Here is a 71,676-nt window from a genome sequence, read left to right as displayed (position 1 = left end):
TAGACAGATAGACAGATAGACAGATAGATAGATAGATAGATAGATAGATAGATAGATAGATAGATAGATAGATAGATAGATAGATAGATAGATAGATAGATAGATAGATGTTTATCTGCTCCTCTCTAAATGTTTTTCTTCTAAACGTGTAAAACGAGTCAGAGCTCCAGCCTCAGTCATTCAAATGAGTCTCCATTAAGGTGCAAAGAAAATGCTTAAACAAGTCTCGGCCGTCCACGAAGGTGAATTAGCGAGTTGCATGTTTGCTTAAGTGCAACTAACAAAACAAGGCTGTGGGTAAATACTGAGATTCCCTTCGATTGGTGGCCAGTCTGTTAAAGCACCGGGTGACCATGGCTCTCCCTATTGATGAGCTGCGGCTAATCCATCGCATTTCCCTGTAAATGGCTTTCTGCATGAGAAAAGGCCCGCGGCCCCTCCTCGTCCCCCTGCACGGCCGCGCTATGTGTGATGCAGGAGCGTTTTGTCACAGGGCCATTATGAGGTGGTGTAGCTTTAGCCCTTGTTCGGCTACTCCCACTCCCATTGCAATGCAATCAGATTCATTTCACTGACATGCAAAGTCGCCCTCCCTTCCCCGCTGCCTCTTCCGCAACCTTCATCAACCCCTTGTTTTGGCCTTTCCAGGTAAAAGTGCGCCCAGATGTTGCACAGAGGTTGTTGTGTTGCACCACCTCCCCTGCAGCTGACATATTCCCCCCAGTGATGTCTCCACGACCCTCCGTGAAACCTTCCACATGCACGCTGGCCTTTGGATGGGCCACTAGAAACACTACGCTTCCACGGCCGTGGTATTTCTGCACGCCGTGAGATTCAGGTCCGCTCCGAGGCTACAGCTATAAACGTGTAACCATGACAACTGCGCTCTGATTGGCTCCGCTGCACGGGAATTAACAAGGGCGTCATCCAATCTGGGCGCGGGCTGCGCGCAGCGGCTGGCAGAACCTCGTGATAACCCAGGCACAGGGATGCGAAAGTGGCGACGTGAGGTGAGCCCGAAGGAAATGACTGGAGCCCAAACAAAGCACGAGCCGGGGATGTAGTTTTACAAATAAACACGTTTGATTAATGGTGTTTTAACTGTGTGCTCGTGAGAAAACATGCCCGCTCTGCCCATTACGCACTCCCTCAGCTGGCGCGGCTGAAAGCTCCGCTCCTCTCCTCTGGATTGTGGATTGTGACAAGTGCCAGGACAGCAGCCCAACAGGACCAGGACTACAGCGGCTCCAGGGACTGTCACTCCGCTGCCTTTTCACCTGGAGCTTCCTACAGTTTTCGCCTGACAGCGCACCTCCCGGAGCCAAGACGTTGTTCCGCGGTGACCCGGCTTGCCTCAGTCCGAGCAGCGCAGTCCGTGTGGGAAGGTCGGCACTCGGCGTCCTGCAGGCCGGAGACATGATGGTCCACTGTGCCGGCTGCGAACGGCCCATCCTGGACCGGTTCCTCCTCAACGTGCTGGACAGAGCCTGGCACGCCAAGTGCGTCCAGTGCTGCGACTGCAACTGCAACCTGACGGAGAAGTGCTTCTCCAGGGACGGGAAGCTCTATTGCAAAACGGACTTTTTCAGGTAAACACGCAGGGTCTGGACACAAGAGCTGCTCAGAATCCAGCTCTGGCTCCTGTTTTCACAACAATACGCGCCATAATGTCCGAGCGATGGATGCTATATTGATGAATTAAATAGATGAAGAATATAAAATAACTGTAAAATGAAAACAATAATAATATTATGTCATCAAGCTCAATTCTGTGAGCACAGGGGTCAAAAATATGAAGCCATGGGTTCAAACTGTTTAGGCCACTGTTATTAACTTGCGTTAGGACTAAATCAAACAAGTTGCCTGTGGAATTAATATATAACAATAATACATAAATCTAACTTTAACATTTATTTTAAAAAGTGGGATTTTAATTTTTTTCTAGAATGAAATGTTGGTTTTATCATGGACCTCGTGGCCTTTTAATGGGGCCCTTTGCAATAAACAAGACACCTAAAATTGAATTTCACTCCACATCCACGTGCACTCAGTGTTGAGCATTTTTATCTATTTTCCAGCTCCATGACAACACTTTTTTTCCAAACAGCCATTAGTCTATTAACCGCTTCCACAGTCCCTCAAAAAGTGTTTCAGGTAATTGAGTGATAAGTGAAGCTCTTGTTTGTCCCGTCGCTCTCTCTTTGCATCATTTTCATTTGTGCACGCGTCACTTATTTTCACCCCAAATTGTCTAATGACATGTGAGGCACGCGAGCCTTTGTCGGGACGGGCCCATTATTGGCCCCGCGCGGCCCCGGCCGTCATATTACCGCAGGTCCCATCAAGCGACTGGATTTTTTTTTTTTTTAAATGGCCCGACCATTAGCCAGGCGAAACAGTAATCACCCTAATGTGTCCATTTGTTGTGTAAGTAGAGTTGTGGCCTTTCGCCGGGGGAGGCTCGGCCGTGCATGTGAAAGGGAGGGGGGAGGCGAAACGATACCATTGCAAATGGGGAGACAAGGCTACATTAGTGTTAAAACAAAAGGAGTGCTTGCTTTCACCCAAAGGCTTAAGCATCCCCACCAACATCCCCCCCATCCACCCACCCACCCATAGTCACAACCTCAGGTACAGCAGGCCCAGTGTGTGAGCCCCAAGAACTGCTAATATTGAGAATGAAGCATCAGAGCAGGAGATATATAACTGTAAACAGCAATCAAATCTCCCTCTCTCTCTCTCTCTCTCTCTCTCTCTCTCTCTCTCTCTCTCTCTCTCTCTCTCTCTCTCTCTCTCTCTCTCTCTTTTACACTAACTCCCATTTATTTATTTGGGGGCTATTTGTGTATCGAATTGATGAGTCCTCCCACCCGGTATTTAAGCGGGTGAATATGGATTAAGAGAAGATTTCCACGCTAAAATGCTCCCACTCGCGCTTAATCCCATAATATATTCCTGGGCCACAATGTGTTGATTGTCACTAATACGTTTTGCGTGGGGTTATTGTCAGAGCACCTCCATCAGAGTTATGAGTCTTTATTTCTTATAAAGGAAAATCTGACGTGTATTTTTAAACGATCCAGCAGCCACTATTTATACTGTCAGTCAGTTACATAGAAATTATATCGTAGACATGCTTCTGCTTGCTGTTGTGTTTAATGTATAATCATGTTACATTGCTATTATTATTATTATTATTATTATTATTATTATTATTATTATTATTATTATTATTGTTTAAGTAGGAATTATAACATGATCAGAATGTGATATATATTGGCCCGATTACAGGCATTATTTAGCTACAGTATATTCCAACCAAACAATGATGTTGTTAATAATGCCTTACATCAGTTGATCACTGATTTCAATATATGTTATATATATGGACATAACGTTTTATTTTTTTAGAATTTGGATATTAACTATTACACGATGTTGTGTTGGTAAAACACGAGCTTGAGTATTCTCTGCAATGTTCTCTGTGCGCTTCTGTTATGTGTGTGTGCCTAAACCAAATCATGCAATTATTCTTTAAAAGATATAAACATACATTTATATATATATATATTTGACATTATTTTGTATCCTTTTTATCCAGGCGGTTTGGCACAAAGTGCGCGGGCTGTCTGCAGGGAATCTCGCCAAACGACTTGGTGCGTAAAGCGCGCAACAAAGTGTTTCACCTGAACTGCTTCACCTGCATGGTGTGTAACAAGCAGCTGTCCACGGGGGAGGAACTCTACGTGATAGACGAAAACAAGTTCGTGTGCAAAGAAGACTATGTGAGCTCCGGGGCCATCAAAGAAGTCAACCTGAACTCAGGTAATCAACGCGATAAGGAAGCCACGAGATGTGTGTGTTTGTTCGTATATCTCCTCAAAAAAAAAAAAAAATCCTCATTGTGTCCACGCTGTGTGTTTAACATGAGCGCACCGAGAGGATAAATATTACGCACCTGACAAATAAAATGGCAATCGGCCTTGGAGGGAACAAAAGGGAGACAAGTGTGGAGGCTCCAAACGCACTGTAAAGATTTTGTTTTTGTGGAGCGTTTCCAGTGGGCCCGTGGAGACCATGTCACAACAACCTTGTCAGATGAATGGTTTCAATATTTACCTCCACAGGACAATGGCTCTCTGTTATTGTACGTCAGGGTCCGCTGGGGACGAGCATGCTGCTGTGGCCGTGTGTCTGTGTGCGTGCAGCCCCTTCAGTTTTCTGTCTTTTATTCAGAGAGCTCATGAGGACATCAGCCCCACTCCACACCCTGCGCCCTCCCGGCGCCACGCAGGCCACGTCTCGCTCACGTCTTGTGCGCACATGTGTACAAATTATTTGCATTTAGTGAGAAACAATATATTTCATGCTCGGTTTAATTTGTGCTGCTTGCAACACCTGCAAATAACAAGTGCATAAAAACAGAGAAAGAAAGAGATATAAGGAAATATGTGCATGGAAAATTTGCTAAAATATGATTTAATTGCCTTTTACTTGTTATTATTTTGGATGCATATTTCCAGTATAGCATGCGTGCATGTCCAGGCCTGATAAAAGCAGAACCCCTCCCTCGCAGTTTCGGATCGTGACCTTCCTCTTGTTTGTTCCCCCTCCTCCAGTGTCGTCGTGCACAGACAGGAGTTTATCGCCGGATCTGCAGGACCCAACTCAGGAGGACATAAAAGAGACGGACAATTCAACGTCCTCAGATAAGGAAACGAACAATATTGAGAACGAGGAGCAGAACTCGGGGACCAAGCGGCGGGGGCCCCGGACCACCATCAAGGCCAAGCAGCTGGAAACGTTAAAGGCCGCGTTCGTCGCCACGCCGAAGCCGACCCGACACATCCGGGAGCAGCTGGCCCAGGAGACAGGACTGAACATGCGGGTGATCCAGGTAAGACACCGGCCGTGCGTCTGTGTCTCCGTGCGTGTTTGGCAGTGAGGGAGGACAAAGACAAATTAGAGAGAATTGAAGGATTATAAATCAGTGGAATTACTCATTAATTCTACTCCATCGTTTAATTGAAGGCCCCATTATCTGCTGGAGAAACGTCAAAACATGATGTTGTCTGAGAGAAAGGATATAGATCCACGTTTAAGCTGCTGTGTGCGAGCTGCTGTTTGTTCCATTTGCTGGAATGAGCTCAAGTACGAAATACATTACAATACACAGTTACACAGATGACAATACATTTGACCTTTTTCATTTGAATATGTTTTGTCATTTCACAATAGCAAAATACACAAATGTGCAAACTTGATATTATATATTCCTATGTCCATATAACAAACCCATGCTTGTTATCACAGAAATGCAGATTGTGTGTGTGTGTGTGTGGGGGTTATAAATACATTTATGTGTTTTTATAACTTTAATAGTAATTCTTACAGAGCTGCACATTTTAATTTAATATAGAGCTTTAAAAAAATTAATTACTCACACTCTGTTATTTCCATATTCCTAAAATTAAAACTCCCATTCGCCTTCAATTTCCACGTTGCTGTATCCATACCTGCAGGCGTCAATTTATTCTCTGAAATTAAGATCCAGTAATCCAATTTACTGATGCATGGATATAATAAATACCATGTTTTTTTTTTAGGTCTGTCATTTATTTTGTGCAGACAGCAGTTTATTTCAGGGATCATTCGTGTTCCACGGCCATGAAATTAGTGAAAGGTTAGTTTTGTTTTTGCCAAAGGCAATTGGAAGCCCCACCACCCCAACAAACAAACCCGCTTTGCAGTATAACACAATCGCACACTGTTTTGGACCTCTATCCCGCTCTGTCTGTCGTTTCATCCTGACACACTCACACACACTTGGTGTCTGGGTGCAGAATGTGTCAGGATGATTAGCACCATCTCTGCCAACTGTGATGTGGCTTTTTGTGCACTCACTGTAATTATCGCTGATTTCACAGATTTACATACCACCCTCCCCTTTCCCACCTCTCTGCTCTTACTCACTTACAGCCTGCTCCCACTGCTTATTAGAGCAGACCGGGGCCTCTCCAGCGCCTCATCTGTATCATCATACTGCAAGTTGTTGTGTGTCTCTGTTTGTGTGTGTGTGCACCAACAGAGCTGAGCCAATAGATCAAGCAATTAATCAATCAATCAATCAGTCAATCAATCAATCAATCAGGCAGTCAGCAGTCAGTCGGGCAGGCAGGCAGGCAGGCAGGCAGTCCATCCCTCTGTCCATGGTCCCCACCCCTGAGTGTTGCTGTGTTGCTTGGAGCCAAAATGGAGGCTGTGTTTCGTCATCCTCCTCCTCGTTCACTGTGTGTTAAATACCATTGCTCTCAACGCGGGGAGCCCTGTGAGCCACGCTGCTTCTCCAGCATGTGGATGTAATCCCTAAGCAACGCTCTCTCGAGGGGAGCGAGAGCATTTCCATAAAAATGTACCCTACAGTTAGACGATTGTTCTCAATAAGCAGGTGTCGCCTTTGCCGCTGGAGCACATAGAGCACAGCCTAAGTGGTTTTAGGTGTTTTTTTTTGTGTGTGTGTGTGTGTTTTTGTTAATCTGCAGCACAGTGGGATTCTGCCTCTGGTGTAGCCTCGCTGGTGTGAACATACATCATTATGCAGCAGTGATGCAAAAGGCGAAACAAGATGTGTTATGTGCTTATAATGCAGACATTCTTCCATATGGCGTGTAGTTTTGCACTTTTGAAATCCCCCCTTTGTTCCTCTTCAAAGACAGCTTATTTAACGCTGGTGATAAGCTTTTTAGACTCTGATTTATGGCTTTGACTGTTTATTTTAACTTGTGCTGAGGTGCATTGGGTTGTCTGTTGGGGTGCATTTGTATTATTTAGCTGTTCAGCTTATTTTTGCAACAGGAAAACACTTTCATGACTGAGTGTAGCAGAAAGTGTGGTTTTTGTCTGACAAGTGTCATGTTAAGTTGTATCTTAGGTGGAAAGTTAAAGTCAAAATGGGGCTTTTTTGATGCTCTCCCCCTATATCTGACTTGGTCTTTTTTAATTTGCAATATTGTGTAAACATTTCTCATTTTAACACACAAAAAGCTTCTTCCACCTGAGTGAATTAGAGGCACATAAAGCTTCTGGTGTTTCCATTCATTGTGTGCCAATACTGATCTGATCTGTGTGATTCTGACCTGGCATTGAAAACGTTTTCATTTTACATTTGGTCTAAATGGATTCTTATGGAATGATTTTCAGCATTAAAAGTCGGTTGTTTTAAAAAAGAAAAAGCCATTTTAACATTGATGTCCAGGAAATAACACCAAATATCAAACAGAGGCTGTGCTGGCTATCATACAGTAAATACAGTTGAAAACAACAACAGCCATGTCAGAGAATGTGGATCATGTTTGGTAAGAAGCAGAAACCTCTTGTCTTAGTACAAATGGTTTGTTCGTTTTTTTAATTAGGGCCCTTTTGACGAACTTTCCAGGCTTGAACCTATCGACAAAAGAAAACAAAACCTGACTTCATAAACAGCGTTTCACGTCTGATTTGAATTCTACACAAACTCTGTAACTGTGAGCATGAAATTAAATATCAGTGAAATTACCTAAAAATGATCAGGATTCAAATTAAGTTTCGTCAGTCGTGCCTCGGGCATTTCTTTTTTTTTTGTTACACGATGCAACAGAGTGCATCTTGTAGCGATTGTGTCAAAGTCTGACTCTCCCAGACGACGTGGTTTTCACAGTTGGCATGACGTAGGAGAAGGTTTGACTGATTGCTGGAGCACTGAGGGACAGAGCCGAGACAAAAGGGAAGGTGATCTGTGAAGGCTGCAGTTCAACCTCAAACCCTTTTTGAAAATGATGAGATCAGCTGATTAACTGTGTGTGCGTATGTGTGTGTGGTCTGATGCAGGTTTGGTTCCAGAACAGAAGATCCAAAGAGCGACGAATGAAGCAGCTGAGTGCTCTGGGCGCACGGCGGCACGCCTTTTTCAGGGGCCCGAGGAGGATGAGGCCCCTGGGAGGCAGGCTGGAGGATGCAGACATTTTGGGACCTGGGGCCTATGGTTACTATGGAGGTAAGAAATGAAGCTTGTGATAACACACAAAGTGCCAGTTAATGCACATTTTCTGCATGGGCCTGTATGTCCTATATCTTTCAGTACACATGACTCTAGATTCTTGCAATATTCATGTGCCGTATGGGGAAATTATTTTATTCAGCAAATGCAAGAACAAATAATCCATATCCTGATTTTAGTCTCACTCCAAATATATGATAGTGCAGGTGAAAAGCAACCTTCAGCAGCACCACCAAGGCTATAGGTATTTTATCAGGCTGCAAGGAGATTGCTTAAAGGTTGTTCTGTACTGTGTGTACGCTGCACTACAGAACCTCAGTGAAGTTTATCTGGACACTGAGGGTCACATTATTTTCTGTAATCTTTTCATCTTACTCAATAATATGATCAGAACTCTTAATTTGACTCTAACCCTGGGCACTGTTCAAAATGTTCCTAGAGAAAATAACAAACGTACGTTAACTGATCAAAAGAGTTTTTTTAATTCTGAAGGCTCAAAATAATAATAACCATAAAACCTGCTTAACTGTCACACCCGGGGGGGATAAACGCTTGAAGGGGACAAATGTATTTCAGTCAGTGCTGCAGTATGGGTCGCATATACTTCAGTGTTGTATAATATATATTTATCTTCACGCTTTCAGAATGGAGAGCCTCGAAAACAGCAAATAGAAAACTCTGGAAATAGAAAAGACGACTCAGTATTGTGAGATTTGATTCCCGGGCCGTGCGGCATGGTCCTCTAAGTTTTGATCAAGATGAAGCCTGTGTCTTCTAACCCTTTGCCTTTTGCACCGCTTGAATATAACTCGGTGCTTGAAAAAAATAGATAACTTCCTCCATGAAAATAAAGCCGCCATGCCCTCAACAAATCATTCAGGTAGAAAAGAAGCTATCTTTCAAGGAAAGTAGCAGATTAGAGTCGATTCAGCAGAATTTTAATTTCTTATTGTTTTGAAGAAAAGATAATGGGGGGTAAATAGATATGTATTCTTGTCAAAATATGCTTTTTATTCTACATAAAAACCTCAACGCTTTTTAAAACAATGTGTGAACTATAAATAGCTGTATCCGCTTTAGCAATAAAGCTAATAATGAAATAGCATTCACTCTTGTCAGGCTCAGGTCTGATGAAAACACGTGGAGTTCACTGTCATTCACTGACTGGATTATTGCAAATTAAGGACAATGTGCAGCCTTGACCTGACACACAGAGCCAGCTCTCCTTTGAAAACCGATGAAACGTTAGTTCCACAGAACATTTTCACGATTTTTCTTTGCTCTCTAGTTCTTTTCTAACATGTGTAACATGCCAGAATACAGTTTGATCTCCAGTGGGTGGAATGACACCTTCAAATCAATGTTCTTTTAAAAGAAACGTTTGAAAACAACCATTTGAAAAAAAAGGTATTTAAGCATCTGTTGGTCACCTGGACAAAAAATATAATAATTTTCAGACAATAGCAGCAGCAGCCCCACGTTATACTGGTGGAAATGTATGTCAGCTTGTTGTGTGTTAGGAGCCGGTGGTTTTTATGCAGCTCCTGCACATCTACCTGAAGGGCCCCTGCATCGTGGATACAATAAACTGGAGCCGTCAAGGCTTCAACGCGGGGAGTGGGAGGGGAAAACAGAGGACAAAACCTTCATCCCCCATTCTCATCTATCTTGCTTTCTTCGCACGTTGCTTTTCACACCCTTTTGTGCCGCAGCAGCACAGGCCAGTCTGCGCCTTTATCTGAGCTCGCTGCTTCCTTATGTTCCTCTGCCGCTGCTGAGAGGGAGGGATGCCTCTGTGTGGTGTGGTGCATCTGCATGTGTGAGTGTAATTATAGTTTGCAGAGCCACACACACACGCACACACACAGGCAGTCCAAAACACAGGCTTGTTGTGTATTCTCAAGGTCGGCAAAAACCAACAGGGGCCTGTTTGTGAGATCAAATAATTAGCTTGTTTGTGAAAGTCATGTCACCTCTTATTGTTTCTCTTGATAATCACCAAAAGCAATGTGCAAAAGCAAATAAATGCACGTGCTATAATTGGGCAATATATTCTATTTCTCGATTTGTAACCTGTTAGTTCCCGATTTCGCCTGCTAAGTCTGAAATAGGAGTGAGAAGAGCATATGGCGGGGGTGAAGAAATCCTAGTGCAACATCTGGGGCACAGGGAAAAAGTCTGCCATCGATCTCAGTTCAAAGTGGTTTCGAATCTGAATGCAGTAAGTGAGGGAATTTGGAGCAGAGTGGGATGGAAATTTGGAGAATATGGAAGTTGTGGGCCGCAGGAGGCAGATGGAGGTTTGTAATGGTTCAGGGATGCGACGGTGTGCAGTTGATGGATCCTGTGTAAAGGGTTTTGGCTGTATGTTTTCTGATCAACAACCCAGGAAAGCTTCAGCAGTACATCACAAGATTGTTGAGTCCTATTCCATTGCTGTGAGACTCTGGCTGCGTTTTCAGGATGATTGTGGTCGCCAGATTTCATCTAAATATGTAGATATCAGTCCCTGGTGTAGGATTAAAGGAAATATTCAAGGAAACACAATTATTCACTTTCTTGCCAAGAATTAGATGACAGGATCGATATCACACTCATATTTGTTCCATATATATATAAGACTATTGCCAGGATTGAATTGGCTTAGCTTAGCACACAAATAGGAAACGGGGGAGGGGAAGACAACAGCTTCTTTAAAGTCCACAGATAAACAAGTTATATCTTGTTTGCTTAATCCGTGCAGAAACGTAAATGTGCAACATTTCGTAGTTTTCACTGGAATTATGCGCCGGACTATTTCTTGGCCGGGTGCAGCAACTCTCTGGAGCTTCCACTGGTTGCCTGGCAACCTCACGGCGATGGCAGGAGTTCGTACGGATTAAACAAATGAGATATAACATGTTAATTAATGAGCTTTAATGAGCTTTAGATGTGCTGGTAGGCATATTTTGCTATACCCTTGGTTAGGGACTTGTTAGCTGTGTCCCCATGTTTCTGGTCTAAGCTAAGCAAACAGGCTACTGGTTGTAGAGCTGAGAGAGTGGAATCAATCTTCTCATCTAAATCTAGGCAAAAAAAGCAAATAAACCCAAAATGTTAAATAATAATAAGCAGTGGTGGAACCCAGTTGTTGGTTGGTTATGTTGAAATGTAGTCAGGATGCATGGATCTCAAAGTGGCTTCACACTCAGGATTGGATTCATTTGTTGGGAAACCACAAAGAAGACAGTTCACCCAATTTCAGACCTAGAGATGGTCAAGAAATGTCAAATAGTCCTGTAATGACATCTACAGCTTTGGTGTGGACAAATTAATTTGATAAACTTACATTCAATCCTACAGCAACATGATGTCTTTTGAGAAACATCTTCATTGATGCTGCTCTGCACAACATCAAGTGAGCAGTTTATATCGGAACGGCTGATAAAATAGTCCCAGTGAAGACTTTTCCCAGTGAGGCCTCTCACTGGGAAAAGTCCACAAGTTGTTTGTGGAAATGAAGTACGCAAGAATACATAACAATCTGCATGGCTAGATACCATATGTATTTGGGTGAACTGACCCTTTAACCTTGTCCATATCAAGGCTCCGGGATGTATTGTATCTCTCAGTTCATAAATAATGTGTGAAAATGTCTCCCTGGTAGAATGAACGTGAAGATTCCTGTTGGGGACCAAACTTGTGCAGACGTCTCTCAGAGGCATAAACATGTCAGTCAGTGTCCCAGGTTTGCCAGAAACGTGTGTAAATCCAAGTGTGTGCTGGAGATTTTCTGCGAATGTATTCAGTCATTAATGTGTCTTGTATTAAAGGCGTTTCTTTTTGTGCTGCGGCTCTTTGAAGTGAATGCCTACTGACTTTGGTGGTCCCCTGACTTTGCCTGTATTTGTGCTCTTGAGTGAATTCACAAAGTGTCACATAGGTTTGGAATCATTTACAGAAGACATATTGCTTTGTGCTTTGTGTCTGTGCATTTCTGGGCATTAATGAATTATCTTACCGTCGAAGGGATTTGCTGATTTTGCCTCGTGATGCAGAGCAACTGACATCCAAATAAAAAAAAATAGAATGGGGCGAGTCTGTCACGATGATGATTGATTGAACTCGTGTGGAAAGCTATAGATGATCCAACCGTGTGAATAAAACACAGCAGTGGCACAATCTCAAGCTGGGAGCACGAACTAAAGAGGTGCCGTCGCTGCAATGCTGGAGGCAGCGGGAAGTGGTTAAAACTGTGGAGCGAGGTGTAATTAAAAGGGAGAACATTATTGGATGGAAAAACAGTCTAAACAGTTAATTGATTAGAGAGACTGACAGAAAATAAATCAACTGTTTTTCAAGCAAAAATAGTAAATAATCTCTGGCTGCAGCTTTTCAAGTGAGAGTATTTGCTTGTTTTCTGTGGTTTGTATGACAGTTAATTGATTATCTTTAAAAAAATATATGCTATATAAATAAATAAACTCTAGATGGCATCAATACACTTGAAACTTTATTGAAAAATCAGGAAAATAAGCATCATATTAGTCAATGATATTAGTTGCAGCCATAGCTGGATTGTATGCTTGTAATAAAGGGGTAGTGATCTTTGCAGCTCAGGAAATAGCCAAAGCCCAGCGAGGTAGAGGGAAGGGATGTTGCTGGAAGCTGCATCAGACATGACAAAGAGATGTACCTGACAAGACCTGGCAGGGCTGCAGGGAGGCTGGAATCTCATTTTGGAGTTCCTCATCCAAATCCAGAAGTTTCAGCCGGGGAATCTATCGAGGTGCACGCATGGCTGCGAGCTGAATGAGTGAGAGAGATGAATGCAGTGTGTAAAAGGCGAGAGAACTGAGGTGGAGAGGTGTGGAGTTGTTTATACACTCAAATGAGGCTGTTGGAGACCGGTTGGTTGGAAATTGGACATGATCAATTTCACCACTTAGGTAGGTGTGGAGCTGTGTGTAAAACTAAACACTGCTCTGGGGAACTGTGAATGTTGTCTATGTACAGTGTATTTAAAATCATTGACGGAAAGTCTAATTCTGGGTATTCTTCCTCCACAGAATATCAAGGTGACTATTACGGACCAGGGACTAATTACGACTTCTTCCCCCACGGTCCTCCGTCTTCACAAGCTCAGTCTCCAGCCGAGTCCCCCTACATCCTGGGCTCTGGGCCCGGAGCCATGGAGGGATCAGGCCACCACCCTTCAGATGACCAAAGGTTCACGGACATGATCTCCCATGCGGAAACTCCAAGTCCGGAGCCGGGTTTACCGAGCTCCATGCAGCCTGTCCCGGGGGAAGCATATGGTGGCGGCCCCAGTCCTCCTTTCTCATTGGCCAGTAACTCCAGCTACAGCGCCCCTATGTCCCACCAAGGCCAGGAGATGGGAGAAACCACAGCCTGGTAGAGGACGAACCACTGGGACTATTCCTGGGCTGAATGTCAGCCTAGTTAATTCAGGAGATGAACAATGGGGGAAAAATCCCCACATTGCAGAATGAAAAGTACAGCTGAAATTTCTATGGACTTGTTAAAATCACGGACAGATTTTGACAGTTGACGAAGTGATGGACATGGAAAAGAATCCGAGAATGGGATAGCTTATCGGAAAAAAATAATATTTGCTGCCCAGTAGACACTCCAAAGCATATCCCTTCCTGGATTACTGGACTTGAGCTATTAAAAAAACGTTGTGATTCTACCCAGCAAAATGCTTCTCGCCTTCCCCTTAATGTTAACGAAGGTATCTTCTAATGCTCTAGGAACACATTAGAGAGAAATACCAAAGGGGACATCTTTAGTTGTCTTCATTTCTCACCACATCTTTAAACAACCTTGCAGTGTAGGTTTTTCCGTTCTGTCGCTCTACACCTGTCTTTATTTCTAAGCTGCCGCTCTACCCTCAATATTAAAAAGACAAAGGACCAGGTTCAATACATGCTTTAATCCTCATATACAAATACATATGTGGCAATCAAGACACGATATGTTTACTCAAAACGTTGCTCATTTTAAATTTCCTTTTCTGTAAGACAATATGTCTAATCAAAAGGTGCTGCTTGAGAGATACTGTACACACACACATGCACACATACACAGACACACAAAACCTCTGGCATTGACATTTTCCACACAACTCAGCTATACCTCTTTTAATGCACAAAAAGTGTTCTTGATCATAGCTTAAAAGAAGGATGTCTTTAACATTATTCAAAACACGGACACAATTATACAGACATACACACACACACGCACAGACACACAAATCTCACACCCATCCAGGCGGCCCTGATAGTTCTGCTCCGAGCACTGCTTCACCTGACCTTCCTTTTGTTACTCTCCCTTTTAAAAAACATGTTTTAATGGAAATGATTTTCAAAAGAACATTGAACCCATAATGGAGAATCTCCTTCAACAGCTGAGGTCTCCTTCCTCTAAAGGGAGAAAACAAAAGAGGGGGCAGACTACATCTGTGACATTACCAGTCTGCTCTTAGGCTCTCATCGCCATCTAGTGGCCAAGTTTGTAAGACACACAAAATCAAACATCCACTTCCAAACAGCAGAGTCTGGATGTATGCATATTGTGCTGCAAGTTCTCTCTCTCTCTCTTTTTTGAAAATAATGTCAGAAGATAATTCTGTACTTTCAAGGCCAAGTGTCATTAGGGCTCCGATTTGAAAAGCCAATACAATATTTTCATCTTCCCTTTTAATACTGCTATTGAAAGATGGCACCCAGCCCATGTTAGCTGATATTACTCATTACGAAACATCCCATAAACACGTGTAATGCTGTTTGTCCACAATGAGTTAGCTCTACTTGAATATTGTTTTGATTTGATTTCCTTTGGACATTGTATAAGATCTAGAAAGAATGTGTCTTATTTCTGGTGTTCTGAGACATCCTTGGATACAAGAGGTGTGTGGCTGTGTGTGTGTGTGTGTGTGTGTGTGTGTGTGTGTGTGTGTGTGTGTGTGTGTGTGTGTGTGTGTGTGTGTGTGTGTGTGTGTGCCTGAACACTTGAGGATGTGTGTATGCTTGCGCATGTGTGAGTGTGTGTGTGTGTGTGCGCATTTGTGCACATTTAAGGGGCGGGGGGGTGGGGGCAAGGCTGTATTATTTCTATGTAAATAGCACTGGTAATAAAACCTTCTCTTACAACTCGAAGAACTGGCTTTCTTCTTACATATTATCTCTCAGTGTATTTTGTCTGTCTACTTCAGTTTTTAGAGGTGGGAAGTAACATAATACCTTTATTATAAGGTATAGAATTTTAAGTTTCCATTCAAACAGCTATATAAACTACCACTAACTTCACTTTGGAGACAAGGATTATTTAAACAAGAGATATGATGCAGTGCTTTAAAACAGTACAGTAAATTCACTTCATCACAACCACATGTTAAGGCTTATTTTATAAATACTTTGAATAGTTCAATTTAAAGGCCTATCATAATTTCAATTTATAGATTGTATTCCGTAATTTTCCAATTTACTCATTAAGGCTTTATCAATTATTCATTGACAAAAATTAAGGACGACTTTTGGCTTTGGTTTATCTAGCACATCATCCTCTGTAGAAAACATTTTGCCAACAGTATTAAGCTGTTCATTTACTTTATTTATTTTATTGAATATACTTAGGTACCTTTATTCAAATCTGCACCAATTGAGTGTTTGACATTTGGAAGTAGCAGAAGAAGCTGAAAACACAATATTGACATGTTATTAGCTGCTAAAGAAGTTATGGTGAACATGCTAGCATTTGTCTCTGTACATGCATGTACAGGGTATTAAGTGAATTAAAGTCCAATAATGTCCTCTCCCTCTTATTTCCTGGGGAAAAGTCTTCACCAGCTAGTTGCGTTTTTTTAATCCGTCTGCTTTTTTTGGCTGGAAACAATGACAGAGGTGAGTGTGAACCAAAACTGGGGCTATACACTCCTGAAACCAAAACAGTGAGCTAAAAGATGCTACAACGCGTGCAGGGGAACTACAAAATGGAGTGATGATTGTCTGTAGGTTAGTCACTAATCCATTTCATATATATTTATTTCATAAATCAAAAATCCTATCCCTTTAACACTGGTGATTTGTTCTCTGGGGCCCTCAGGCACAGACCCAGGACCAGACACTCCCTTCTTGCTTTATACTGACTACAGACCACTGCCTTTGGGCAGCCATGTTCCTCACTGGGTCCCACTGACCCCCCACCTCCACATCCCCTTATCCTCCTCTTTATCCCCTCCTCTGGCTCCGCATCCCCCTCCTCTTGCTGAGGGGCCAGGTGGGCAGAAGGTGGCCCAGGTCTGCAGTAATTTTCCCCCTGACTGGTTTTAATGTAAAGGGTAATGTGAGCAGAGACAGGCAGACTCTGCGTGTGTGTGTGTATATATATATATATATAGTCACATGTGCGCACACACACACACACACACACACACACACACACACACACACACACACACACACACACACACACACACTGAAGTGGATGTGGTCCTCACCATCTACCAGTCCATTATGGAACCTCTGCATCCTCTTTATTTATTTCTTCTTTGCTCCCTCTGTTTACTCTCTGGAGTATTTTTCCTCAATTCCACTTTTTATCACTCTATCTCGGCTGCGTCTCTCCAGCAGAGCGCACGCACACACACAAACACACACACAAACACACACACAAACACACACACAAACACAACACACATCCACACACACACATCCACACACACAAATCCACACACACACACACACACACACCACCAGAGAGAGCCAAGGAGGCAGGGTACTGGAGTTAGCCTACTCCTCTGTAAGGGTCCAAAACAAATCGGCTGTTTGCCCGTATACACATGCACCTGCGCTTAGCCACAAACATGTACACACACAAATACTCTCTCGCTCTCTCTCACACACACACACACACACACACACACACACACACACACACACACACACACACACACACACATGCATGCACATTAGCACTGGGACTTGAGCACCAGTAAACCTCCACGAAGCACCCTCAGTAACCTTCACCTTCCTTTCACCCAGTAGCATCTGGTTATCACTCTCAAACACACACATGAAGCAGCACACTCACACTTGTGCAGCCTCTGTATCATGCACACACACACACACACACACACACACACACACACACACACACACACACACACACACACACACACACACACACACACACACACACACACACACTGGAGCATGCACGCACGCACGCACACAACAATCCCATTAACATCAGTACTTTTGTAATGGATGTGTTTGCAGTGGTGCTGTGGGAGAGAGGAGCGACCTGGAGTAGCTGTTATAAATCACTCGCTTGTTCCTCCCCCCTATCATAGACGTACACACACACACACACACACACACACACACACACACACACAGTTCCTCTATTGGCATCACTACATGGGGCTCCCATTCACCACCTCTCTCTCTCTCTCTCTCTCTCTCTCTCTCTCTCTCTCTCTCTCTCTCTCTCTCTCTCTCTCTCTCTCTCACACACACACACAAACACACACACACACACACACACACACACACACACACACACACACACACACACACACACACACATACATACTTGCAGACCCATTTTCTCCCCCTCCCACTCTCTTTACCGCCTGGGGTGGGGAAATCCTATTACCCTATGAAGAGGAGGAACACATCATTAATTACACTCACATACTCCTTTACACACACACACACACACGCGTCTATACACCTGATTCAATTGCAACACACATTCAGTCACTCAGATCACAGCCAGTCACTCTCCAAAATAAGATGTATCATGCTGAAATATTTTTTGTCCATTTCATCTGTCAGCTGCACCTTAATGGGTGACATTAGAGCAGAGCTGGTGCATCTGATAACACACACACACACACACACACACACACACACACACACACACACACACACACACACACACACATATACAAACAAACAAACACACAACCCTGCCTTCCGAGAGGAATGTGTCAGAATGCGTGAGAGAGTCAAGTTACGATCGGCGAGGGAGATTTCAGGCAACATGGACAGGCAGATCAGGGACTGTCAGAGTGTCACCCTCAGATTTATCCACAGCCTCAACAGCCTTTTCAAGGTTTACCAGATAGATGGATGCCATAAAGTGATACATGCACACTATAAAATGAACAGAGGAGGAGTAAGCCATGCATAGCCAGGCTGTCAGGCGGAGTGTTTATGCACCCAGGTGGGCACCTTTAGGACACATTAAGTCATGGCTGTCAAAGCAAAAATAGAACAAGTGACCTCACTTCAATGAGGGGACACAACTGTTCTGATGCACCTGACCAATGCGTTGCGTCATTTAGTGTATGTGGAAATTTGAAGGGTATAGAATAACGAGTAAAGAAAAAAACTGATTCGAGCAATGACCTTACTAATATGCCCCTATGCCCTTATCTCTTTTCCTTGGTTTTTACATGCTGCACATACGGAAAATGAATTTTAAACGGAACTTGGATACATATTCATACACATGCACGCATTTAAATACAGCACACATATGTTTGCACATGCGCATACACGCGCATGTGTATACATGCGCACACTGACACACATGTCTCAACATTTATCAAGATGATGATTAAACAAGAATTTGCCAGGCACACTGAGTGATAGGATGTCAAACAATCATCTTATGTTTACTTACATTACTTTTAAACAAATCTAATTAAAATGTTCTTTATTTAATATATATTTCAGATCATCCACAAAATTGTTCTGTATAAAAATGTATATATACACTACCGTTCAAAAGTTTGGGGTCACCCAGACAATTTCGTGTTTTCCATGAAAACTCACACTTTTATTTATCAAATGAGTTGCAAAATGAATAGAAAATATAGTCAAGACATTGACAATGTTAGAAATAATGATTTTTATTTGAAATATTAATTTTGTTCTTCAAACTTTGCTTTCGTCAAAGAATGCTCCATTTGCAGCAATTACAGCATTGCAGACCTTTGGCATTCTAGCTGTTAATTTGTTGAGGTAATCTGTAGAAATTTCACCCACGCTTCCTGAAGCACCTCCCACAAGTTGGATTGGCTTGATGGGCACTTCTTGCGTACATACGGTCAAGCTGCTCCCACAACAGCTCAATGGGGTTGAGATCTGGTGACTGCGCTGGCCACTCCATTACAGACAGCATACCAGCTGCCTGCTTCTTCCCTAAATAGTTCTTGCATAATTTGGAGGTGTGCTTTGGGTCATTGTCCTGTTGTAGGAGAAATTGGCTCCAATCAAGCGCTGTCCACAGGGTATGGCATGGCGTTGCAAAATGGAGTGATAGCCTTCCTTATTTAAAATCCCTTTTACCTTGTACAAATCTCCCACTTTACCAGCACCAAAGCAGCCCCAGACCATCACATTACCTCCACCATGCTTGACAGATGGCGTCAGGCACTCTTCCAGCATCTTTTCACCTGTTCTGCGTCTCACAAATGTTCTTCTGTGTGATCCAAACACCTCAAACTTTGATTCATCTGTCCATAACACTTTTTTCCAATCTTCCTCTGTCCAATGTCTGTGTTCTTTTGCCCATATCAATCTTTTCTTTTTATTGGCCAGTCTCAGATATGGCTTTTTCTTTGCCACTCTGCCTAGAAGGCCAGCATCCCGGAGTCGCCTCTTCACTGTAGATGTTGACACTGGCGTTTTGCGGGTACCATTTAAAGAAGCTGCCAGTTGAGGACCTGTGAGGCGTCTATTTCTCAAACTAGAGACTCTAATATACTTGTCTTCTTGCTGAGTTGTGCACGGGGCCTCCCACTTCTCTTTCTACTCTGGTTAGATCCGTTTGTGCTGTTCTCTGAAGGGAGTAGTACACAGCGTTGTAGGAAATTTTCAGTTTCTTCGCAATTTCTCGCATTGGAATAGCCTTCATTTCTAAGAACAAGAATAGACTGGCGAGTTTCACATGAAAGTTCTCTTTTTCTGGCCATTTTGAGAGTATAATCGAACCCACAAATGTGATGCTCCAGATACTCAACTAGCTCAAAGGAAGGCCAGTTTTATAGCTTCTCTCACCAGCAAAACAGTTTTCAGCTGTGCTAACATAATTGCACAAGGGTTTTCTAATCATCCATTAGTCTTCTAAGGCGATTAGCAAACACAATGTACCATTAGAACACTGGAGTGATAGTTGCTGGAAATGGGCCTCTATACACCTATGTAGATATTTCATTAAAAACCAGACGTTTCCACCTAGAATAGTCATTTATCACATTAACAATATATAGAGTGTATTTCTGATTAATTTAATGTTATCTTCATTGACAAAAACAGTGCTTTTCTTTGAAAAATAAGGACATTTCTAAGTGACCCCAAACTTTTGAACGGTAGTGTATATATATCAAATAATTATAATATAATGGAAAATAGGCAGTAGACTCATATTTGTATACACAATAAAATAATAATATTATAAACAAGTTGTATATGAGTATAGCATGACAGACACATAAATGTCTTGTTAAGGAGATCAGCCTCTGGTTTGTACCTTTGGGGTTAATAACAAAGGTTGACACTACTATGTATACTGAAGTTATCACACATATCAATAATAAGATCTATTCCAGGTCAATATTTACCCAAAAATATATATGTATATAATATCCAGCAATAATCTCACTCTCCTTTCATCATTCACCACTTTCCCTCATGTTCAGAGTCAAACACTGAGATCTGAAGCCTGCCAGGTTTTCTCTGAGACAAAAGATAAAGGAGTGTTTCACTGTTGCACTGACACACAGCCACAGCGCCACCAAGTGGATCCAGGCTGCCACTGAGAAGGGGCTGACCTCGCTTACAGCCTAGGTCTGTGCGGTCTGGCTATAAGCAGGAGCAACTGATTTGAACAGAGAATAAAAAGAGCTGTATGCAAATGTATTTAGCAACAATGAAGAGATCCAATGTTGTAATGCAAGTGCATCTGAAGTGCTTTAAAAGAAAAACAGCATAGACAAATAATTTATCAAGAACGCATGCATTTCAATATCAAGGTCAGTAGGCAAAATAAAGAAAGAATTAAAGTAAAAAGAAAAAAATAGGCTTTTTTTACTCACTCATTGAAAACCACAATGCCAAAGCATTATGTGAGTGCTTCTTTTGAAAGACTGTGTCCAATAGAAGGATTGAATGAAGGGGGAGAAATTCAGCTTTCTTTTCTTTGTCACTAATTACTGTAGGTTACTATTCAGGCAGGATTTTTGTCTCTACCACAGAGTGTGTTTCAAACTTTTCAGACATAATCTAAGTAGAGAAAACACAAGTGAGGTTGACAATTTACATCTTTGCTACTTTACATCTTACTAATCTTTACAGAAAGACAAGGGGCTACATTAAGTCACACTGCACAACGTATTGCACTGTGAATTAAGAGTCAGCACAACTACCAGTTTACACAAACTCAGTGGTCACTTTATCGTGGCATGAAAATAATAAATAGCAGGTATAAACGCACATGAGCTCTTCAAGCGGTAGATTGAAATTTAAGATATATGCTTATTCTCTTTCTTGCTGAGAGTTAGATGAGAAGATTGAAACCAATCTCAAGGTTAAAAAAAAAGCTGAGACATGGAAATCTGCCTACAAATAGCTTTAAAGCTCACTAATTAACCTGCAAGATCTTGTTTATTTGGTCTGTATAAAAACCGAAGTGTTAGCAATAATTAAAAATACTCTTGTTTCTACAAACTACATGCAACGTACGACCTACTATTTTTTGACCCTTCGTCAGACTTCGTGCTGAATTAAGTTTGAAAAAAAAGTTTGAAATATTCATTGAATACAGCGGTATGATAATTAATTTGAATTTGTGGTCAAATGAGGAATTAAACTGCACAGAAAAGTAATAACATGATTGTGCGTGGACCGTGGTGGTAGCTGATCGTGGAGACAATACGCCTACTCACATTATGAGTATTACTGGCAAAACCTCTATCAATAGTCATTCCTGCTCCCTTCATCTCTGTCAGACTTTTTCTTTTGTGTAAAAACTTTGACACAAACATTGATACACCTCTCCATTTATGTTAGACACTGTCTTTTATCATCTATGTTGTGAATATTGTTATTTTGTTGATAGATAGATAGATGGAGGATAGATAGATGGATAGATAGATAGATGGATAGATAGATGGATGGATAGATGGATAGATAGATGGATAGATAGATGGATAGATAGATGGATAGATAGATGGATGGATGGATAGATAGATGGATAGATAGATAGATAACATATTGCAAATGATACCCGGCTCCACAAAGCTGCAGCTGGAGTCTTCAAACTTGTTAAAATAGCAACAGAGGGGGACATATTGTCTGTATAATATAACATCACAGTCACATGTGAAATTGGGCTCACGCAGCAAAGCAAAAACACGGGTTCAACTCGGTTGAAAGTGCTTTGCAGTACAAGCTACATTCGCCCATTCACACACACATTCATACAGGGAGTCTACGTTTTTCTTTCATACACTTGTCAGGGGGAACTCGGGGTTAATTATCCTGCCCAAGGACACTTCGTCATGCAGACTGGAGGAGCCGGGGTTCGGACCACCAACCTTCTAGTTCTCTATGCGCTGAGCCACAAAAGTGAGTTTTGAAAGTTTATCTCTCATTTTCAGGGAGGACTTGTATCTTGGGAATCTCAATATCTCTGAATTTGGTTCAAATGTACAGCCTACAGCAATCAGTGTTACGCCCTGAGAGAGGACACATGAATCTTCATACATGTGGTTTTATGTCAAAAGGATTCAGGTATATACAGTGTTAACACAGAGCGTCTCTCTGCCAGTCATAAAACCACCTGTACATCAAATGATCATGATATAGCCAACATCACCAAGCATGTTCATTCTTATGAACAAATGAAGTTATGATTTGATTTTTCAGAGTAAACGCTCCTTAGACAAAATCTTATTTCTATTTGTGTTTAACAAACTTAAACAGGTTAATGGTTGATTAAAGCAGCGGGGTGCACACCCTTTATCCAAATAATGAGTTTCTCTTGCCATGCCAGCACTTGCCATGCCAGCATATTTCAAAGCATTTTCCTTCCATTCAGACTGACTGACAGATGAAAGGGCTTTTGCAGATGTCAACATACAGTATGTGGTGATCAATGGTTCCCACAGTTCAAGAGAAAATGGAACAAATACACAAGTCACACGATGTCGAGAAGCACAAACTTTCAAAAGTTGAATCACAAGGACGGCTTATTACAAAGCATTTGCATTTACTGCGAAAGGAAAATCACTGAAAGAAATAAAAGTTTGCATTATGTGGCGGCTGGTGATGCTAAACAGAACAAGCAAACTATTTCTGCTATTTATTTTTCATAAGAAGAAACGATATTTCATCAATAGATGTAAAAATTAGTGTATGAACAGTACATTTCAATGCATACATGTCCAACAGTGAATTCAACCCAGGGAAAAAATGTGGAAGAAAAACTTACCTTAAAAAATCCTTGAAGATTACCAGGGTCAAAACAAATATGTCATTTTTTAATAGCATTCCCTTGATGCCCTCTCCTCAGAAAGGAAAACACCGCATAATATACTTAAGTATTTAGAATATGACCTTTGGTATTAAATTAATCAGCTGTTTTTTGTTGGAGTCACATTTAGACATTCAGAAAAACATTTTAGAATGCCCCAGAGCTCAAAGGAAGAAATGATTGGTTTTTCAGAGCAGCATGTGCCCACACAGAGAAACATAAAATACATAAAAGCATACGACGTTCTACAAAGAGGAAGCGGTTGCGCTGAGAGAGGACGGATGTTAGAGGGAGGGAAAGTAACCACAGCATCAAATATGTATCTAAATGTCATTTATATGCTTTGTTATTTGTTATCAGTACTATACAAAATGATTTCTATGAACACAGACACAATTTGATCCCTACAGTTGCCACACTATTCACAAACTATTGTTTGACGATTAACATTATTATGGTTTTGTTTGGGCACTTGAAAGGTCAAAATCTTGGTTGAACTTTGCGCTGACTTGATGACAGTATGTGTCTCTTGAAGTGAAATCATATTTTTTCTTAACCTTAACTGAAGTGCTTATTGTGTTTGAACCAACCCACACACAATACACAGATACAGTCACACATTTTGGTTTCCAGAGTCATAAACCCCTGCACTTTGCGTGTTCCTTCTACTCTTTACCTGAAATATTGGCCGTGCAAAATGGATCTATCTATCTATCTATCTATCTATCTATCTATCTATCTATCTATCTATCTATCTATCTATCTATCTATCTATCTATCTATCTATCTATCTATCTATCTATCTATCTATCTATCTATCTATCTATCTATCTATCTATCTATAGTGTGCTGCATGCAGCCATAATAGTATGTGTATGCAAACTGAAACACAGTGCTATACTTAATGGCTATGGCCACTAGAGGGCTGTGTTACTTCCATGTCTTTTTGGGGCAGTGGCTGAAATAACAATAACTTTGCATTTTTCAAACAAAGTTACAAACTTACAAAGAGCTTTATAAAGCAAAATGAAATGCAGTTATGATAGATACAATTAACACAGATAGGAACATCAAGCAAGGTAAACACAACAAGGACATCAAAAATAAATTAAAAGCACAAGGCCAATCTGCAGCCTATATATGGCAGCACCTAAATAGACAGAGGCATCCTGTCCATCATCCCTCTGCCAACCACATCGCATGGTCTGCTGAGCGTGTCATTTTCCAGTATCTGGCTGAGCATCGAGTGACACTCACACACGTATCACAGATGTCGGCCAAACATTGTACTGCAGCTTGGTTTTTCAGAACTCTGTTTGTTTGTCTGCACTCTTACACATTTCATTGTATTTCAATCAGGACCACATTAGTCAAAATTTATATGATTTCAATATTTGCAGTAGTTACATTGGGCAATGGTTGGTTGTATGTGGTGTGGCTCTGTTCTGGGACCTCCCTTCCCTTCCACACATCAACAGTATGAAAATGAGGTGCGGTGGAGGAAGTGGGTTGTGACTTTGCAGTGGCAGCAGGAAGACTATAGGCAGCTAAAGCAGCTTACAGTTTTTTTTCGATTGCATAAACAGTCAAATCAAAAGTATTACACAGTTATCAAAACCTTACACTCAAGGAGCAAAACACTGGCCCAGATTTGCACCACTATAAGCACAATGTCAGCTTCACACGTTTTGCAAAACAATACACACAGTGATTTGCAAAACACTAAACACACTTGTATACATTAGACACAGAAGTATATCATGATGTTGTGGTGGAAATCTGGAAATACAAGAGGCTGGAAACACCAAAGTTATCCACGTGTATTTTAATAGGGGCTTTCTGCAGAAAGGATCAACACAGAGAGTCACAAGGATCTCAGAGTGAAGATGGAGGACACTCAAATGCAAAGATCTTATATAGGAGGACTAAGGCTGTCTCTCAGAACCAGTTAAGACTGGTTCTGTAGGCGCAGGAGAGAGAGGAATCTAAACACAAACAACTGATTTACATGTGTTTCCTAAGGAGATAAGCAGACATACATTCCGTTCTTTGGAGGTTAAATAAGTGGCAAAAGGGTCTGGCAGTTTTCAGGTCATAAACAGTTCAGACCATAAAACAGCTCAGGTCATAAAAGTCTTTAGACAGGGCTGCAAAAGTTACTCTTCAACTATAAAATAGGTTTCAACCACACTTAGTTAATTTTTCCAGTACATTTCACTTCCTTGCAATTCCAAAGCACTGATTGTCAAATGACCCCCGCTATGAGCCAACTGGTTCAACACAGCCATCAGGTGCGCAAACACATGATTGCTTAATTGTAGACACACCAATCAGGTTTAAGCACTATACAAATGCAGCAGGTGAGTTCACCTGTCTTCAACCAAAATGGAAGGAGTCAGAAGGGGAAGAAGAGTGAGGGCGAAAGGGGGAATCCACGGAGGAGGAGAAGGAGGAAGAGGAAGAGGCGGTGGCCGTGCCAGAGGTAGAGGCCGAGGTGGAGGTAGAGGAAGAGGAAGAGGAAGAGGAAGACCTGAAGCAGGAGGAGAACGTGCTCAAAGAAGAACAGGACCAAATTTATCAAATGAAATTCGCGCAACACTAGTTGACCATGTCGTGAACCACGGATTGACGCTGAAGGAGGCTGGACTAAGAGTTCAGCCAAATCTTAGCAGATATACAGTGAAATCTGTCATTGTAACCTGTACTGGATACAGAATCGTCTGTTTGTCTGATATTTGCTGAGCTTACAGTGTTATGACCACTACTGAAGTAGCATGAAAACTGGGACATGTTTTGTTGTGATTCTCCATGTTGACATGTTGACTGATTTGGGTATATGGAGAGAAATAAATTATATTTTCATCAGTCTGTGGCATTGGTCTTGTGTAGTGTTTGGTGAATTTATTGTATATTTGCACTTTCTCTGTGTACTTCACTTACAGTACTCTAATCACTGAGAAGTAGAGTTGCTAAAAGTGTTTTAGGTTAGCAACAGCAGTGTGTAACTGGTTCAAACAGAATCAAGTCATATGAAACGTATGTGTTTCATATGGTAACAAAATATGGTTTTGATAAATTAGTGTATAGTTTTTACAAGAGTGTTTCATTTTGCAAAGGATCTGAGGTGTTCTGCTAATTGGGTGTGTGGCTGTGCTAATTGTGTGTAGTGTTTTGAAAAACCGGGCCCTGTTTTAAAAATCGTGCTTAAGCAATCGAGAAAGACTGTAAATAGAGCATGCAAAATGAGGTCTGCCAATTGAGTGCATGGAAAGGGTCTGTGTTGAAACGTGCTGCTGTCAGCAGACATACTGGACTATAGGTGAGCTGGACTTTGTGACCTGCCTGGACTGACGCTATGCTCACCTTTTTTTTTCTCAGGCCAAAGGGTGTGACGATTCAAACACAGCAAAGCTCCCAGTACCAGGGGAGTTGCTACTAAGTGGTTATTTGTAAGACAGACCAGTGGAACTCGATTAACTGTGAAGGCGACTGCGGGAAAACTCAACGGTTCACTCCCTATCAAGTCAGCTTGACCAGTCAGTGCTGGTTCGCCCCAAGCAGATACAATGTATATAAACTGCCTAATGATAGAGCTCCCATATGTGATGACCCTCCCACTCTGTCTCTACCGGTTTTGCTCTGGTGTTGTTTCCCCTGTAGCTGGGGGCCTCATTTGCTCAAATCAAAAGCTGCATGGCCTGTCTCTCTGCCTTGGTTTTGGCATCCTCCCCAACCTACCTCCTTAATTTTTGTCCTCTTATTCTTTGTGACCTCTCTCATTTTGTCCAGCCTTGAGCCATGGAGATGATAAGATATAAAGTCACGAGACAGCATTTATGCTAAATAACAGTCAGCTGCTTGTAAACCCAATTATTGTGTGTGTGTGTGTGTGTGTGTGTGTGTGTGTGTGTGTGTGTGTGTGTGTGTGTGTGTGTGTGTGTGTGTGTGTGTGTGTGTGTGTGTGTGTGTGTGTGTGTGTGCCATTTGACCATTATATGCTTTTTATCATCCTCATTCTTCTCAGCTTCCTCTCCTGTAATTTCTGAAGCTGCACTGATATTGTACATGAGAGATGCCTAAAATTTGTCAAGATAAAACACAATGGTATGGACGTGCTCTCAAATAGATATGACCCAAAACAGCGGGTGTGCAATTTAGCTAAATACACCGAGGGCACTGGGTCATATTACCTCTGAAAACGACCATCTTCCCTTCGTGAGGTGATTCTCGTGATTCCTTCAAGCAAGAGCAGCACTCAAAACGACATCTGTGACAGTTGGAGCGTGTGCAGCTGTGAGCCTGGATCGGGTCCTGGCTAGTAAACCTTGGTTCGGGTTAGAGAGAAAAAGAAGTTGCCACAGTCGATCGACAGATCTTACCATCCCCATCTTTTTGAATTACAGCCTTGATCCTGGCTGTCTCTCAGCCTGCTGATTAACACAGAGGGAGGTTTAAACTGCAGTGAAGCCGCTCAAAGTAATTCTCTTCGTTAACAGAAATTCATTGTTCAATTGAATTTGTGTTAACGTTGGCCATGAAAATAAGATATTTTCATTTGTTTATTTTATTTTTGATTACTATACAAGGTTATGATTGTTTTTGTTCCACCTAATGTATATAACATCTGTTGTTATACAGTTTACAAATAAGACAGGTAATAAAGCAATTCACACTGAGGCCACTGTGATGCAGTGTGCTTTAATCACTGGAGGGAAACTTACTAGTGAGAAGATCATGCTGTTTTCCAATATGGAAACACTTTTTTCTGAAATGACATGTGAACAGCACCAAGACACTCCCTGTTAAACTAACATCGCTCTTACTTTTTCTCGGCAGGAATAGTGAGACGATATGCTGTGTCTCTCTGTGAGGAGGTTTAACCTCGGTCAGAGAATCCTTTGTCGTAAGATGGTTTCTTTATTTCTTTAAGTGAGTTGGACATACAGGTGGTGCAGGTGTGTGTAGGTCTGAAATAAACCTAAGGAGATGGAGTTTAATATTAGTTTCAACATATACCATGCAACAGTTATTTCTTTTAAATAAAGGCTATTAGGCACTCGCTCTGATTTAAATGTGAATTACATGAGCTTGAGCAGCATCTGTCGTCTTCAAGCGGATTTCTGTGTATTGAATATAATATACAGCTTTATAACTCTGTTACTCCACCGCCAAGATTCCACCTCATATTCTAAGTTCTTGGCCTCGACAAAAGTAAACGTAATTGCTCCAAAGTCCAGCTGTGTGCAAATAAAACTGTTAACGGTTTAACCGTTGCATGAAAAGCCACAAAATAGAAGGAGCAGCATTACTTTATATTTCTGTGGAAAGACAATCAATATTGTTTGAGTCACGGAGGTCAGAGAGTTTAGTTTTGTTGTCTTTCATCAGTGTGCACAATGAACAATACCACCACTCTCAGTGGTCGAAGCAGAGCAATGCAGCCTGGAAGGAAACCTGACACTTCTGAGAAACAAGGTTATTGCAAAGGCTACCAACAGTTAATTATGGATGATGGCATGACTCACCTTTTCCTCTAAGCCGCCAATTTAAAACTCTGTTTTTATAAAACCTTTGCAACACTTAGAAGTGTAGTGTTTGTATAAAAAGAAAAAAGCTGATGTTGAAATGAAGAACAAGAGAGAGCGAGCACGGTCAAACATCCACACCTCAACCCCAGATAGCAGAACTATCTCTGATAAGAAAAGTGAGTTCAAGGCTTCAAGGCACTGACTCTGATCCAGTTCTTCATGAACCTTCAGTTCAGTGAGACTGTCGGTCTTCTCAAGACTCTGATCACTACACCCATGACGAAATCTGAATCAGAGGGGTGCTTTTTTACTTTTAAAGAGGCCTTCCTGTAGAACACAATGACACGGGATCACCTGAATGCCCTGGCTATGCTCTCCATGGAGAAAAAAAATTATCAGAAACATTCCTGACTTTAATAAAAGGGTCATTGATAGGTTTGCCACTCAGAAGGACAGACGGGCAAAATTCCTGTACAATACGATCTCACTAGCTCACACAGACACACAGACACAGACAGAAAGAGACGGACAGAACACACACACAGAAACACACCCGCTCACAGAGACAGACACACAAAGTTTCCCAACTGTCTTTTTTTCTTTGTGTACAGTTGACCTCATTTCCAAGTGTTAAAATAAAAATGAGAATTGATCACAGGTTAAGTTTGCTTGTATTTGTTCAATATGCTGTTGTATGTGTTTGTGCAAGCATGCTTCATATTTGTAATACCGGCTTAAAAAAATTAATGATAATCTCACAGAGCACTGGTTTCCTGCTGTTTGTGTTAACTTGAATTGCGGTGGTTACTGAAACCAAGTGAATTTGTCTCGGCCACACCTGCAGGTTTCAACAGATGAGAGGGAAGAGATAATGCTCACTTGTTAGCTACTTTCATTATTATCAATGTTTTTTTGTAAAGTAAGTTTTACTGTCCTCTGAATGCAGTCTGATGGATTTTATAACATGCAGGGTCACAGTCGCTTGCCTGAGGGGTGTGTGTGTGTGTGTTTCCATGAGCAGATTTAGGTGAAAAATGTATTCAAATGTAAATGGTGAATTGAGAAATAATCTATAAGAATAGGTACAACATACTTTTAAATATTTTCAATAGACAACATCTACAGACTCACCAAGAATGTATGTGGCTGTATCCCACAGATAGTGTAAAAGATTGGTTGGGGGAGTGTGTTGGCTTGAAAATTATTAATTTTGTGTCAATGAAATTGATTTGATATGTACTGTATATCAATTATGTATGTGAGATGATTTAATGGTTTGAATAAATGTCACCTGAATGTCATGCAGTTGTTTTATTTTTAGCATTTTATAGCAATTTTAGCAGAGAAACAATAAAAAAAATGTATCTAATCATTTTTGTGTTATTTTTAACAACTTTCTGTGTTGAAATATGTAACACACGTCATGTGTTAAATGTTCTAACACACTGATTGTGTTAGAAGCAACGTGTCCTTAACTAGACACACTAGTGTTGTTTAACACATGTTGTGTTACTTTTAACACATCTGTTTTGAGAGTGTACAGATTCTGCATATTCACATACAGAATTGTTTCATAGAGATTAAGTTGTCCCAAACAGAGATGCTTACTGCAGTGCGTGTCTCCTCATGTTGGTAAAATCAGGACTTACATAGTTTAAAGAGGTCACGTCGATGTTTTACTTTCTCCAGTTCTAACAGCAGCAACAAGATGGTCCTTCACAACTTCTCCCTCTGAATGAGGTTTCAGCGTCTTTGCTGTTAGCTCGCTCTCCACAAGCCTTGCATAACATTTTCTCTAACGGAATGAAGTCGTGTGAAAGCTGCTTGTTGGGCACACAAACACTGCATAGCATTAACTCTTTTAAAAAAAAGCAGTTTGTCCTTCCTGTTTAGCTGCATGTTTAAGACACTTGATTTCGACCAGAGGTTCCTCATTCCTGTATTAATGTCTTCTTCATTGCGAACAAAAGTTGCTGCAATTAAATACAAGTTTAGCTTGTAAATGAGTTTTTATTCAGTCTTGACTACTGAAAATGTGGTTGAACATGACTTGGAAAATTCTCCAGAGGCAAGTCTGCTCTGTCACTGTTGTCAGACAGCGTCTAGCCATGTAACCACGTCCTGAAATTACAGTCATTAAGGCGGTGAGTGTTGCAACAGCCAACTGAAGATGGATGAAACAATGAAACAATAAATTTAAAAATAGGTTGGGTGGATATCCTGGTAAGATTGTGAAATGTTAACCACTTACAAGCACAATACCGTAGTTTAAAGTTTCATTTATAAGAAAACAAAGACCACAAGTGTCTTAACCAAGGAAATCTTCACTTAAGGTCAAAAATACATCCAGGGAGCCAGGTTTTTCAATTTTCTTTTGCACTGTACCTACGGGTCCAGTCCCAATGTAAAACTGTCAAATGCCTGAGGGTTCTCTCACGGAATTTCTTTTATTCACACTTACCGTTAGTTGGCATTTCTGCAGACTTTGCCGAAAGGAATTACCCACGGTTCTTAGCGTTGTGACGTGGGTAAACAAACAAGGATGTAAGGAGCAACCAGTCCAAATGTTGACAATACAAGAAAAAAATTGTTTTATTAAAAATGCGTGGAGACGGGCCACTATCCCCAAGCAACAAACACAACGTCCTGAAGCCTTCATTGCGATTTCTTTAAACCTGCTAAACTGGACTCTACACTCTCTGACTTTTATCAGTGTGCCTGCTGCCCCACCAGAAAGAACAGGACAATAGACCTCCTGTATGCTAACGTGAGGGATGCATACAATTCCACCCCCCCTGCCCCCACTGGGGAAATCAGATCATAATCTGGTCCTGAGTAAAAGCCTGAGTTCTGCTTTGACTCCACTGACTGAGTGTGCTGCAGGAAACACACAGCCAGGACATAGAGGGGTCATACCCTACATTACTGATTGCCTGGACTACTGCATGGAAGTTGTTGTTCCAAAGCAAACTTTGTGTTGCTTCCCCAACAACAAGACCTTCTTAACAAGAAAAAGATGGCGCTTAAAGATGGAGATAGGGCAGAGCAGGGGGAAGTCAAGGTCCAGCCACTCTTACAGGAGAAAAGAGAAGAAAGAAACTGCATGACAATCACATGAAGGAGGTCTGGGAGAGTATGAAAACCTTCACAGGGTGCAAAAAGAAGAACCACAGCACAGTAGATGGAGATGTGGTGAGAGCAACTGATTTCAACCACTTCCTCAACGGGTTTGATAGCCCTGCTGCTCCTCCTGCTGCTCTCTGTCCCGTCCTCCTTCCGTCACCTCCCTCATCAGCAACAGATCTTCCCCTCCTCCAAACTGCCATCCTGGACAAAGCAACCTCCCTCCCTAGGCAGCATGAAGAAGAGAGATGCTGCGCAGCTGGACAGTCTGGTGAGGAGAGCTGGCTCTGTGGTGGGCACGGAGCTGGAATCCCTCATATCAGCAGGCAGAGAAAAGGAACCTGAACAAACTGCTGGTCATCATGGACAGTACAGACCAACCCCTGCACAGAACACTGACCGGGCAGACAGGCACATTCAGTGGCAGACTAATGTCTCAGTCCTGCTCAACAGACAGACTGAGGAGGTCAACTGTACAACTCCTCTCAGATCTTTATTTGATTTTATGTATTTAAAATCTTACTTTTGTACTGTTTTTTGAATACACTTGTACCTGTACCAGCAGTTTGTTAGTCTAATGCACAACTTTGTATGGCTTAAGTTATTCATCTTTAAATCTTTATTTATATTTGGCTTCAATGCTCTGCTTGGCTACTTGTCTCTTTCAATCACCTTATACTTAAGACCTTCATCTCACAGCAGTGTACTTATTAATTTGACCTTTTATTATTCCTATCTATCTATCCATCTATCTATCTATCTATCTATCTATCTATCTATCTATCTATCTATCTATCTATCTATCTATCTATCTATCTATCTATCTATCTATCTATCTATCTATCTATCTATCTATCTATCTATCTATCTATCTATCTATCTATCTATCTATCTATCTACCTACTTGTCCTATTCATGCCAAGTTTTGCATAATGAAACCATTTTGTCAAAAAAGAATGACTTCATTTCTCTAAAATTACGTCTCGTTCACTCTTTGAGTCAAGAGCCTGGAGCATGGTTATACCAGGCAGTCGCTCCTTCGAGCCTTAATTGGTCATGAGGAAAGTAAACAACGTAAACTAAAAGGTCCCACAGTTGCCAAATGAAACCGTGGCCACAAAAAGCTGTCCTGTTCCTATTTATACCATTTCAGGCCTTTGCTGCCTTTCCCACTCAATCACTTACCAGCTGATGTTAGTTAAGTCTGTGAGGGTTCAGGGCTTGAGTCCCGAGGGGGGACATTTAGATTCAGCTCCACAGTAGACACATTGAGCTGTGCCGGACTGCCAGGCTCTGCTGCCAGTAGACAAACTCTGAATGTAACGACTTTTCTTCGAGTATCAGACAAATCTTCTGTTGCTTTTGGAATAAGATTCCTGAATGATACACTTTGCTGCCAACATAAGCTGCTTTCAGGCATGTAATGAACTCCAGAGATCCTCCAGACTTACTCCGGAGGGGCTGTGTGTGTGAACGCAAATGTCCGAGTGAGAGCCTCTAGACTTTCTGCAGACTTTTTATTTACGGACCGGCCGGAAAAAGTCAGCAGAAAGTCCAGAGGAGCTGATGTGAACACACAGCAGGATATCCTCCAAAGGATTCAAAGTTGGTGTGTTGATGAAGTTTCTAACACAAAGCAGACGTAAAAATAATACAAATATCTGCGGATGGAAAACTGGTGAAAACCACCGACTATGGTGTCAAAGGAGCTTTTCGGTGATGAGGGCCAAGGCCTGTGTTGATGTGCTGTAAACAAAAACATGTGATCTCCCTGAGCAGAATAAATAGGTTACGTCCTGCCTGTGCCTGCTCCCCCCCCTCGCCTGAATGCTCCGGAGATTACTGTGCTCTGTGAATGCGTCTGAGCGGAGAATCTCCTGCTGCCTTTTTCATGTGTGAACAAAAAAAGGTCCCGACTCAATTGTGCGAACATCCTCTGGTATGGCCAAAAATAATATTGAGATAAAAATATCCGTAAGATTTCAATAACAATCACAGCAAATGTCTTTTTGATTCATTTCTTTAACATTTAAAGACTGATTTTTGCTCCTGAGTGAAGGCTGTGGTTTTTAACTTTTCGTTACAGACAGCAAAACATTTTATCAATCTGAAGTAGATCAGTTATGTGTTACAGCGCTATATCGATATATAATGCTTTTGTAATTGCTTTTGACGAAAATTATATTGCACTATATTGTTTTATTGCTACAACACCTGTCCTCACACTTTTACTGGTGCACACAGGTGTAGTGTTCTCATGCCCGATCATCATTCACTAACACATACACAAACCAGAACGTCCCCTGACATTAATAATTTAATGGAACCTAATAAACCCTCTTGACTCTGTCTGAATAGTTCCCTTTGTGCTGTAACTAAACTGCAGCAGCGTTGAGGAGAGACAGAGCACTGAAGTTAATGATGCTATGAATGTGATACCGTGATGTCAACAAACACCCCGCGTGTGTAAGCTGATAGTTTCAGTATGGATCGATTTACTCATAATCTATGATCATCAGGGGACACAAACCAGCACTGTCCAACATACTCGAGAACATACAGGATATACAGTATATGTAGCAGCTACTTTTAATGTCTGTGTTCTTGAATTATCCTCTTCAGCTTGTTAATCTTTAAATCACCGTTTCCTGTCCCGTGGTGTGTTTCAGTGACTGTTTGTGCTCCACTTACTTGTTTGGAAACATTGTGTCGTTCCGCCCTGACCATCAGCTTTTATCCTCTCCAAATACCCCCCCATTAGTGTGTGCTGATTATTAAGGAAGTTAGATTTCAAAAGTTAGACTTTTATCTTTGCAGACAGGGAAGTTTGTGATGAAACACTTCCTGTTAGCAGCCAGATCTATTTCCCATCTAGTTCTGTAATAAATGTGTAATTCAGCATGATACTTCTTCATTGTTGGCCTCGGCGAACAAGTTCACGTTATGATCACGTCATCATAATAATACACTGAAATTAAGTTTCCTTACACAGATATTTCAGTCCCTTCACTTTCTCCCATTTGCATCACATGGACTGAAAAGTTCATCCAAATGCTTATTCATGCATGGCCTCTCCAAGCCTTTATGGGGGCCAAAGTACAGTTTGATTTAAGGGGATTCAATTATTGTCTGTGACACTCACAGTAAACCTATAATGGCTTTATTAAAGTTATGTTTCGTGTATTCTTATTTTATCATTTTTCATTATTTTACTAGATGTAGTAGAGAGTCACCTCATAAATTTAATCGTGTGCTTTGACTACAAGCTATATAGCATAACATGTAAAGAATTTACTTACTTGTGAGACATTTCAAGTGCTCCTTCGGATCTTCTACTGGCCACAGGAACCCTAAACAAGACAATCCCTCAGAAAGAAAATATACTGAGAGGCTGATAATGCTCAGAGTTTGACCTGTTTTTATCAAATAGGCATCTGTGGAACGAGCAGGTTTGCATGTTGTGATGTAATTTAAAAAAGTGTTAACTTCATGGCCGCTTTTGACTTGTTTCATGGTTTGATATGAAAAGTTACCGTATACACTCCCATTTTACTCAAAAACGTGTTTCGCTTAATGTTACTTTACTTTAATATTTGAGCTTCTCCGTACAGTATGATGATGATAGTGTATCTCTTGGATCTTTTATCTGAGTCAGATGACGTTGGAAGATTGCTCAAACCCGTTTCTCTGTATACTTTAAGGGCACAGATCAAGAGGTCCCCACATCTGTTTCCTATCAATCTCAATCAACCAACACAGACACACAAGTCACACAGCATTTCATTTCTTGTTGAGGGACAGTACAAAACCACAGTTAAGTTAAGCATAATCCTTCATTTACATGTTGTGCAAGTACAGAAACAATGGCAATTCATTTATTATTATAAACATTTTATTTTCAGAGGATTCTGTATTTTGAGGCTACCTCAAAACAACTGATACATTGAGAAACTCTTATGTAACTAAAATCTTTCCATGTATGTCAGAAGAATTGGAACCAAGCTGGGGCATGTTAGGTCTCAAATGTTACGTTATAATTACATTATTATTATTATGATTATCATTCATCCCCCTACCTGTATAAAAATACCTGCTTTTCTTGATTATTTTAGTTCAATTTGAATTCCGTTTTTAATTCTATTGACCTGGTGGAGAAAACAAACATCTCAAACCCTGGACATATAAAACCAAAACTGTTTGCATGGATAAACACCACAACAAAGTAAAATAGTGCCTTTCAGCAAATTGGGTGCACTGATCCTTCGAGGTGACAGGTATTCATCGTAGGAAAATCTGAGCCTTTGAAGCCTTTGAAGCTGATTGAAGCTTCTCAAATGAACACAGTGCTGCTACCAAGTATTACTGACCAAGAGCTGCAATGATTATTACACTGTGCACCGGCGGATATCCATGCAAGCAGGGTATTGCTTTCACCTCTCTCACCCCTCAGAAGATATGCTGAGCTCATTAGCCAAGGTCAAGGTCTCCAAAGATAAGGTCTGAAATAAAGGTTTTCCATGATATCCCTACAAATAATAAAACTTATCTTGTTTAGATAATCACCCCCGGTCTTATGATATCATATGACAAGTGACGTCGTGAAGAAATCCCTATACGGTAAGAAAATAACCTCATGTTATTCAGTTAGAAAATGCTTTTTTCCATGTATCCCTGCACCATATAAGACTATAGACACGACCTAAAACTTCCTCAGGTCAAACTGATGTAATCATGATCATATGGTAGGAATGACATCATCATGACATTCCAATGAAGTCAGAAAATTATGTCATATAGTTATTAATGCATAAACTTTTGCTACCAGTAAGAGCTATTTAGTTATTTAGATTAACCAATCATTTCATCTTACAGTATAAATGGCATCATGAGATATTGATATGACATTATTTCAATATAAGAAAAGTTAGTATTTCCTGACTGGGGTATATACACAGGGTATGCATCACCCCCTGATACTTTTCATTTTAATTATGTAAAAAAAAATCAATATTTTATCTTCAAAGACTGAAAAAAGAAAAGCTGAATTTTGGCATTTCTTTTTTTTACTTCAATCATTAATGGTCTATTAAAGTTGTTGCAGATTAATTCTCTGTTGATTGTTGTAACTTTGGTGAAACCTTATTACAGGTTGGGGATGCCGCTGACTGTAATAACTTTTGTCTTTCCTCCAGCTTCTCCTCAAGGCACTGAATGATAATTGGGTCCACTTTGGGGTCAAACTTATTTGCGAACAAGTGGCCATAGTTAAGCAGCCAACGCATCTCCGCAGCACCGAAAATGCAGATACTGCGGACGTGTACGCCGGAGCAAGGTGGGTACAGGTGTTCCTCCAAGTAACTCCACTTCACCAGCCGGGTCTTACTCATCAGGTCAGTGATATCAGGCTCAGATCGGGGCACCTCCCCGGGGACCCCTGGCAGTCGCACAAGCGTGGCCCAGAAGTGTTCATCTGGGGAGTAAGTGTCCTCTGACCAGACTAAAAAATCCTTCACCACCTCTGAGGAGTTCATATGCACAACAAAGTCCCGTGACAAGACAAAATAGGCATTGCCAATAAACATCTCGATGCCGTGAGGGGGTGGAGGCTTTTTCAGCTCGGTCTTCATAGGCAGTTTTTGATATTCATGTGGGATATCTTTCAGCTCGTAATGAAAAGAGTACCTCATTTCCTTATAGTTAGTGGGTCGGCTCGTCTCCAGCATATTAGCCCCCTTCAACTTCTTTAATTCCGACACCAGCTCGCTATTGAACTTGAGGGGAAAATCTTGGCCACAGAGGTTGATGACATACCTCCACTTGACCTCTGACGTCAAAAGGTCAGACAGACAGTTGAGATCAGCTTGCAATCGAGTGATGCTTGCGTAATAGACCGACTCCCGCTTGGAGGCAATGAAGACGTTGGGCAAACAGCTTACCAGACCCTCTATGGCAGAGATGAACTGAGGTGACGACTTCTGGTCGTAGTGAATACAGAAGATGTTACCCGGTGAGTACAGAGCTTTGATGAGTCTCTCCACCATCCATGCAGATTTATGCACGACCAGGGAATAAGCGAGAGGGAAGTCTCTCTCCTCCTCTGAGACACACACCTTGTCATAACCTCTGGACTTGATGAATAATGGGCAGTTTGAGGTGAGGTTAAAAAGACCTTCATCCTTATCCTCCACAACTTCTTTCCATCGAATGCTCAGAGATTTACCCACCTCCACCGGGTCCATGTCATATATAGCCGGGCAGCTGATATTGTACTTGTGATGTGTCTGCACATCATCCAAAACTTTCGGGGAAGTTGAAGGTTCAGGGATGAAGCTGTACTTTACTTTGACCAACAGCAGGATATACACAATCAGCAGTGACAGAGGTGAAGACAGGATCTTCCATTTTTTGAGATTTGCACATTTTCTTCTCATTCTGTGATAAAAGAGAAAACATGATGTTAGGGAGCAGAGGCAGAGGATTGTGGATGTGACTCTACGGGGCGAACGCACTCACCTTGATACACACGCTTGTGCCGGCCCACAGAGCGCTTTACAAACCGTTTCATGAAGTTGCACTCTAAAAGTGAAAAGCAAAAAGCAGGATGCAGTCAGAGCGGATCGCTCCAGTAACCTTCTAAAAAGCAATGTGATGATCAGCAACTTACCGATGTCAGAAGGAACACTAGATGTGGACATTTGTCCGAGGTGCCGTCCCACTTTTACGCACGACTGCGGCTACATCTGCATCATTTCTAAACACATCTCTCCTTTAATCCATCCACATTCCAACAGCACATGGAAATCCAGAGTATAAAGATGTCCAGAAAGGAAAAAACACGCTGTTAATCTCAACTCGTGTTGTGTCGGTGTGTCTTGAGAGGAGGACAGAATAATCCGGAAAGAGGAGGGAGGGGCTCGAGAAACTGCTCTCTGCTCTAATATGACAGATAATATATTTGTTTTTCTCAGGTCTGCGCCGGTTCGATAATAACCCACAGTGAATCGTTGTGAAATGTAAAAGTGAATAAAGGTAAATAGCGGATTTTCGAGTCCTGTGAAGTTACCACAATAAGAGAGAGAGAAGTTAAAGTAAAAGCGGAGGCGCTCAGGGGGATTTCAGAGAGTTTAACTGGTTTTCTCATCCTGCAGAGCAAGATTTACAAGTGGGACAATCATCACCAAGGAATGTCCATCCACGAAACACACTTTAACTTCGTGTGTGTTCACACTGCGACCACCCTCGGATGGTGTGTCTTTAAGAGAGCGAGGCATTAAGAGAGCTTTTGAGACGAGAACTCAAATAGTTTTTAACACACGTCGACTTTAAATAACAAAGTGTGATGGAGGCGCCGGAGCAGGGCCGGATCTAGACTGCTCGGATTGGGGCTGGCACTTACAAATTTGGGGTGGGCACCTTCTCACACTTGAGAGTTTGAGAGTTTTCACAATTTTTAAAGAAGGCATCACAATAGAAAAATCAACCAAGCCGTCATATAATAATAATAATAATAATAACATCTATTATGAATAATTATTTATTAATAATAATAATCATGAATATATATTTGTATATTTGCCACGCACCGACTAGCACTGCGAACTTATTCATACATACATACATACATACATACATACATACATACATACATACATACATACATACATACATACATACACACATACATACATACACACATACATACATACACACATACACACACACATACATACATACATACACACACACATACACACATACATACATACATACATTCTGTGCTTTCTGAAATATACCCTTATACACCATGCATACATGTACAAGTGAAATTAAATAAATGTACAAATATATTGCATAAAATATATTTTTTGTCAATAAACCTATCTAAAAATAGCCACCACAGTTTTCAATGTACAGTGACCTGTGTGTGTGTGTGTGAGAGAGAGAGAGAGAGAGAGAGAGAGAGAGAGAGAGAGAGAGAGTTTCAAACTTCTGAGTTCCTGTTTTCTAGTTTGTAAATGATTACTAAAGTGACATGGTTGCACCACTTAGCACGAAAGGAAAACAAATGGCCCTCTGTTGTCACTATGTCATCACTTAGTGCTTGCTAAACATCCCAAGGTACATTAGAAATTACATGTCCTTTAGAATGAGATTTAACTGTATTTTACATATTTTGAATCTCAAAGGATGTGTTAAATTATAAACATTGAACGTGTCAAGTTTTTTCATGAAAAAATAAATCCCCAAATGCAGGACCTCGACCTATAATAATACTACTACTACTACTACTACTACTAATAATAATAATAATAATAATAATAATAATAATAATAATAATAATAATAATAACCCTAGCAAAGAGTTTGGCAGAGTGATGTTGGAAAAGGTGAATTAAGTCTTTCTGGCTCTACAGTGATCCCAATACTATTATTATATTCTTATTATAGTTACTATTATTATTCTTATTAGTTTTCATGATTATTCAACAATATTTAAAAATTGACTCTGTTCACCACGGACATCGCTCATGCGTCACCCTTCAAACCCCACCCCTGACGTAAGACGTAATCATGACGTAAGGATTTCCGCATCGCCATGTTGGTTTGGTTACAACAGCAAGAATCAGCCAGCTAGCAAAGCGGTTTATGGGCGAGGGGCACTGATATGACGGAGAAGACCCGCTGACGTCTGTGAAACTTATCTTTACAAGTACGTGAACTCAGTCTGTTGCGTAAGTAAAGTGTGGGGACGCTGTGGGGGAGGTCTGACCTTGTGCCGGGGCGAATGTAGCCGATGCTAACCAATGCTAGTGCTAACTATAATCTGCGGATTATAAATGACAGTGCATGTTTGACAGTAGATAGCTGTCACTGAGAATAGTGGTGGTAACAACTGTCAGCTAAACATCTGACTGTCGTTATTTTATTTTATTTTATTTTTTTAATCATCACCTAAAATACAGAAGCCTTCGTTTCTAGCATCTCCTGTCACCCGGTCTCAGATCAGCTGGATTGACTGTTGGCGTCCTCCCCTCTCTGCCACAGGTGAAGCTGTGAGGTGAAGGTGACACCCCGGGACCATGTTGGCTCGTCTCTTTAGGCTCCACGGCCTGCTGGTGGCCTCCCACCCGTGGGAGGTTATAGTGGGCACCCTGGCTCTCACTGTCTGCCTGGTGTCTATGAACACCCTGGCAGCCAGCAGCCAGATGTGCACCTGGAATGAGTGCCCCAAAGTCGAAGAGGTGGGTTGTGGTGTGAGTTGGTGCATGTGCGGGTGTGGCAGGTCGTCTCACCTTGAAGTCAGGGTGCTGTAATATTGCTCACTTTGTGTCTGTGCACCCACCTGACGACTTTTCTGTGTCTGTTCTCTTGCAGAAAATCCAAAGCAGCGACATAACCATCCTGACTATTACCCGCTGCATGGCCATCGTTTACATCTATTTCCAGTTCAAGAATCTCAGACAACTGGGATCCAAATATATTCTGGGTCAGTATGATGTCGGAGAAGTTGCACGATACTCAGCACTGAACCGTGCTTCACTTTCTGTTTTTTTTCTTCTTTTCTCACAGGTATTGCAGGTTTGTTTGCAGTATTTTCCAGCTTTGTTTTCAGTACAGTGGTCATCCACTTCTTTGGGAGAGAGCTGACAGGCCTCAAGTAAGTGTTTCAAATGTACTGACCTTTTGTTTTACACCCAGATTGTTGAAGACATTAATTTCCTAGATCACAGTCTCTTGTGGGGCCTCTATAGTTGAAGGTCACAAGTGAAGAGGGAAAATCCATTCAGTCGCTTGAGATTATTGCATCACTTTCTTTTTGTGAGCACATCATATATCCAAAAAGATGTAACTACCCCTGATTGGTTTTATTTCAGTGCTACTTATATAAGAGGCCTCTTTTTACTGACTACTGTAAGGAATGTTCAAATTAGAGGCTTTTTAATAACAATTCGAGATAAATACGCAAACAATGATACATGTGTAGTTAACCCAGTTTGTATATGTTCGGTGGACGGATGACGAGTAGTAATCTGGTCGGATCAAATTGTAAATGAAAATGACTGGTGTTCAAGATAGGGGTCAGTCAATTGATCCAGTGTGCCCCTCTAGGCATTTTACTGATTTACAGCTCTAAAGCCTTACATCACATCCATCATTATGAATTTCTAAGAGACTCAACGAGACATATGGTTTGTGATCAACCCTTTCACATTAGCCACGAGTCATTCTATTTCATTGTAATATCAAAAGCAACATTGGAATGAGGATTAGTGACATTTTAAACTTGTCAGGTGACGCTTAACCCACCATAAAGTTTAGTGTCACTTCTGGCTTTCCAATGGCTGCAGTGAAATAATACTCTGTCCTTTGACTATGTGTCCTCCAGTGAAGCCCTGCCATTCTTCCTTCTGCTCATCGACCTGTCGAAAGCCTGCGCATTGGCCAAATTTGCCCTCAGCTCCAACTCTCAGGTAATGCCACACACCCTGTGTATGTGTGAATTGTAACTGAACAAGACATTAAAGTAGTGTCGGCTCGCTGACTTGTGCTGTGGCCCCGTGTCTTGTGTATAGGAGGAGGTGAGGGAGAATATATCCCAGGGCATGGCCATCCTGGGCCCCACCTTCACCCTGGATGCTCTGGTTGAGTGTCTGGTCATTGGGATCGGAACCATGTCAGGTAAGGAATGCTGCTATTTCTTCACCTCCAAAAACAGTGACCGATGTTGTTTTGTGTGTTAAATACCCTAATGATGATGATAAATTGAGTGAAAATTGAACTCACTTCTGTTCTCTGTTGTTTTCCAGGTGTCCCTCAATTAGAGATCATGTGTTGTTTTGGCTGTATGTCGGTCCTGGCCAACTACTTTGTCTTCATGACCTTGTTCCCCGCATGTGTCTCACTGGTCCTGGAGGTAGGAATAATTGCTGACTTTTAGGAGAGTTGATTTTTTGACATAGAATTGAAGTCAGTTAATGTACCAGACAATTGATTTCTGGGTATGCTTCCGGTTTTTTTTTGGTGTACAGCTGTCCAGGGAAAGTCGCGAGGGTCGCCCAATCTGGCAGCTGAGCCACTTTGCACATGTGCTGGCTGAAGAAGAGGACAACAAGCCGAATCCTGTGACTCAGAGGGTTAAAATCATCATGGTAAGAAACAGAGTCCAGCTATTTTACCACACAAAAATAATTTTGCTGCCTGTATACACATCAGCCAGAAGGTGGCTTATTTAAAATAGGAAGAATGAAGCAGATAAACAGTCTTACTTTAAGACTGTTTTTCATTATATCCTCCCCAGTCTCTTGGTCTTGTTCTGGTTCATGCACATAATCGACTAGCAAATGAGAATCCGGGTCACAATCGAACAGTGGAGGGGCCCGTAGCTAAGAGACTGGAGTCCGATTATACCACATGGCCTCTGAAGCTCACCAGGTAAAAATATTGACGAAGGAAAATTGTTCATTTTGTAACTACATTGATTTATTGTGCAATTACCCTCTGATGCATGTCTTCCTTTCTCCTGCTGCCAGTATGGACATGGAGCAGGTGATTACCCTCAGTCTTGCTCTGCTCCTGGCTGTGAAGTACGTCTTCTTTGAGCAAACAGAGGCGGAGTCCTCGCTGTCCCTCAAGAGTCCCATTATCAGCTCTGCTCCAAACCAGAAGCCCTGGGTGGCAGGGGACTGCTGCAGGAGGGACTTCCCGGCCCAGAAACGACACAAGACGATGAATGGTTTCCTGGCAACACACATATCCCCCCCAGCTGTTCCAGAAAGTAAACTTTCCCCTGAGGCTGACATGGCGATCACAGAAAAGAGTGAGACTTATAATGGGTCCCTATAGCATTAGCTTATTAAGACTGGATGCTACATGTGCATGTATCTCCCTTTTAAGACCGAGTACAGTGTCTGCATGCTTCTCCCTCTAGGCCCACACTGCCTTTAGCGTATGCGCGGGACGTCTTGGTTTTCATTTTGGCACCAATGTTAAGAGTTTAACGTGGCAAAATAGCCTGTGACAGTTGAGTGACTCACGCCTCACTGCTGCAGCCGTCTAAAGTTTCGGCGTCTCGTGACACATGCAGTTCCCAGCAAAATAGACTGTTTAAAGATCGGTTGATAGTGATATCGACATCGTGTTAGCCACATTACATCTGCTTTGTGGTCGGAACTCTTAATTATTTCGGTCTGCTCAACAACAATGGCTGTAGCAACGCCAACCCACAGGGACTGCAGTAGCTCTCCGTGGTAGCTGTTGCACAAGGTGCTTCCTGTGCATCATCCTGTGAAGCAAATAGAAACACTGAATAAACATAAGAGAGCTTAAACTGTTGGTTTTTTATTTTAAATTATTGTTTCAATCGGGTTCCAGAAAAGAGGTTAAGAGGTTGTTGTTAAACATTGGTGGTACAGTCTTAATGGGTTGATAATGTCCATATTCACTGATGTAAATGCTTTCTTGCTCAACATGCCCTGTGTCTGTCCTGATTTACAGAAGAAGTAACTCCGGCTCCAGCAGTTTCAGAGGAAAACAGCCCTTGTATTTCACGTCTTGGAGATTCTCCTGCCCCGGCACCTTCTGTTCCTCTAAGTAGCTCCAATTCAGAGCCCCGTTCTCTGGAGGAATGTGTGACCATCCTCTCCGATCCGCAGGCAAGCTGCCATTGCAGTTAGAAATCCTCACACAAAGCCCAGTTCTGAATGTGGCTGAAGGTTTAACAAATCACCGGTTTGTCCTTGGTGTTTTCCAGAGAGGTGCCCGTTTCCTCAGCGATGCAGAGGTGATAAACCTGGTTACCCAACGTCACATTCTTAACTATAAATTGGAGATGCTCCTGGAGACTCCAGAGAGGGGCGTGTCAGTCAGGAGGGAAATGCTATCAACCAAACTTCCTGTTCACTCTGCCTTGGCTTGTCTGCCTTACAAGGACTACGACTATTCTAAGGTTTTAGCAACATGCATATTCGTAAAATACAGTGTCCACCAGTAAATTCACTTTCTGACTACTACAATGTTTCATGTTGTAGCATGATTTTATTCAAGCTTTATTTAATGTCCCTGGTCCGTAGGTGATGGGTACTTGTTGTGAGAATGTCATCGGGTACATGCCGGTGCCAGTGGGAGTGGCTGGTCCTCTTCTGTTGGACGAGAAGCAGTTTCACGTTCCTATGGCGACCACAGAGGGCTGCCTGGTGGCCAGCACGAACAGAGGATGCAGGGCACTTTCTGTAAGAGAGGCAGACTTAGCTGTGGTTCACTTTGTGTATGTGTGTGGTTGTGTGTTGTGCTGACTCTTGTCATCCTTCCTGTCCAGCTGAGTGGGGGTTGCCGCAGCAGGATCCTAGCTGACGGTATGACCCGGGGTCCCGTGGTGAGACTGCCCTCAGCGTGTCGGGCTGCAGAGGTCAAAGTCTGGCTCGAGACCTCGGACGGTTTCAGCCTGATCAAAGAGGTTTTCGACCAAACCAGCAGGTCAGAGGAAACACTGAGATTGGCTTAACACAATAACAGGATGAACACTGAATGTTATTATCGGACACAGAACATCCATGGATTTCTTTTTTTTCTTGCCAGGTTTGCTCGTCTGGAGAAGCTGTTTGGGAGTCTGGCTGGGAGGAACCTGTATATGCGCTTCCAGTCTCAGACAGGAGACGCCATGGGCATGAACATGTTATCAAAGGTATGACCCAATCTTGTGCAATTTCACTGAAACTTTGGCTTTTGTCTTTATTCAGCTTATTGTGTGCACGCAACATTTATTTTGTATTTCCAGCACCATGAATACTTAACAGGGTACATGCTGTGTTTCCCCAGGGGACTGAACAGGCTCTGCTCAGACTCCAGCAGCAGTTTCCTGACATGGAGGTGCTGTCAGTTAGTGGTAATTACTGCACTGACAAAAAATCTGCTGCCATAAACTGGATTCTGGGCCGGGGCAAGTCTGCTGTCTGCGAGGCCACCATCCCTGCCAAGGTGGTCACGGAGGTAAAAACAACTACAGCTAAAACTCCGCCTGTGCTTCTCAAGTCGTAGCAGTGGAAAAACTCTGCTCACCAGCTTAAACACGTTTTCTGCCATCTGTTACTGTTTGTCAAATAATAAAATGCCCTTTGAATGTATGTGTAGGTGCTAAAGAGCAGTACAGCTGCTCTGTTGGAGCTCAACATCACCAAAAACCTGGTGGGCTCGGCCATGGTGGGCAGTATAGGGGGCTTTAATGCTCACGCTGCCAACATTGTAGCTGCCATATACATCGCCTGTGGACAGGTAAACCTCACTCACATTATCTCTAGTCTTGCATTACTTCCACACATACTCATGGGTATCTTTAAATGGCACAACTGATAGTATTAGAAGGAGTGTGAGGCTGATAAATAGTCAACTTTCCACATCCAGACAGGCGTTTGTGGGATCAGTAGTTACATGCGTCGTGTAGTCAAGATGCTAAAAGTTAAAGCTATCTCACCTTTAATTTGATCGGATTCTTCAAAGAGTGCTTGATAGAAAATGTGCTACTTTCCAAAATGTACCTCAGATTAAAAATTGTGTTCGTCTCAGTGGCATAAGGTCATATTTAACCTAGGGATGTCACATTTAGATGACTTTCAAAAGAAAAATACACATTAAAATGTAAATCGTAACTTTCCTTAACTTTATAGAAATACTTCGATAGTATTTGTAAATATATTTCAACAGTTTTCTCGTCACACGTATGGAGTAATATCTCTGTGTTGTGTGTCAGGATCCTGCTCAGACAGTAGGAAGCTCCAACTGCATCACTCTGATGGAGCCTGCTGGTGCAAATGGAGAAGACCTGTACATCAGCTGCACCATGCCCTCCATAGAGCTGGGTACGGTGGGAGGAGGCACCAACCTGCTGCCACAGCAGGCCTGTCTACAGGTAACCTCATCCTTTACTCAAATTTTTGATTTATTTTTCAGTTTTAAGTCTCCTTCATAGTAACGCTTGTTTGTAAAAAAGTGTGACTAAATGAAACAGAGCAAGCGTTTTTTCCCCATACTTTCCTTTTTTAACCATTCAAAGTATATCAGAAAAATGCAGAAACATTTATTTTGCATAATTCAAATTTCCCCTAAATATTTGCACATGCATCCTAAATGCCCTTATTGCAAATTTTAAAACAAGTATCCACATGTAAGTTGATCTTTGACTGCACAGACAGATGAGCAGACACCCAGCATCAAGATATTGCAAATAAAAAGCTTAGGGGTAGGAGGGGGATTATGACTGTGTGATGAGTCAGAGGTTTTTAAGGCAGCTGAGCAAGGATCCCACAGTGTGGAAAGTTCCCCACCGGGTAATTAACTTGTGACACAGTTTAATTCTTCTACCAGAATACAGTCATAGTATTATGAGAATTAAGTTATTATTTCAGCCTGTGTGTAAGTTTAAAGGGGAAAATCAGAAGATACACCTATATTCAGAAGAGGAATGTGGAGCATCTTCATATTTTAGGTTTCACAAATAAGAAAAGTACGTCAGCAAATCAGATCCTCCGGCCCCCTAGAAAAACCTATGGATAATGTCCGAATGAGCCCATGAGAGAAAACAGCAGGAGATCCTCCTCAGGATCCACTGTGAGCAAGTGCGCAGGTTTCTAGTATGTGTCAGAGACAAACATGTAAAAAAAAACAAAAAGAATATAAATATCTCGGGATGAAAAAGTGGTGCCATGAAGAAGATGTCAGGAGAGCTTTTGGTGATGAGAGCCTGTGTCGATGCGCAGTAAACAAAGACAAGTGATCTCCACAGCGCAGTACTTCCTGCCTCTGCCTGCTGCGCCACCCCTCACCTGAACGCTCCAGAGGTGACTGTTGTTGTGAGCGGAGAATCTCCTGCTGCGCTGTTCGTGTGTGAAAGGCAAAGTATCAGGACATAAATATCAGGAAGTGTTTGGAAGTGGCCGACCACAAAGCCATCACTGGTTACGTCTGTGTGCTGGTTTAGTACTTTCTCAAGAACCAGTGAGACTGGAAATCAAGTTTTTTGGATCCAGAGCTCTAACAAGCACTTAATTAGGACTTTATTCTCTCTCTCAGCTGAATGTGGGCATTGGCACTGATTAACAAAAATCTACCTAAAAGGTTTTAAGTCTAACACAGACTCCTGCAGCAACTCTACAGCTGATAAATAAGGAAACTTACCTCTGATCAGATCTGCTTTCTAGAAGAATATTTTAGAGAATTTGTAAAGACAAAACACACGGTCATCCTTTTCTCTCTTTTTTTTCTAATATAAAACCCTTACGGTAAATGTCTGCATCCATTTCTGTCTTTAGATGCTTGGTGTCCAAGGTACCAGTCCCAACCAGCCTGGCGATAACGCCCGGCAGCTGGCCTGCATAGTGTGTGCCACCGTCCTGGCAGGAGAGCTGTCTCTGATGGCCGCTCTAGCTGCTGGACACCTCGTCAAAAGCCACATGACCCACAACAGGTGAGATATTTCACTCCTGTTCTCTGTGGTCTGTGAACGTTCACCCTGCGAGAGGCTGAATGTGCTCTGTTCTCTGGTCCTAGATCCAAATCAAATGTATCCGAAACCCCTTCGCAAAACTCTGGAGACGGCAAGTGTTGACGTGATGGCCATCTGCAAAGAGTGAAAGTACGCCCCCTGGAATCCGGCACAAGAGGCTCTCCTAATGATGTGTTTCTGAGGGGAGAGCTGCGGGTGGTGGAAGACAAATAACTAAATACACGCTGAAGACAGTGGTGTGCTCAGTTTGTGACTGACTGCAAAAAGACTTTCTGGGTTGAACTGTTGCGTTGCTTATTTGTGCCATTTGCCTGCTTCTTCTTAACGTCGCAGTAGTATTTGATCAAGGCTTCGCTGATCTTTCGGACAACTGGGAGTCGTGATACGATTTCGACGTGCGTGTGCACTACGCTGCTCAAAAGACTTTACCAAGTACCCGGTGTGCCTCTGAAGAGTCGTAAAAGCCAAGAGCTTCTCCCATCACACACGGAAAGACACAGCTTCTACATTCATGTATGAGGTGAGATCTTCAGACAGGTGACTTCTGATTTCCTTCGGAATAAAAAGAAAATCTTTGCACTCGCCAAAAGCTGTTTCTAAACAGAACTGCAAGTGTAGTTTCAAACACCAACCTTCTGCCTGAATGTATGTGGTTTATATCGGTGTTGTTGGGTATGACTTGCTCAACACTTCATGAGCTGAGGTGCAACTGTATACTGTGTATACTGCAGAATGACTGTGGCGGCTGAACCTCCAGGTTTTTGTCACACGTGGTTTGTTCAGACGCTGATCTACCACTAAGACGTTAGAGGCAGGTGTTATTTTTCAGGCTAAAAGGAAAAACAAAGCCATATTAATTTATTCATTTTTAAGGTACACTTTTATTTTACATTTGTGCAACTATTGATTTTTTTGTTTTTTTGTTTGCATGGTTGAAGCAAAAGGATGAGTTTAAAGGAGACACGATGCTTTTTCAGTTTTTGTCTTTCCTCTTGTGTGTGATGGATCTTCTGTAAAAGAGCTCCTCCCCGTGACAGAAAACACAGAAGCTCCTGAAACACCTCGTCAGCCGCATGGCCAATCCGTTTCCACATCGTCGTGAGGATGTTTGAAAGAGGAGCTGCAGCAATGGACAGTATGAGGAGACTGCTGTTTCCAGAACATTAGAGCATGGAAACCTTTAATAAAAAAAACTGAGCCTGGATAGAAGCTGAATGTCTCCTTTTAAAAGCATAACTCACTACAGGTACCGCAGGTCCTGGTATTTTCAGAAAGCAGCAAAGCTCAGAAGTGGCCTTACATACAGTGTCTGAGATGTTGAGCCTTAGCATGTTCAAATTAGAATATTCAATTATAAATTATTCATGTCAAGATTGTACAATGTTTTATTTAAAAGATAAACACTTTGTTCCCTCTGAGTGATGTCTCACTGGTTTTTCATCAACAACAAATGGTTCCAAACGGAAGGATAAACTTATTTATTTCACTTTTAAAACAGGGCACAAGTGCCACGTTGTCACAGTACATTTTGTAAGTTGATCCCACAGCATTAGTATGAACAAATAATTTACAAAAATGTTTCTCTAATCACATTCAACCTGTGAAGAACTAAACTTGTTTTAGAAATGTCTGGCTTCAGGTGAGAGAGCTTCAGTGTGGCGTCTTCCCACTCTGCTGAAAGGCTGAGTGTCATCTGGCTTCACTTGTTCTCTCACCCACATCAGTCAGCTACAAGCTCTAAAATCAAAAAGACTGAAGACTGATAAACACGGCTGCACATTAACATCAGTGATATGACCCAAGACGTTGGATGTCCACAAGTTGAAATGGTACAAGAGCTGAGAAAGTTTTACTTTGAAAAGTCTGGAAAATAAGGGAACGCGATCAAAACTTAAAACCAAAAGTCATCATGGAAGAAGTTCCTGTAAAAATCAACTCAGGTACTTTGGACTTTTTAGCTTTGCACGTGTATTATCAACAGTCTTGGACAGAAAATACACGACACATCGACCCAACCTGACTATGAGCGGTTGTCATGTCAGTACGCAGCACATGTAAGAAACAGCAAGAATATGAACTGAAATGTTGCTTTTCTGACACTAGACCTAAAACATCCCGCTAGCTCTCAGCAAATGACTCGCAGGACACATTTGAAACAGTCTCCAAATGGAGAAGGACAATAATATAGGGAAATAAGCCATGAGGCACTTCACTAGTGATTTACCGGGTGCACTAACCGCACCCTGACACCCAACTGAAGCTACATCTTCCTGTAACACTAAGGCATTTGGGCTCGACTCTCATAAAAACGCTTGGAGGACCTTCGCTGAAAATGTTAGTGACACTATTTACATTTCATTTAACATTCAAAATACAGGATATGCTACGAAACTGGAACATATCAACAATGACACAGAAATAAAGCCGGGCTAACGATGTAGACGAACTCTCTTTTGTGCATTTAAATAAATAGAAACTCTTCGGCCCGTCTCTCCATCAGCACCGACGTGAGGCGTTTTTCATGAGAGAGACGAAGTCAAAAAGTTCAAGTCTTACTTCATAGGGGTCACGGGTTCATGACAGCCCTCTGGACTCAATACAGAAAAGATGATCATCTCAAATCAATCATGTTTTAACTCGATAAAGTTAGCAGCTTTCAAAGAATGCTGGGAAATGACTTCAGCAAAAACAAGCATAATATGAACTAAATATTACAGTCTGCGAGTAAAGATCTACAATTTCCTTTTTACAAACTTCTTATTGAACATACGTACATTGATATATTAATATACTTGTCAGAGACGCAGACTGACTTGGTGGCTGCACTGACAGTCAGTTCTCTACAGGACCAGGAAACATGGTGTGATGTGGTGTCTGCTGCAACCACCTCGGGGGGGGGGGGTTGTTGGTAACAGGCTCGGTGCACTTTCTCATGCCTTCTGAAAAGCTGCAGTTTAATCTTTTAATCCATTAAACCACAATGAAGAGGAATAAAAACAAATATTAAGCGCTCTTGAAATTATTAGCATTCATTTTGGTGGCACAACATTTTTTGGAATAACTGATGAGGAGGAAAAAATCCCTCTTGGGAACTTGTGTCTTCATCGCAGCAGGGAATCAAGGGGAGTCCTGTCCTCGTGTCTCTGGAGAGATGGAAATCCTGAATATTAACATGTTGCAGGTAACTGAATAATATTCAGAGGTGACATGTGAATTCATACGATCTGATTAGTAAACTGTGGCAGTGACTTTGTTACCTGTGCGCTTCAGAATAAGATGGGTTTGCTGGATGTTTTCTCCTGGACGTAGGAGGTGAAGCGCTTGAGGAACTTGGGGTACTCTCTCTTAGCCACGGCCCTGAGCACGGAGGCAGGAGCCCAGCCTCCTGGATTTACTGCACGGACACACACAATATACATTTTACTGCACTACTCAGCACATGTGTTCACATCTTAACTAGTTTGAGCTGCTTTGAAAATAAATTTTCCCTCAACCCTGGGAAGGATTTTATACACATTTGCCTTTCTGAGCACAAAGTGAGCCCCAAGCCGTGAGTGACGCACAAACCAAACACCCCAGGGAAGGAACGGTGTCAATAAGCGATGGTGTATTTTCATAATTTACTAGGCACACATATTTATAAAAGGAGATTTTATGCAAACACACAGAGGGCATATTTCCTCCTGTTAGAAATGACTAATATTCTCCTCCAACAGCAGCGGTGGTTGTAGCGGACACTGGCAGAGCTGCTGATTCATTCTTTTTCTTCATATCTTATAATAGAAAAGTTAAGGCCCCTTCTATCATCAGGGATTCAGCAGCATTCACAAAGTTCAATTTCAGACTCTTTGATATCACACAGAATACAAGGTTCATACTAAAAGTATGAAAGTATGATGGAGAACCAGTGGGGAGGATGGAGCCTAAACTTATTTATCATCATCATTATAATACAACAGCTCTTCAGGACTTCCCAGCAGTAAACAACAACAATCCCTGCTGATAGCATTAATTACAATAACACAACCTGAACCTGCAGAAGTGGCAGAAAAAAGAAGCAATGATTAATCGATTAAAATTAATAATTAAATTATAGAAAATGAAGTTTTTGCTACATCAACACTTTGCTCATCAAGAGACACTGAGCTTCCCTCGTGCTATAACTAGTAGCTTGTTGCTTATAGTGGTGACAGTATCTGATACAAGTTTGATGGTTGCGACAGAAGCCCCACACTAAATTATAAAACAGCTAAATTCACAATACCACAGTTTGTAGGTGAGAAAACAAAAACAGAAAGATTTCCTAAATATAAGACAACCTAACACGGGCAGAAGAAAATATTTTCAATTTACTTTTGTAAATTACATTTGAGAGTTTTAATACCTTAGACTCCACACTGTTCATAAGTCGACTACAGCCCAAAGCACAGATCCACACTCACCATTAGCGAAGTATGTGATTTTGCACAGGATGTTGTCTCTGCTGATCTCTTTGTCTCCCTCTGGTGGACTGACCAGGGTCTGACAGATCAGGGCGATGTTGATTTTGGCGCGGACACACTTGTTGGTCGGCTGTGGAAAGTGACAAGACAGACAATGAATTCATTTTTTATTAGTTTTATTTCTTTGATAGGGACGGAGCTTGTTAATTAACAGACACAAATCCTGCAAATGAGCCAGAGTTAGCTGTATAAGCTTATTTTCACTTCAATAACCAGTTCCCACATGACGACCTGAAATAAAGTGATGTCTTTTATAATTACAAATATCTATGGGTAATTTATGTGCATTATGCATACCATAAAAACAAGTAAATAACCCCTGATTAAAATTCACCATAAAAGTGAAATAATACAATACAAAGCCACAAATACACATGATCACAAGTTTGGTTTGCTTTCAGCCAAATCTTAAGTTTGTATTTAAAGGTTATGTAAGGTTTCTTTAGTAAACTATTCCAGTAGTTGGTTGACTGTCTTCTCAGTCAGAAAACTGACTCCACGTCTGTACTGCACAACACAGTCCCTTCTGGTGATTGCCCTTGTCACCCTACCACTAGTGTCCTTCTGCACTATGAACTGACTCAGTGGGGGAGGTGCAAGGCCAAGTAAAGCTTTGAAGAAGAAGCAAGCATCAGCCAAAAATGTAAAACTAAATGAATTAACTAAATGAACTAAGAGAGGCTTTGGTGTCTAAGTGTAATCTAAGTGGATCTAAGGGAACCTGGTGTCTCACCTGAGCATCGTCATGATCCACAGAGAAGTTGCAGACCAGCCAGGTGTCGGGGTCGTTCTCGTTGTTGGCTAAGATCTTTCTCATGGCGGAAAGGTACAGAACGTCCCTCTGAGACGCAGGCCACACCCGCTGGAACAGATCATTCTTACGTCAGATTACAGAGGTCATAGACAAAACGTGATCAAAACAAGCTGATCCATTCCACTGTTGAGCGCAGTGATCCGGTGGCTCTTACCTTGTGCGTTTGATAGACAATTGCTGCGTTTTCCGACAACGTCTCCACAACATTGAAGTTTTCAATCGTGGCTGAAGGAAGACAAGAGGACATGAAGAGTTTTAATTATATCTGACCAGTAAATTGGCTCTTGACTAAAACTGATTTAGAAAAGACTTACTCTCCCAGTCGTTGCGATAGGAGGTGTCCCAAAAGTAGTGGCAGAGCTCATGACCAGTCACCCCCTTTACTGAGTGAGTGGCCTTCAGAGGGTCCAAAACGATCCCATTTTCTTCCACCTCTCTCCTGTACACCTGCACACACATTTTAAGAAAAAACAATGCATAACCACTTTTTCTAATGAAGGATTCCTTTTATAAATCTAGGATTGGCTTTGGTCCAATTATACGTTTTCTATACAAGTAAATGTATTTTCAGGCCTCATCATTTACTGTATGAGTAGGAGATAGTATTAAAGACACATTTTAACATCAGCTATTTCAGTCATCTGATATAAATATGAATATCTTACCTTCATTTCTCCCTCTTCCACAACCAGCTGCCAGTTGGCCTCTCCACCGACATCCTGCAGGGAGTAGGTCATGTGACTCTGCACCATCTCCTCCACCTATAACGACAGCCCAGAGACAAAAGGAGGAGGTGATATCGATTGTGTAATGACAATTGGAAAAAGGTCCTCAGAGATCAACATGACATGATGGAGTGAATGGTGAGAACCAGACAAACACATAGCTGCACTTAAATGTTTATGAATCAAGAATGTTGTTTAATTCATAAATTATGTAAAAAGATGTGTTTAAACATATATTTAACCTATGTTCATAAACTGTGACTATGAATTAAAAACATCTCTACAGCAGACGACAATCTGTTTGACCTGTGGCACAAAAAAAGCTCAATTTATTGGCCAAAATCTTGTCTCTGTTACTTTATTCATCCCAGTAACATTGGCCTACAATCCTCAACCTCAACCACAATCCTTCTTTAACTTAGAGCCACAGTAAAACAGCTGGGACAAACTACAAACATGCAGGCTAGCACGCCAACAGTTACAAACATTATCAAGGGCAGTGGATGTGGATGTTAACGGACTCTCAGTGACTGAGTTAACCATGTCACATATCAAAGATTGTGATGATCCTCAGGAAAATAAAAAATGAAGTGAAACTAAAATTTCCCTGATGAAAACTAAAGAAGACATTGTACTTTTTTGGACTAAGACAAAAAACTGATTTGACTAAAAAAGCCTTGATTTTACAGACAGGCCTACATTTACACCTATATGCAACACAACAGAGCTGGTGGCACATTGACTATAAAGATAAAAAAAACTATTATTCCACACACAGGAGTTCATGCTTGATGCTACTACAGCAAGGTAGAGGGTTACACAGGGTATTATTAAATAAGCGTGAGCTCTTCCTGCGGATTCATGCGAACATCAGGTTTAGTCTATGCAGAGGAAACACAGAGGAAGTTACCTCTGCACTGAATCTGTGGACATCGTGAGGAGCGGCCCTGACTATCAGAGTAGGGGGGGGCTGACTATGAGGCTACAGGGGAAATTAAACCCGAGGGGATGATGGACAAAAAAAACAAAAGGAGAGTTACACAAAAGTGATGTGACACATAAAAAAAACGAAATGTGTGAAATGAGAGAAAATAAGGAAGGTGAAGAAATGCAGCGGATGAGAGTGGCTTGTGTAGTTTAAGTGTGTGAAGAATTTAACAACCTTATTAGAGAATCTGTGTGAGCCAGTGCTGGAGTAGACGTCTGCGAGGGGAACAGGGCTGGATCTCTGTATCCTTGTCTTTTCAGTCTGGCACTACAAACACACAAACATGGGTAGTTGCATCATGTTTGACACCAAAAATACTTGTATTTCACATATTCTTTTCAGTACGTCACAGTTCACATTCTGTAATTAAACAATTTCTGATCTTATATTCACCTGCTCCTCAATTTTGTCTTGTCTGTCAAGAGCGGCCTCAACTGCATCAAAGAACTCATCCTCATTAATGAGGCTGTTTGGACCCTCCTGTAAATTAAATGGAGAGGGGATGTTACTTCAAAGATTCGTACACAACCCGATAATCATGATGCATCATGGATGAATGTCACATTTACTTCACCTCATAATCGGGACCTCCAAAGTGAGACTTTTTCTTCAATTCCTTGAGGGCTGATTTGTAGCTGTCCTCTATTCTTCGCCTTTTCTCCATCTCCTACAAACAAATATATAAAATCAATTTACAGCCACAGCTGTGAAAAGGAATTTGTGCAGATACAGCATGTACAGTGGGCTGACTTGGCATCAAATCCTTTTCTCCACTGTAGACAAAATGTTACAGCACCAATTAAATATCTACTGATCTTTTTAAAGTATGCAAGTGTGTATGTATGTATGTAATACAGGTTCTATATCTTAAAAAGACGTCTCTCATTAAAATGTAAATAAAGAAATTATGGATGAAACATGGCCATCTGGACGCTGCAGTGATCCAGATGTTACACACCTTATCCACTCTCTTTTGCCAGCTGTCCTCTCTCTTCACCATCAGGTCGATGCAGTGGGACAGAGTGGCCAGGATCCCGGCTGTGGTGGCCTTGAATGTGATGGCTTCCCCCTTGAAGTCTATGCCATTGATTCCCTTGGGACTCAAAGCCTGGAACACTGCACAAAAGAAGAGCATCATCATCCATAACTTTGATTGCTGCTTATGTAGTCATGAATGTTTCAGGTTAGAGAGGAAAAAAAACTAGTTTTCTGGGGCTGCGGCTGCACTACTCACATTTTTCTTTGCTGCCATTGTTGTTGTGCAGAAACTCTCCATCTGTGCGGGTGTTGGGGAAGTCATCTTCATCATCCTCCACGACTGAAAAAAGAAAACGAGTCTCAGAGAGGGGAAGCAAATACTAAAAGCACCAAACAGGTAGTTGCTACACACAAGCCTTTTCTTGTGGGACCCTACTGAAAGTAATCCAAGGTTCACGGACAAGGTAGCACATTGTGGCCCATTCAACAACTCAAACCACAGCACACCAACAGACTCTGCTGTGCTGGACAATGTGACAATGGTCTGGTTTCATCTTCAGAATAGAGAGAGGGTGAGAGAGTAAGAAGGGGCGAGCAGAACAAAAGCAGGGCTTCATTCTTCGTGGCCATCTACAGACGCCTTGCACAGGCTGCCATGAACAAATGTTCAGCCGACCAAGACAGGGTAAGAGTGAGGGGGCTACTGGAAGAACTACTTTCTGAGTCACAACACACACAATCACATTCTTTGCAACACTCACTACATGTTTCTTACAAACTACGTATCTTTTCTTAATCTTAGTACAAGTAAACTAAAGATTCTCTTAGACATATACATCGTTGTAGTACCAGTTATGTAACACACACACATTCTATAAATGTGAGGACACACACACTAACCCTAACACAATGCATTTAGTTGCCCCTTAACCTAACGTAAACTTAATTTTAAGCATAACCCTAAGAAAAAGCTGCATTATCGATTGGTCATTTTCCTGGTTGCTCATTATGAGCAAGCACTCTCTAGAATATTGTCTTGTTAAGTCTTGACCTAACTCTTTAACGTGCCTTTAAATAATATATGTTGTGATTTAGCACTATAAAAATAAACTTACTCTTTAAAAAAAAAAAGAAAAACACACACACACACACAAGGTAGTGGGAAATGCTCACTGTTAATGCTCAAAATGTAAAACAAGAGTAAAACAAAAATATTTTCAGTTTACTATTATATATGACAAATGCTTATATTTGAAAACCAGTGAATAGATATTTTTGCACAGCACTGTTAAATAGGAGTGTAGGTGTGTGTGGCTCTTACTTTTGTCCCTCTGCAGCTCATCCTTGGACTCGGCATCTGAACAGCTGTCAAAGTATTTCTGAAGCGTGTCCACCTGCCTGCACAAAATATCTTTGAAGGTCTCCATCTCTGCCAGCTTCTCTTTCAGGCTGTGACCCTTCTGAAGAAAGTAAAGCGACAGAGTGGTTAGGCTTGTGTTTATATTTCCAATGGACCACTATGCAACCATTCCACTGCCAACAACAAGATGACAAAATGCACTGCTTGTGTGTGCCTCCATAAATATCCAAGCACCCCTCATGTGTGCAAATAATAATCTGAAAGCAATGCTTTCTTCAGCTACAGTAAACATTAACCGGAAAACCCACCTTGAAGGAGGATGTGGAGGTGGCAGAGAAGCCGCTGGTGGCTGACGTGAGAGACAGCATGGAGCCACGTCTCCGCAGACTGGACTCTGAGCCATAACCACAGTCAACCTGTAGAAGACAGGACAGAGAGGAATCAAGTGAGCTGTGTCATAACAACAAAGGCTTAATAACGAAAATACTTCACCTACATTAATCTAATAAAAAATAAAAAAATGCACAGCCACATTCTTTGGCGTATGAAGCCAGTGAAGAATGAGCCATAACTGAGTTTCTTTTTCAGGCCAGTTAAACTGATCCAAGTACTCTCTATTTTCGAAATGTTCATTTGACCTGAAGTGTTCCCACATGGCACTTTTAGCCTAACTAGCACATTATTATAACAATGATCTTCAACTACTTTCATGTAGTTTTGTTTAACATCCAAATACTGTATTTGGAACGGTTGAAACTCCATTAGAAACCACAAAAGCAGTTTACAACACCTTCGTGGTAATAATAATAATCTTTACGTTGAAATTAAACATATTCTTCCTCTAAACTTGACTGTTTCCCCTCTCCTCTAATCGAGCAGCCCGGCCTCTCAGAATAGACGCTTGTTCACACCAGCGACAGAGCAGGTACAGAGGCTGGTGGAGAAGAGAAACAGGGGTGGTGAGGCTGGCGACTCTGATGAGCAGCCAATCATTGTCACACCGTGTATGAGGGACCTGATCAAGCTTGCTGGAGTCACTCTCGGAAAGAGGAGAGCTGCCAGAAGACAGGCCATTCGTCACCCAACAAAAATAGAGAAGGACAGCAAGGGGCCGTCGAAGGCGACTACCACTGAGCTGGTCTACCAGATCTTTGATCTACCAGCCTCGGGTGTATTCCCTTTAAGACACACTTCTGCTTTCAACCACAAGAGGGCAGTCACGTGCATGTATAGATACATGCACGTGACTGGCATTTGAAAGAGCTTAGGGTAACTATCGGTCAACGACCAGAAGTAACTCCGCCTCTCATGGATTTCAGTCACGGTTGTTTGCCCTTTAGCCAACATGTTGCTACCCCACTGACTTCATCAGCACAGATTGCACTATCTAAACCAGGTCGCTTAATCTGTTTGATGACAGAACAAAAGAAAAAGAAAAAAGCACAGCCAAACAAGCAGAGGCTTTGTTGCTGCTTAATTATTGATTAAAATCTAAAAATATTAAATAAAGCAGCAGTAAAGTAACATTTATCAGCTGCTGGGCCTCCCGTCAATGACTGTTTAGTATATGGCCACACACACGGACATGTTCTTAAGCTGCATGCAGCACAATGATGCTGTGCAACTGTTATGTAATGTAGGTGTAAGTGGAGATTAAAGCCTCAATGAACACATACTACTGACTTTGACAATAGAGGAAATGAAGCCTTGTGCTGATAAGAAAGCTGCCCTGAACAGGACATCCTTTTTTTAATGTGATATATTATGTATAACATTTTACACAGTTTACAATAAAAGATGACCAGACATTATAAGAACATATTCTACAAGATTACTTTTGCGACTGTCTCCTAGAAACGATTGTTGTTTTCATGTGTTGATGTTTCACTCTCTCAAACCATGGGAAGACTCCAGTGTTAGCTGTGGTGTGTTGTGTCTCCTTGGAGACGCTGGGCTGCTGAGTGTGAGTAATGTGAGTTAGGAAGGAGGGAAGCAGTTCCCTCTAAGTCAGAGTTTTCAGCAGTGACTCATGGTGGGTGGGATGACGGTTGGGCGTGCATGCATGTGCATGAGGTGGACACCCCTCCTGCTCTGAGTCATGATGTCTTCCTGGTGCTGAAATGAGCGGGTGAGAGGGAAAGGAGGTGTGTGTGTGTGTGTGTGCGTGGGGTGGGGGGGGTTCCCCACACGAAGGCCCATGTGTGAGCAGCATGTGTTTTGGCAGACAGACTGAAGGTGTAGTGGCTGAAAACTCACAACTGCACCGATCAGCATCAACATTAAAATCCAGTCACCAGTTTTGATGATGTAGCTGATTGGCCTATGCTCTTCTTCTATGGACTAGATGAATGTGGATGATGCACCGTGCATACAAACAAACACACACAAACACACGTGCCACTACAGTGCACTGCACAGGTAATTAGAAAGTCCTGAATTCCTACAAACTTGTTGACAAACGCACCAGTAGTGGAGGGATGATTATTGTTCCCTGGACTCCTCCCCTGTCTGATGTTCTCTCTGTGATACTCTACCAGAAACACACACATCAATGATGATTCTAATTTGCTTCGAATGTGACAAGGATTTTGTGTGTTTTGATATGACCACTTCATTGTCTGCTGTGATAGAATGTGCATGACTTACCCTGTGCAGCTCAATGGAGTCAATCCACTGGTATCTGTGCTCTGGGTCTTGTGCTCTCAGGTACCACACACTGTCGTTCACACTGATGTCCAACCGGCACTCATCAAACTCATGAGGCTAAAACAGGAAGTAATACAGATCAAAAAGTTAGGTTAGTTAGTGTGTATTGAAAATATACTGTTAGGGTCAGTATCAGTCATTATAATCAAATCCTGTTGACTTCTAACCGAAGCTGAGAGAGGATCAGATATTGGAGGCTTCTATTAAATAGGTGGATTATCTGACGACATCTTAGGTCCAACTAATACTATGTCTCCCCTAACAGTGTGGATCCAGCTACGTTCACAACCCAACAGGATCATCACCTACAAGATGGATGAGCTAATTGGCCAAATTATGTCACACAGCAAATTTGAAAAACAATATCAATGTAAGGTAGAAGCATGGCTGATGAGGAGTGTGGCTCTGCACAGTCAGATATTTCTCAATAAAATGTTAATTTGTCAAGCAACTATGAAACACAATCACTATTGAACTTGATAAAATCAGTAACTACAAAGACTACTATGACTCTTTTCAATTTGATTTCTGAGCACATGAAACATTTTTAGAAATGTTATTTATTCATCCAGTTGCTGATTACATCTTTGTTAAATATTTAGAATAAAGTTTAGCTCAGGTTTTAAAGACATTTTGAAAACAGTGACATTAATGCATTGTTATTACCTCTGACAAGGACAATATTTTTTCATCAGTGATTGTTTGTCTGATATAGCAGCATTACATAAAAACTACAGGACAGATTACCAAGGAACTTGGTGGAAGGATGCGATATGAATCAGGGAAGAGCCTGTTAAATTTTGGTGTGGATTTGGATAAGAGGGTAGATCCAGGAATGTTGTTGCACTATCTTTAAGATTAAGAAATCAATGAAAATGTTGAAACAGGCTCCAGCTCAGATAAAATGATGTGTGAATCTTGGGGGGAAAAATTCAGACATAGGGGGTTTGTATCTATGATTGTGTTCAACTTGGTGCAGCTTGACTGAATATAAGGGGACTGTTGAGGCTTGTTGAAGGTGTAAGCTCTATTATGTGGGTTTTTTTTGTTTGTTTTTTTAAATGGTGCAAATACACTTGTCCACTGGCTGGTTTGAGTCTGGATATTTTCGATAGGACTTTTCAAATTGTGGGTGAAATTCAGATTGTGATCATGTGTTAAGAACATCGTGATATGATTGTGGCTGTGGCTCAGGAGGTAGAGTGAGTCGTCCACTAATAGAGGGTCAGCAGTTCGATCCGAGGCCTTTGGCAAGATACTGAACCCCAAATTGCCCCCGACAGCAATGATTGATGAGTGACGAGAAAGTGCTGCACATCCATGCATTGTGAAGCGCTTTGCATGGTCATCAGGATACATAATAAATACAGACTATTTACCATTTTGGCAACCCATGTGACTGGATAAACATGATAATGCTGTCATACATTTTAACTTGATTTTATGTTCCTTTCAAAACAAGAGGAAAAGCCTTTCTGTTTCCTGCTCAGGAAGTGCAGAGAGAGGCATATGCGAGAGGGGGCCATGTTAATAGCTACTGGAATCACCCAGAAAAGACAAACTGCTTATTTTGCTTCTTTGTTACATGGAGAGAGACAATCTGCTCTTGAGCTAATTTTAACACCTGGAAATATGGCAGTCTGCCACAATCACAGTAATGTGAATAAAATATCTTTAACATAGGCCTATCTCAAACAGATAGAAGCCAAAGATGAACCAGAGGCACAGCAGCTCCTTTCAGACACTGTCCCATAGGAACTGGCCTTTTAAGGCAACTTGCAGGATGGAGCATATTCCTAATAGCCCTCCAGTGGACTGTCAGTGCTGTAAAAGTGCTATGCTGGCATGGCCAGCAACCAAGGAGTGTGTATGTGTTGATGTGTGGGCTGGGAGAGGGGGAAGGTAGCGAGAATGGTATTTACCTGTGTACTGTTTACCAAATGCATCAGGCCCTCTGAAAGGACACCTCTGCAGTAAGTCCTAATGCTAAATCACACTCAAGGTATAATCGAATTGAAAGCACACAATAGTCTATGCGAGAAGGTCTGGCTTGCTCAAGCGTAGTCGAGGACACAGCTAGAGAGAGACCTAGAACTGCAATAGCATGAATGAGCAGCAGTTAAAGTGTAAGCACGACAAAAACTAGAATTACTGCCTTGTTGTTGTTTGCCTCTGCCAACCAGTCTAGGAACAAGACTTAAGGTCAAAGTCTCTTTTTGCTGAACATCATAATGTCACTGTGAAGTTGACTTTTTGTATATAAAATGTCTTCAAGTCCTCATTGTATCCTTTCCAAGTATTTAGTGATATAAAAAACACCCTGGGATCTCTGTGTAAGTTTGCCTGTAATCCACAGTAAGTGCAATCATTTACTATGGAAGCAAACAATCAGCAGTGTTGCCAGAACAGCTTTCACTGAGGAAACATTTGTGAATGCTGTTAACAACTCAAGTGTTTATTTAATTAAGCCCCTTATTGATTTTTGGGGGATATTTAATTAATAAGGTATTGTAAGATTAAGTATATAATTACACTGTATTGATCATTCACCAATTCTATTTAAACCATACAAGGTTAACACAATTTACAAATTCAATTCACCAGAGCAAGCTGGAATAAAAAAGGCACATATGATCATTAACAATTGCTAGCTTGCAATTTATGATTGCCGAGTGAATGCATGCGCCCATAAGAGTCGGAGCCTAAATCATTGCAGAAGATTGTATAACTTAATGAGTTGGCAGAGCAAGAAATTGCCCACTATGGGGTCTTTAAAGAGGTTTCATTGCAGGAGTGTGACTTGGCCATGTTGCCTGACACCTGGACGGTGTTGAGGCCAAGACCAGATGCTCTGCGTCAGTAATGTGCAACATTACTGAAAGCTTACCAATGCTTACCGATGCTCATTTAAAAGAAGACGAAGCAAAAGCAAGGAAGGACACAAGCATGATGCATCAGTTATAAGAAAGCCAAAAGATCAGTAGACTCTACCTTTTATGGCCAGGATTACACTGATGTGTTTTGAAATACAACTTCACCAGCCCAATGACTGAACAAGTAAGTTATTATATTATAATAGAGGAATACAATTATATTTGGGATGTTCCTGCCTACAACTTGCAAGTTGACGTGGGGAACTTTAGTGGGATTTTGTTGCTAGGAAAGTGAGAAAGCAAGTTCCTCTTGTTCACCGCTGGACAATGGGGTCATGGGTATACTGAGGATGAGAAATGCACCAGGCTTGAAAAGTTCACAAGGATCCAAGACTACCGTAAACAATAATCTATCACAGGAAGGTCATCTCAGCAGCCTTGCACTTTACAAGACGACGTGACAGGCTGAAAAATGTCCAGTCTGGATCCTATGTGAAAGACAAGCAGATAAATAAAAGGTGTAAAAACAACTCCAGAAATATTGGATGATGTAGAACAAAGTTAAATTGTAGATTTTCTGTTGCTCAGTGGTGAAATACCTTTCAACCCCCTGTGACCATGCACAGTACCAGCAGTACTAAGAAATGGATGGAGGGATACTTAAGATCAAACTACACAAAAGCACTTGACATCCCACTACAAAAAAAGACTTTGATTATTTTAGTGGGTCAAAAGAAATAACTCAAATAAGGCAAAACAATTATAGATGCAGCAAGTTATTTTTTATCAGGCACTGACAGTTGTGTCCAGCAAAAATATCTGTGACAAAAAAAAAAATGCTCATAAGGAGATGTTAAGGTCAAGTGGGATGTCCATATGATGCTTAAAGGGCCCAATGTGTTTGTGTGTACCAAAATAACACCACACAGTCAACCAGTAGTGAAGATATAGATGTAATTTCCCAGCAGAGCAGTTTGTCTTTTGTTGATTTAGGCAACTGTATTGTCATCCTTGCCTATTTTTGCCCTGAGGAGCCTCTGCCAAGAACTATTTCTGATGTCTGTCAAACTGCCACCCTTTTTGTGGGGCCCACCAGTCACTCAGCTGGGATTATTCCCCACACTAATGTCATCAGTGTTAGTCTTGGATTCTATGTGTAGCAAATAAGATGAAGGCCAATATCTAAATGACAAAACAAAACAGCTTCAATCTGTGTCTATTCTCTTCCAACATAAACGTCCTACTCAGCTTCAAGAAGACATTCTGTGCTCTCCCTTCCAACCTCTGTATCGAGCTGGTGTACGTGTCTAAAGTCACAATCCCGAGACGCGAATGGAGGGGAGTTCCATTTAAATAAGCCTAGGATTTTCAGTACTTAAAAAGGTTAGGGGACTTAAACCAATGAAAACATTGAGAAACCCTACAAGGATTGCGCCAAACATTACTGAATTTCATCATTCATTTGTGCTCATTTAAACCTGATAATTACACTCTGAGGAGAAGAGATTGTGACAAATACAGTCTCTTGTACTTGCAACATTACTACTCTGGTCTGGAGCCAGGAACATCTTTCTGGAGACACTGAATCCCTGTTGCACTGGTGGAGGAAACACTGACGCACCAAGTGGTCAGTGAAAGACAGGGAAAGGGAAGACTAAATCAACAGGGGTGACAGCAAGAACCTTGAAAACATTCTCTCACACACACACACACACACACACACACACACACACACACACACACACACACACACACACACACACACACACACACACGACCCTCCACGTAGCGGAAGTTCCATCGTATGAGGAAGAGTCTCAGTTCCTGTCAGGAGACACTTTGTAATTTCCACAAAGCCTGATGTCACTCCCAACTATTTGTTTGAGCTCTACTTGATCACTAATCTTTCTTTCTCTTCCTTTAACTCTTTAACTACCTCAATAGGTTTTTGCTGTGATGTGATGGGGGAAAGAGCCAAATCCTCACATCCAGTGCCACTGAAAATAAAAATAAAAATGATAATCCCGCTTCCAAACTAATATAGATCCAGTCTGGGCTCTTATTAACTTGCCATGTAGCTAAAAATGGCAGTGGTAGTTACCAGCCTGTTGAGGTACAGATAAAGTCTGAAACCAACGCACACTAGTTGTTTACAATCAGGTTAAAAATAAGGAATTGTTCAATTATTTAAGTTAAAATGTATGACCCTGTATCTGAGCCACTGAATGTACAGAACATAGGGAGATGAATGGTTAACATTAGCCGTGGCTAAAGCTGCATTTCAAACTGAGCTGGTTTACATTAATCCAGGAATGTTCAAGTTGCCTTGGTTGATAACCTATTATTACTTAGATGGTAAACGTCTGTACAAACATCTCTTGTACCTGTAATATTAATCATTTGTTTAGATCTCAACACTGAATTATACCCAATTCAGTTAGTGACATCAAGTTTAGTAATAAAGCTGGCTGTAAACATATGACTTACCTATAATGGCGTAGAGACACAGACAGGTGGTAGACACAATGGCATGCACAGCAAATAACGTAATCTAATCCAGCAGCTCTGCCTGGTTACTCCCTTTGCAAAACCTACATGCTCCAGTTTTATTTGAGACTGAATCAACCAGAAGCTGTTGAAATCCGCTGAAATTTCACTGAACCAGACAAGACATAAGAAACATAGTAAATAGGAGAATTGTGAACCACCAGCAATGAGCTGCAGGTGCCGTGTTCAGTCATATTATTATAATGTCCGTTTTTGAAACATGACTCTACAAAGAAGAAATCAAATTTTATCTTACAGGTCTGGAGTTTCTCAACTCTAGTGTTAAAATGAAACCTCTGAATGACTCATTGTGCAACTAAGATGGATTATACACTCTGAACCGAGTAGATACTGTGTTTGCACACATGTCTTCACAAAGTGTGAAGAGGTTAGCCTGGTTAGTCTTATTGTAAGAAACTTTTACATGGTTTTAGCAACATTCAACACAATGGGTGTGAAAGTAGCTATTCCCAGTTAATTCACTGTATAACATGGTGCAAGTACAGCATGTCTGATAGTTACTTTCAAAGCAATGAGAAGAAATGAGGAGAAAAAAAGAGAAAACATTTCTTTTCTAAAAAGGCAATAACTGTCTGCTGACCACCATCACTCGCTATAATCTTCATTATTTATGGTCCAGATGTCTGAGGCGAGGCCTATTTCCATTGGAATGAGGAATGACTGTAGTAGAGTACCATGGAAGTAAATATTTACATATGCTGGGAATGGATAAAGCTGAACAAATACATCTAAAAAGGCAAATCATGCATCACGCTGACTGGGAATACAAACTAATTCATTTCCCTTGTTACTGTTTGGAGAGAGATAGACCTAGCCTCTGTCAATGACTGACCTGGGTTCCCACTGAAACATGATGAAAGGTGAAATGGTGAGAACCTCCAGCATTAAGTGCTGTTGACACATTTGCATTATTATTTTGTCTGGGCTTAGTTAAGTGTGGCAGTTCTATTGGATCTTTGAGACAGGATATTATTGAATACCTGATAAGCATGGGAGTGCTTGCTTAAAGAAATGTATGCTGTGACTACCACAGGTCCGAATGGTCTGGAGCTGGACTGTCCTATGCAGGGACACAGCATAACTAATCACATGATGATGTTTCCAATAATGTGTTACCACAAAGCATACTGGAACTAGAGTCAGCCAACAGGCCAGTTACCCTCAAGCATTGCTTGTGACATAATCAGGAGTTATTTGTAAAAAAAAAAAAAGGGGTTATCAGTTGAAGATGGAGTTTGAGAAATTTTAGAGTTAAGTTTCTCATTCGTTATCAGCTGAAAGTCAAGCCTAAGGCCTTCACATGGATCCAGGAAATAGCCCAGTGTTTCCTTCATGAATTTAAGAACAAACATATGGTGGATGCCTAACATCTGAATGACATCTTATGGGTCACAAGCCAAAATTCTCTATGTGAGGGCTTAAGGGAGGAAGAGAGTGGGTGGATAAAATACTGGTGGAAGCAGGAACAGCTGATGTTGCTCTTTAAATTTCTTCTCATGTTCCTCAGGTAATAAACTTGTTCCATTCATGCTGATTTTTAAAAACATGTTCTAGCATCACAGTATTAGAACATTTTGGCTTTGTGTTAATGAAATGTTAACAAATTTGTATACTTTGTTCTGGTAGTACTTAGGCACTGGAGAAACTGCAGAAAAATTAGTTATTTTGTCCCTGCTCAAAGTTCCTCTGAGTTCCTGTGCGATTTCACAATAACTAAAATATATTTTATAATAAAAAGCTAAATGTATTTTTCTTAGCACAGTGTGTCATTGCCGTTGCAATTTGAACAAAGCATGCAATGTAGGAAATAAGTATTGCCAAAGGGGACCTTCAGGGAATCTTATACGGTGGTGTATTTGCCAAGAACCAACCCTTTGAGCCAAAACGAAACAAAGCTGGTTGTACAATTCTTCTACCAGCATTCTTCAACTTTCTTATCATTGCAAACAACAATAGTTGCCCAAGAATTAGTTAGTCGAATACAATTGTCAGTGGCTACACACTATCATGACAAATTTGTTCAGCTGATGCCAACAATTATAACTCTACTGATAAGTCATAATTTAATTTTGCTTCCGCAATTTACTTACGTGATTATGAAAACAAAGACACAGCTATGGCAACTCTGAATAGCAAAATAATTGGATCATAAGACACTGATAAGATAAGAAAACCCTTTGTTAGTACCACTACAGGGGAACATTTTAGAAGAATAGAATACATTTAGATCATTCAGATTAGCCCATACTTATCACAGCAATTCAACCGATATAAAGAGGTCAACACCAAAAAAAAATCCTAGCCAGTGCTTTCTCTGGGATTTTTCTTAACAGTGGGGGCTGCTATAATATATAAAATCAATAGTGATTGAGTTATTTTGATGCTCTACACATCAATTCACTAAGGCTTGTGCAGCAACTAAGCCTTAAAGGAAAACTTCTACTTGTAGCCTTTAGTGTATTAAGGAGACCCCGCAGCACAGGTCAACAAGTGATTCTGCTCCTCTGCTCTTTTCTTATCGCTAACATGTAGAGCTGGACTTTATAATAAACTGCTAAATTAATATTTATGTTCCTGGATAGATGGGGTGTCGCTTCTTCTGCGACAATGGATTTGAAACACAGCGTTGTTTGATAACTGGCAGGAATAACTTCTCTCCTGTCCGCAGCCTCTGTGTGTTTGCCCCAATCCATTCATTAGCAATGCTGCACACTATATGTTGTAATGGAAGATTGTTCTCTTTTGGTGGCTTGAAAGGTGTTGTTTCCGCACTCTTAGCAAATGTAGAACTCTTACACAAGCATCAGTATTCGTTCCTGGAAGCCGTTTAAAAAAAAAAAAAACCAATGTTGCTCAAATGTTAACAGAACTAAAGATTTCTACTTTGAGAAGAGTCTCAGTGTAACTTACAGTAATAACAGCTTTACTAAGGCAGAGGGAACCTCGACAGCCGTACTCGGTCTCATCCTGGGACTTGTAGTAGCTCAGTGTGTTGTTTTTCAGCACCACCCAACGGTCCTGCCAGCCATGGATGTAGTTTGTCCACTGGAAAAGCAAAGCATTTATATTAACATCTTAGTATAGTGAGGGACAAGGAAAACCTCACATTAAGCAATGATATTTTCGCAATAAATACCACCTTGAGATGTAGTCACTAAGACTACTACTTGTACACATAGTAAACACCTTATATTATACATTACAGCCTCAGAGCTGACTCAACGACTTAACAATGTAACACAAAGTAAGTCTTTATTAATATTGATGAATCTTTAATTGGAGAGTGGTTTCCATTTTTGATGATTACCTCGGAGACAAATAGAAAGTGCATGTGCCTAACTTGAGATGCTTGAACTTCTGGGAAAACCTGAATTAGGACACATGTGGGATTTTAAGTCACAAGTCCTGTGACGTGTAAAGGGCTTAGTATGATTGAACAGGTGAGCTTTTCTGGATGCAGAGCTCCTTAATCTCACAATATGCTTGGTTAGCAGGTCAACATGCAATCTGTTTGGAAACACAGTGTACAGTGAGATTAATACCACGTTAGCTTGCCAGCAGCTTAACTAATTTAAACTGTGGTCATTTTGACCAAAACAAAGCATTGCACAAGTGAGCAGCGGCATATGGCAAACTAGGTTACCAAGACTTTGTCTAGCAGCAGGCTTAACTGTCTGTTTACCAAAGGAAAAACAAAACAGATCAACACTATCCTAGACAGTTGTTATTACATAGTGAACTCAATTAACAAGCATATTTAACTTATACTAGTCCCACCAACAAATGTCTTTGGTAAGTATTCTTCACAGCATCACTGTACATATGACACTAAGACAGTACCATTTGTTGTGTCCATGTTGTTATTGTGGTGGACATGAGAGACACAGGGATGAGCAGCAGTCCTGATTTAACCTTTGAAATGAGCTCATCGCCCACAAGATTAGCACGGACCTTTCTGAAAGGGAAAACGCCAATATCTGCACAGCGTCCCCTTAGCAAAACTAACACCGGCCCCACTTGGTATATTATTAACAGCGTTGTGCGGCCGAATGTGATCCCCAGATGCCCGCACTCACTGCACCAACATTAGATTAATGCAGCCCACAGCTAATGCGTGCATAACCTGGAATGAACTGCAAACTGCATCCAAGACCACAGCAAATGAATCAATACGTGTTTCGATGGCTTTGTGGGCTAATGTGGCTAGCTGTGCATTACACACTCCGCCATACGATTTCACATCGGGGGCTTTCCTTTCGCTTCAGTGGGGGATCTAATCCTACCGGGCAGTCATGTGCAAATGTTGATGGAGGGTAAGTGATCCTGCATCACCCTCCCCCCAAACAGACCTGCCATGATTTGTCATAACACTGTGAGACTGCCTCGTTTCCCCCTGGTATGAAGACAGGCTACAGTAATGCCCTTTAGCACCTGGCAGTGACATTGACCGAGGTACACTGAGAGATTCTTACCTTACTGAGGACTCCGCTGAACCGGCCGTTCCCAACAGGATGTGCAGGCTCCTCTCTGGGCTCTAAATCCTCCTCGGAGCCGTAGGAGTTCCAGCTCTGGTTGTCGGACATTATGCTATGTGGCTAACGCTTGTGTCAAAACAAACCAGGCATGTGACGCAGAGACGGTCAAATGTACACGGACACTGTTCGCAAAGCTGGTGTTACAGGAGCAACAGTTCACCGAACCATGTTGTGTTGCTATCGACCGGCTAACAGCTCTGAGTGCAGGAGGAAATAGCCCCGGCTCGGTGGGGGTCGATAACAAGCTCCCACACCGCGCAATTTAACCTCAGTTAGATAAAATGGTCGGCACACATTCTGTGGTCGCACAATTCAGGTGAACGGTGGCTGTCAACTCTGCTCCACCGCCTCGTCTCTCCCGCGTCCGTCCGGTCCCAGAAGGGGCAGGGAAGGGAGATATGTGGGTAAGTGTTGTCGGGCAGGCGGTCGGCAGGCACAGGGTAATCCGTCACTGACTTCCAGAGAGACGCAGAGTCCGTGTCAGCGGTTGTTTACCTGTGTAGCCCAGAGACAGCTCTCCAACTCTGCGCCATGTTTCTCCGTCTGAGTTCCTCTGACGTCTGCTGCTTCTCTCTGGATCAGCGCGTGCTCCAACTTGTGTGGCTGGCAGGGGCGCTGGCCCGCGTGACGTCACCAAATCCGCTCCTAATTCGGAGCAAGGCCCCGCCCCCTCTTTATAATACTCAAAATAGACCGAGAAGTAAAACAGTATTGTACTAGTACACACTGTGGACAACTAAAACACACTGAGTACTACTACATACTGTGGGAAACTAAAACCCTCTGAGTATCCATAGTGTGGACATTTAAAACACACTGACTACTAAACATACTATGGAAAACTAAACACACTGAGTACTACTACATACTGTGGAAAACCAAAACCCACTGAGTACTA

At 41.6% G+C, this 71,676-nt stretch overlaps 4 protein-coding genes across 10 annotated transcripts; 2 read left to right on the top strand and 2 right to left on the bottom strand.

Moving 5' to 3' along the window:
- The first annotated feature begins 1,395 nt into the window (after nt 1-1,395).
- Nucleotides 1,396-15,001, top strand: lhx5 (LIM homeobox 5). Its single transcript, XM_035185001.1, has 5 exons — nt 1,396-1,589; nt 3,602-3,825; nt 4,620-4,897; nt 7,867-8,032; nt 13,084-15,001. The coding sequence occupies exons 1-5, from the start codon at nt 1,417-1,419 to the stop codon at nt 13,431-13,433; spliced, it is 1,191 nt and encodes a 396-aa protein (XP_035040892.1). The 5' UTR covers nt 1,396-1,416; the 3' UTR covers nt 13,434-15,001.
- A 21,002-nt stretch (nt 15,002-36,003) lies between these two features.
- LOC118098222 (beta-1,3-galactosyl-O-glycosyl-glycoprotein beta-1,6-N-acetylglucosaminyltransferase 4-like) lies at nt 36,004-39,214 on the bottom strand. The gene is made up of 3 exons (XM_035141850.2): nt 38,900-39,214; nt 38,749-38,811; nt 36,004-38,667 (listed from the first exon to the last, which is right to left on the bottom strand). Exon 3 carries the CDS (start codon nt 38,664-38,666, stop codon nt 37,338-37,340), a length of 1,329 nt encoding a protein of 442 aa, XP_034997741.1. The 5' UTR covers nt 38,667; nt 38,749-38,811; nt 38,900-39,214; the 3' UTR covers nt 36,004-37,337.
- A 1,596-nt stretch (nt 39,215-40,810) lies between these two features.
- Nucleotides 40,811-50,147, top strand: LOC118098219 (3-hydroxy-3-methylglutaryl-coenzyme A reductase). 4 transcript variants are annotated; one of them, XM_035141845.2, is made up of 20 exons: nt 40,811-40,944; nt 41,280-41,476; nt 41,610-41,721; nt 41,805-41,892; nt 42,622-42,706; nt 42,809-42,914; nt 43,043-43,149; nt 43,265-43,384; nt 43,534-43,667; nt 43,766-44,010; nt 44,730-44,887; nt 44,986-45,180; nt 45,305-45,463; nt 45,550-45,707; nt 45,810-45,915; nt 46,050-46,220; nt 46,362-46,502; nt 46,978-47,136; nt 48,536-48,690; nt 48,774-50,147. In XM_035141845.2, the coding sequence occupies exons 2-20, from the start codon at nt 41,315-41,317 to the stop codon at nt 48,829-48,831; spliced, it is 2,619 nt and encodes an 872-aa protein (XP_034997736.1). In that variant the 5' UTR covers nt 40,811-40,944; nt 41,280-41,314; the 3' UTR covers nt 48,832-50,147. The 4 variants fall into 4 exon arrangements, with proteins under 4 accessions (XP_034997736.1, XP_034997733.1, XP_034997735.1 ...); XM_035141842.2 differs by having other exon boundaries at nt 43,766-44,052; XM_035141844.2 differs by having other exon boundaries at nt 41,237-41,476; nt 43,766-44,052.
- A 45-nt stretch (nt 50,148-50,192) lies between these two features.
- On the bottom strand, nt 50,193-71,382 carry LOC118098220 (ceramide transfer protein). 4 transcript variants are annotated; one of them, XM_035141846.2, is made up of 19 exons: nt 70,716-71,382; nt 69,154-69,288; nt 60,743-60,859; nt 60,561-60,626; nt 58,405-58,512; nt 58,058-58,196; nt 56,993-57,076; nt 56,717-56,874; nt 56,333-56,425; nt 56,152-56,238; nt 55,933-56,025; nt 55,681-55,752; nt 54,711-54,806; nt 54,360-54,492; nt 54,200-54,270; nt 53,965-54,093; nt 53,172-53,301; nt 51,987-52,123; nt 50,193-51,872 (listed from the first exon to the last, which is right to left on the bottom strand). In XM_035141846.2, exons 1-18 carry the CDS (start codon nt 70,824-70,826, stop codon nt 51,996-51,998), a joined length of 1,950 nt encoding a protein of 649 aa, XP_034997737.1. In that variant the 5' UTR covers nt 70,827-71,382; the 3' UTR covers nt 50,193-51,872; nt 51,987-51,995. The 4 variants fall into 4 exon arrangements, with proteins under 4 accessions (XP_034997737.1, XP_034997738.1, XP_034997739.1 ...); XM_035141847.2 differs by lacking the exon at nt 60,561-60,626; XM_035141848.2 differs by lacking the exon at nt 55,681-55,752 and having other exon boundaries at nt 70,716-71,381.
- Nucleotides 71,383-71,676: the final 294 nt, after the last annotated feature.

This window comes from Hippoglossus stenolepis, chromosome 18, assembly GCF_022539355.2.
Source record: "Hippoglossus stenolepis isolate QCI-W04-F060 chromosome 18, HSTE1.2, whole genome shotgun sequence".
Taxonomy (NCBI): Eukaryota; Metazoa; Chordata; class Actinopteri; order Pleuronectiformes; family Pleuronectidae; genus Hippoglossus; species Hippoglossus stenolepis.
Note: the sequence above shows the minus strand (reverse complement) of the source record. Positions and strands in the feature narration are given on the sequence as shown.

Bases quoted from the DNA above. Each gene is read 5' to 3' on its own strand.
- LOC118098219 (XM_035141842.2), top strand. From the start codon at position 41,315: ATGTTGGCTCGTCTCTTTAGGCTCCACGGCCTGCTGGTGGCCTCCCAC. The intron at 45,181-45,304 runs GTTTTAGCAACA...CCTGGTCCGTAG, and splicing joins AGGACTACGACTATTCTAAG to GTGATGGGTACTTGTTGTGA. The intron at 45,916-46,049 runs GTATGACCCAAT...GTGTTTCCCCAG, and splicing joins GCATGAACATGTTATCAAAG to GGGACTGAACAGGCTCTGCT.
- LOC118098222 (XM_035141850.2), bottom strand. From the start codon at position 38,666: ATGAGAAGAAAATGTGCAAATCTCAAAAAATGGAAGATCCTGTCTTCA.
- LOC118098220 (XM_035141846.2), bottom strand. From the start codon at position 70,826: ATGTCCGACAACCAGAGCTGGAACTCCTACGGCTCCGAGGAGGATTTA. The intron at 69,289-70,715 runs GTAAGAATCTCT...TTGCTTTTCCAG, and splicing joins TCAGCGGAGTCCTCAGTAAG to TGGACAAACTACATCCATGG. The intron at 54,094-54,199 runs GTAAGAGCCACC...GATCTGTTCCAG, and splicing joins TTGTCTATCAAACGCACAAG to CGGGTGTGGCCTGCGTCTCA.
- lhx5 (XM_035185001.1), top strand. From the start codon at position 1,417: ATGATGGTCCACTGTGCCGGCTGCGAACGGCCCATCCTGGACCGGTTC. The intron at 3,826-4,619 runs GTAATCAACGCG...CCCCTCCTCCAG, and splicing joins AGAAGTCAACCTGAACTCAG to TGTCGTCGTGCACAGACAGG. The intron at 4,898-7,866 runs GTAAGACACCGG...GGTCTGATGCAG, and splicing joins TGAACATGCGGGTGATCCAG to GTTTGGTTCCAGAACAGAAG.